At 44.9% G+C, this 72,089-nt stretch overlaps 1 long non-coding RNA gene and 3 pseudogenes across 4 annotated transcripts in view; 3 read left to right on the forward strand and 1 right to left on the reverse strand.

The window, feature by feature from the left end:
• Positions 1–3,379: 3,379 nt before the first annotated feature.
• LOC147982755 (uncharacterized) lies at positions 3,380–17,066 on the reverse strand. 2 transcript variants are annotated; one of them, XR_015615507.1, is made up of 5 exons: positions 14,902–17,066; positions 14,612–14,726; positions 13,682–13,803; positions 13,202–13,362; positions 3,380–5,924 (listed from the first exon to the last, which is right to left on the reverse strand). It is a non-coding gene; the product is annotated as an uncharacterized LOC147982755 (long non-coding RNA). The 2 variants fall into 2 exon arrangements; XR_015615506.1 differs by lacking the exon at positions 3,380–5,924 and having other exon boundaries at positions 5,961–13,362.
• Positions 17,067–19,226: 2,160 nt separating this feature from the next.
• LOC125531396 (uncharacterized) lies at positions 19,227–24,533 on the forward strand (annotated as a pseudogene). The gene is made up of 5 exons (XR_015615508.1): positions 19,227–19,503; positions 19,589–19,664; positions 22,049–22,383; positions 22,616–23,105; positions 24,127–24,533. The product of XR_015615508.1 is annotated as an uncharacterized LOC125531396 (transcript).
• Positions 24,534–58,798: 34,265 nt separating this feature from the next.
• Positions 58,799–59,406, forward strand: LOC147982756 (uncharacterized; annotated as a pseudogene).
• Positions 59,407–70,618: 11,212 nt separating this feature from the next.
• Positions 70,619–72,089, forward strand: part of LOC147982757 (uncharacterized) — a 2,878-nt pseudogene continuing 1,407 nt past the window's right edge. Inside the window, exons 1-3 of the transcript XR_015615509.1 lie at positions 70,619–70,889; positions 71,010–71,344; positions 71,577–72,066. The product of XR_015615509.1 is annotated as an uncharacterized LOC147982757 (transcript). The remainder of the gene's footprint in view (positions 70,890–71,009; positions 71,345–71,576; positions 72,067–72,089) is intronic.

Genomic DNA, 72,089 nt, shown 5'->3' on the forward strand with positions numbered 1-72,089 from the left:
CCGGTCAATAACCAACAGCGGGATCTGGATACCCATGTTGGCTCCCACATGTTCCACGATGATCTCATCGGATGAACCACGATGTCAAGGACTAAATCAATCCCGTATACAATTCCCTTTGTCTAGCGGTATTGTACTTGCCCGAGATTCGATCGTCGGTATCCCTATACCTTGTTCAATCTCGTTACCGGCAAGTCTCTTTACTCGTTCCGTAACACATCATCCCGTGATCAACTCCTTGGTCACATTGCGCATATGATGATGTCCTACCGAGTGGGCCCAGAGATACCTCTCCGTTTACACGGAGTGACAAATCCCAGTCTCGATTCGTGTCAACCCAACAGACACTTTTGGAGATACCTGTAATGCACCTTTATAGCCACCCAGTTACATTGTGACGTTTGATACACCCAAAGCATTCCTACGGTATCCGGGAGTTGCACAATCTCATGGTCTAAGGAAATGATACTTGACATTAGAAAAGCTTTAGCATACGAACTACACGATCTTTGTGCTAGGCTTAGGATTGGGTCTTGTCCATCACATCATTCTCCTAATGATGTGATCCCGTTATCAACGACATCCAATGTCCATGGTTAGGAAACCGTAACCATCTATTGATCAACGAGCTAGTCAACTAGAGGCTTACTAGGGACATGGTGTTGTCTATGTATCCACACATGTATCTGAGTTTCCTATCAATACAATTATAGTATGGATAATAAACGATTATCATGAACAAGGAAATATAATAATAACCAATTTATTATTGCCTCTAGGGCATATTTCCAACAAATAGTTCCAATGTTGATTGCAATTTTTAATCAACTCAATGACATCTAATCATGAAGTTGCACACCCTTGCACTTTCTCCAGACATGGGAACCTTGGCCTGCACCAGCTAACCTTTAGAGAAATATAAGTAAAAATTTATCAGTTCAAGCACAAGACAGCAGAAGCAAGACTAATGAAACACCACATCATGAATATATAGAGCTTCAACTTTTTAGAAATTCAAAAGAAGCAACTCAATATGTGTTGAATCATTCATTATTTTGTACCAGCCAGAGATACGGCTACAACAACAGCAGACCGGCTCGTTTTTCAAGGTGTCGCTTCCAATACAAGTTCAAGCAAAGAGTATAACTAGTGGATAGCGCAATACATTCAGTATAGCAACATAATGCAATGACTAGAAAGTTAACCTCTTTAGGATAGATACTTGCAACCACACATACATAGAAAAATACAGACATAAAATGCAACTTCACAACACAAACCTATATGAAAAGGACAAAAACTTACTCACTAAAGAAATCAGAATATTTTTAGCAACCATTGGATAACAAGTGCTCGGGCAAATGAAAAAAATAGGGCGCTACAAGATTTAGCGCCACCCTTCTCCAGATGCTATACAAGTAATAATGTGTTAAGGGCGTGCTATATTTGGCGTTTTGCATACAAACGTCAAATACTCCCTTTGACCCATATTAACAGTCGCTCAAACGGATGTACCTAGTCGTATTTCAGTGCTAGATACATCCCGTGCGATCCTATATAAACAGAGAAGAATATGATAGCTAGTCTCAGTGCATGTACAATCACAATTTCCAAGGAAAGTGAACACTCCTAATTAAACAAGGAAAGTGAACACTCCTAATTAAACAGAGAAGCACATGAGAGCTAGGCTTAGGGCATGTACACTCCTAATTTGCAAGGAAAGAGAACACTCCTAATTAAATAGAGAAGCATATGAGAACCACAACAAGCTTACCTCACACGAGCCCAAAGGAAAGCAAGAAAGAACCATAGCAAGCTGCAAATGACGCTCCATTTTTATATTTATTTACATGCTAAGTTAATCAAGCACCAAACCATAGAAGGGAACAAACTTGCTGTACATGATGCTCCAAAGATATTTACATAACTTTGCCATGTACATGATGCTCCAAAGCCGAGAAGGAAACAAACTTCCATAAAGCACCAAACCAAAGTTGTTTACATGACAAATAGGCAAATATTTGTCCTGTACATGATGATCATTGTCTAGCTAGATAGCTTCTATTTGTGTGTGTCAAATAAAGAGGCTAGCTTTGTGTGTTGTACACTTATACTGTTGTGGAACTAATCACATGACATTCCAAAGCTTTTGAGGATAAGCTGCTGATTTACTAATTGTTGCTGTTGCCGATTTACTAACTACATAGTGTTTGATTTACTAATAGAACCAAAAATATGAAAGATTCACTACAGAGGTCAAGCACTGATGGAGTTCAAGCAGTGTCCAAAGTACTGGTGGAAGTTCAGTAATCTGAAAAATTAACTTACATTGCATTATATGAAAGATTGAAAGCACAAACTTGTCACAGATTAGTTCAAGTATGAAGTACAAATTCTTTGCAGCCGATCTGAAGTTGCAGACAACAAAAAGCACATCCAAAATGACGACGGAGAAAAGGCCATGATGGATGACAGGAACGACAAGGAGAAGGTTGGGGTGATGGGCGGCAACAGCAGCACGGACAGCGACAAGGAGCAGCACGGCGGCAATATGGATGGGGATTCAGAGAGGAAATAGAATGAGGCCGGCGCCGCTACATGGAGAAGGGGTGAAGAGAGATTGCTCTCACCTGGTGGCTGACTTACCGGCGCCAACGGCATCGGTGACATCAGCATTGACTTGTAGGAGTTGGTGGCGTGGCCGGCGCCGCTACTTCAAGAAGAGATGAAGAGAAGCTGCTGCCGCTATCTAACCGGCAGCACAGTTACTTGGAGACAGGAACCTTTCAACTTGATTAATTGCTATGGCTGCACAAATACATGTGTGAAACAAATCAATTCTTTCATGGACGCATGAAGCGACCATGACACAATTGATGGCTTTAATCTGGGATGATTATACATGAGTAGTTTACATGTTTGAATAGCAAGTAAACTCCCTAGGACATAACCGACTCTGTGTAGTCTACAAGTACGTACTAGACAGGATTAACCTAATCGTGACTAGTTATTACAAAAAGGTATTCTAGATTAGCTTAGTATAGAATTCTATAGAAAGCCGTATTCGATGGAAGTCGTATTTATCGGGATAGATAATACCACATTCTAGGAAGTTAACCGGTTGCTCTGAAATAAAGTTCATTTATGCACCTACAAGCAAAATGTGGCTTGTGATATTGTATGTCAATTATATGATCCTTTTGTAATGAGTATATCTACTGTCCAGACAAAACGTTGACTTAATTCCACCCATTATGAGTACTTTCAGCTATTGCATTCATCGTAATATCCATTATATAGCCAATGAAAAAGATAACTTGCCTTGAGTGGTGGCGGCGGTGGTGTGTGTGTGTGTGTGTGGGGGGGGGGGGGGGGGGGTGGTGCCACGTAGCTTGCCATCAAGAGAGCCAAGGGAGCCTTGCATTGGGGGCAGTAGCCGTTGATACAAGCTTGTCTGTTGTAAGCCGGGAAGAAACGAAATCAGGTTATAAACTCCCTAGGGTTTAGGGTTTAGCCGTTGATACAAGCTTGTCTACTACCCCCAATTTCAATTTTTGCTGTTCAAATTAAAATGCAAAAACGTCTTATATTTTATTACAGAGGGATACCTTTCAAGGGTGAGGTAAACGTCAGGAGATGCATGTGTGGTCCAGGAGACAAGTGCTCACGACAACCAAAACGTATATGCATGTAATAAAGTTAAATCCTCATGTATAATATATGTATTCTGTTTAAAGTGTTTTCACTAATTATATTCAATACATCTTGCTTTAAGGCGGGTGGAGGATCTGACTATTAACTTACATCTAGGCTATCTTGTTTAGATTTAACTATGTATGTAAATATCTCCAAAATGAATTGGTGGACTGGGATCAGAAGTCTGTGTTTGCATACTTGGTTGATTTTTCCATATTGAGAATCACAATGGATGGAGCTGTCATAACTAGGTTAGACTAGTAGCAACATCGATTTAGACATAAAGAATAATAACTGACTTCAATTTATCAAACGCATGTAAAAAAATCAAGCCGCACATGTGCCGGGGTTCGTTCAGTATGCTAGTTGCACGTACTTAAAGAGTTTGCTCGTGCATTTTCACATTGCACATTGTCAAATTGCATTTGTAATATATGTAGTAGTTTTTTAGTGGGCTGTGTGCTAAAAGTATCTCCAGACTTAGGCCTAGTTTGGCAACGCAGTTTTTTCAAAACCATAGTAAATGAAAACCTCAGTATTTCAATGTGTCGACAATGAATACTCCGGTTTTTTAAAACAGCAATTTTTCTCAGTTTTAGCAAAACTACCAATGTGTTTGGCAAGTGCAGTTTTTTCTGTTTTCTGATTTTGACTACTCATTGCATGGATAATCTTGAAAATAGCTAGCTGAACCCAACTGAGCTACACTCAAGTAGTTATACAATGACATGATCAGCTTGTGTTAATTAAAGGCCGCCGCCCGCCGCTTGCATGTAGCCTTGTCATGAACGCGCATGTCCTCTCTCCTAGATGCTAGGATATGTAGTAGAGTTATCTTGTACCTCTGGCGGCATGGAATCGATCGGCTATAGCCTGCTCTGTACAACTATGCTCCAAGTATAAATTGATCTACTGCATGATCTAAACCTTTGTGCATGCGGTTGTGCTCCCAGTCAATGCTAAATCATGGCATTCGTATGTGTATGTGCGCCATCCAATAGGATCAAACATCTAGCACGATCTAATCAAAAAGCTGCCTTTTGTTGTGCTAGCACAATAGTCAATGATTGAAGAGATCAACAGCCAGGAAGAAGATGTACTCGAGCGAGCCTTTCTCAGTTTAGAAAAAAGAGGTTGGGACCTCTTTTCAAATACAGCAAAAAAACATGGTTTTAGATATACTATGGTTTATAAAACTGCAATATTTGTTGAAGCCAAACACGTCAAAGTATTTAAAACCGGGGTATCTAAAAAAACATGGTATTATCTGAAAACTCCGAAAATACCGAGCAGCCAAATGCAGCCTTATCTTTTCTAGAAAACTGAATTTGGCAAACTGGATTTCCCTCTGTCTATGCAACTTGCATAAAAGTAGGTGTCCTTTGTATTAATGCACTGTACAACTACGAGAAGGTATAATCAGTTGTAAACAAAAGAACCACGAGAAATGAATAATAAAAGCACATATTTATATATCAATTCTAGATTTCATGCCATGTTAGCAAGTATGATGTGTAGAAAAGCTAGAATACTTTTTGTGCCATTTATTATATAAACATGAACAGTAGGCTCATATATCATATTCATAGCAATAATTTGCACTATGTAGAAGATCAATGGGTACCATCATCTTTTTTATATGAAGGTTGATGATTTATCTCTTCCCTGTTATCCATTTATAGATCTTTTGAGAAGATTGACCAAAATGCTCCACATAACTTGCAGAAAGACAAAGGTACTTCACATTATTTGAGTATATAGGATGTGGAAATTTGACACATTCATATCAACTGAAGTTACCTGACAGTTGTATGTTGTGTCAAACTAAGAAAACACTAGTGTGTCATAGAAGGTAGAAAAACTAAATACACAATGCCATTCTTAGAATTGCACGAGGTGAAGTAGTACAATTTATATTATATCTTAGCGCAAGTTATGTAGTGGAATTTGGCCCATAATTAGTTCAAGAACAAATGTACTGGCAAAGCAATGTACATATGATTGTAAAGAAGAATTGATGGGGATTGTTGAGAGAGCAAACAAAAGAAGAATCACCAGAATTGAGAAAACAAATTGATCACAGAGCATGCGGAAAGAGGGTACAGACTCACCGGTTCACAAACCTTGCCCACTAATTTGAGTATTCACCTGAACCAAGTAGTAGGCTCACACAATTCCAAACGAGAACCACCATGATCTTCATGTATCCAGCAACACATATCATGCTTCTGAAAGTATATTTTCGTCATTAGTCAAAAATATGGAAGCTATAACCTAAGGGTGTCATTGTCAATGTTTCTATTGAACTATGAAAATTATGCAGCTGATTAGAAACACGAGTGCTATAACTGTAAGAGCATCTCCAACCAGACATAGATAATTTGACGCCCTATATGTCCGAGGACACGCCCAGATATGTCCGCGGACAGCGCCGACCAGCCTCACATTCGTTTGCATCCGCAGCCACCCCCTCATATCCAAACCCTCAAATCCATACACAAACATACAACATAGATCAAACACGTACGCCCATTTCTAGCATATAGTTGATACTTGTCCAGACATGGCCATATGGGGCCAATCACCAATATGAATGATCAACGGTTCCTTAACCATTTTACGGAGGAGTGATCCATGCTAATAATAACAAAAACTAGTATTAAAATATGTCCATGTATTATAACAAGAACCTACATAGATAGAGCAAGTACTAGAAAGGAGACCAGTGGATAATTTGGTACACACAATAATAAGGAAAGCATAAAATTGCAGACCTAAACATGCACTAAAATAGATAACAGAAGAACCACAAGTCTTATCAGTAAAACCTAGACTTTAGGGATTCCTAAGAAATCAACAGTGGAGTAGTCCCTTGGCCACCACTACTATAGTTTTCCAGTGGCGAGTGTTTCGAGGCGCCCGCCACTGGTAATTTTTTAGTTTGTTTCTCTTTTTCTAATGGCTTACTCTTTAATTGTTATAGTTGGAGTCCAGCTTTTCGGGGAGGAAGATACAACATTAGAAGCTCCTTATAAAACTTTGGCACTTTTTTGGGTAAATTTGTTATTTTAGTGCATTCAATGAATTTCAAGCTATTTAATAGAGGTAATGGTTGTTTTTATGTAAATGAAGTCTGAAAAAGATGAGACGTGGAATGGTATAAAGGTATGGCACCTAGAGGGTGTGGCAAAACATTGAGTCATAGGGAAGTTTTGATGCACTTCGCTAAGAAAGTGGAGAATCTATGGGGAAAATCATAGTTTCAATGGGATTGTATTAGGTTTGAAGGAGAGCTTTCCATTGGAACTTTTTGTATGTTGAAGATACACCATAGCGAGTTACATGTAAAGATTTGGCACATTTCTAGGTTAGTTTGATACTCCCTCCATTCCAAAATATAAGTTGTATTACTTTTTCCAAAAGTCTAACTTTTGCATGCTTGATGAAGTTTTTAGAAAAATGAATTAATACTTGTAATATTATTTTTTATCATATTTATTTAGTTATTATAATATTTATAAAATCTATTATGAATGTGTTCTCATATTTACTTATTTATTTATTATAGCAGAAATTTATATTTTGTTCTGTAATCTTTTTCAAACATACATGTATTTGACTTACACGAAAATTGACAGACCTTATATTCTAGAATAGAGGGATTATTTTTAGGGCATTTAGTGCATTTCTAGCTGTGGATATACTAATTTGAACTACATGTACATTAAAAGATGCCAAAAAATTGGTGCAAGTTCTTGAGCATGTATTCAGCTCATAGATGCAAAAAATGCTTGGAAGCAATTACAAGTGAACTATTTAGTTCTTGAGTATGTATTTTGAAATGCAAGAAATGATTGAACTTCCCATCATGTTTCAAATTTCCAAGCAATTGATTCATGATACCCAATATATGCAAACTACCTTCAATATTACCTTTCGTCCAAGTTTTCATTTAATGTAATTTTAGTTGAAATGCGAATTATATTCAAAATTAAATAGAAATATATTCGTGTAATGCCTAAATATAGCAAATGGAACCTAAAAAGTTCAAACATTTTTCATACAACACCATAAAACATTGAAACCCCAAAATACCATAAACCCTTAATAAACAAAAAAAACCTAAGAATGTACCTGTGGCCACCATGACTATTGTGGATGAAATAGGGGGCCATGTTACTAGTGACGGATGTTTGCTACCTGCCCAACACTAGTATGTGATTGACAAGTGGCGCTCACGAAAATTGACCTGTCACTGGTGTGCTTGGCGCACCGCTTGCCAGAGCCCATGTTACCCGCGGCGGGCAGGAAATGGTGCCTACCATTGGTACCTGCATACAAGTGGTGGGACAAAATGCCGCCCTCCACTCGTAAGTGGCCAAATTACCAATGGCGGGTGCATATGGCCGCGCACCACTAGTGAGGCCCCACATGTAAGCAGTTCTGGAGTAGTGGTAGTGAGAGATACACTTGCAAATGTGGCATCACCCAATCGTATCATACCCTTCGAAACTAGCTACGATATTACCAACCTGATAATTCTCTCAATGATCAATAAAGATAGATAGGCGGGATGTAGGGCTCCAAACCGTCTGGTAGCCTCAAAACTGGGTAAAACCATCGAGTCACCTTCATCCCCGTCGAGATCCCTTCAAGCACCACCCTATATTCATTGTCTTCCACCACCTCTAGTAGATCAAAAGTTTGGTGGTGCATTAATTAGTGATCGATATTAACGATGCCATATATCATTACAAACATAGAGAGAAAGTAACAAAAACATCATGCTTGTACTATAGTGATGTGTATATACACTAACACTCAAGCTTAGTGAAACACAGCTAACTCAAGTTATTATCATTGAATCGATCCATAAACAGCCTCTCGGCATCTCACAGAGGTATTTTATACTTTTCACTCAATTGATAACTCACACAACTGGTTTGCCAAAAAACGGCTACATTGCTCACAACCACTTCCCCAACATAACAACTTTTCGACATCAAACATTTGAATCTACTTATTTTTAAGCTGCGTGCCAACGCCCTCTTTAAGCACGTACAAAGTCATCATGGTAAGAGCCACCAGTCCCAAAAATAACGACGCTATTGGGGATTTAGGTACTCTAGCATCCCTGCAATAGGATCCTCAGTCCACATAGTTTTTGGTGAACACCAACATTTTCCCCCAACCCCCCCATGTTTTCGACAAAAGGGTGAATTTTACTCACTAAAAACGAATCATCCAGTTGATGCAAACACAATGAGCACACACCTGACCTTTGCATAGCTAGTATGCACATAGCCAACACCGTTGCACACACACAATAAGCACACCGATAAATAGGAAAGTCATACAATATCAAAGCTATACCTAAGCAAGGAAAAAGAGAAAAAACTTCAAAACAATGATTAAAAAAAAGTACAAGAATGACCATTGCTGCTCCAACCATCTGTTGACACCACAAGGAAAATGAGGTTCTTCAATAGCAATGTCTACATGAAGGGAACGATGCTCGAGTGTCACCGCCTACACCGGATCCAACCATCAAAGACAAGATTCTATGTTTTCACCGTGAAGAACAAGTCTCCGCATATCCGAGCAATGCCTCCAACAAGGTAAAGACAAAAAAACATTGCCATTGATAGGTATAACCAACCTGGGTTAGACCTAGGATTTTCACCCCGGAGCTCAAGACCGGGTACTCGCGAAGCGCCACCAAATCGATATCAATCATGTGTTGTTGCTACCACTTTTCCTCGATCCCAGCATGTACATGCGTTGGGCAAGAAATCCCACTGCCGCTACTACACAACACCCTGTATGTCAAGCCATTGTTGATAGGTTGCATCGCATCGCCAAACAAAAACTAGCCAGAGTGAGAGCCTCCAAAACCCACGATAGTATAAAAATATGTACATGTACTATAACAAGTACGAGTCGTGACTTCAAAAATATGTCCAAAACTCACAATAGTATAAAAATAGAGCACTTCAGTTGCATCTCGCAAAGTCGCCAGTACGAGTCGCTGATAGTGGCCACCGGCTCTGGGAAGAGAAACCTTCTTGAAGACTTTATGGTGGCCACTGCAATCCATAGCTTGAGTGGGCGTCCTATGCCGCCACCCATAGGATGGTGCCGACCACATCGAGACCTCTGTCAGCCAGGTCCACGAATCAGCCAAGCATCGCCACATTGAGCACCTCCATCGGGAACCTGCACTCCTGACACATGTCGGCGGTGCCTCCGCATGCTTCTGGAAGCCATGCATCTTCCCCGTACTCAGACCCAGCCACTGGGGATCCTGTGCTCCAGCCATAGCGTTGTCCCCCCGCCACAATCCCCACCAATAGTGAAGGAAAGAACTGGGGCCACCAAGCCGGCACCAGCGCTTAGCCATTAGCCAAGGCCCACCACCGCACGTGCACCACGGAATGCATCGCCACCACCTTCCGTGGGGCACACACGGGCTTTTCCGACGCCCCCTCTGGCGGTGGTGTGACTAGGTTCTCCTCTAGACCCCAGTAGTCGTCTTCGCATGTTTGGTGGCTCCACCCAACTCCCCCATGTAGAGGGTGAAATACAACTCCCCTAACAATTGTTTTTGTGCCGCACAAACTTCCACCGCCCTACCTCCCTCGACCCACCCCCACACGTCCTAGTGCCTTGTGGTAGTCGAAGCTCACTGCTTCTACCGCCTCGTCCACTCTATCCGCCCCATTTTTAGCCATTTGAGTCCCACTGCTACCCTATGTTGCTCCACTGTCAGACGTGCCTACATATTCGTCATGGAACTCCATGGCCATGCCTCTCCGGAGCATGTGGGGCCTTATTAGGGTCGTACTCACCCGACCATGCAGATGGAGTTCATTGCTCGCACGCATCCTGGACCGAGTTCACCTCCCGGCGCATCCCGCCCGCCATCGCCTGCCGCCTTCCTAGCCCCAAAGTTCAACACTAGTCGCTCCAGCAGAAGTCGCTACTAGTGAAAGAAAGATAGAGCGAACAACAACTGACTTACGGGACATTAGGGAACCCCAAAGCAACAACTCCAATAATCTAAAAAGTGATACTATTGGAGATGCTCTATGTGAGGGAGTAAAACGCAGCACTCCTATGTGCAATAATCCGGAAAGTGATACTATTGGATACGTGTTGGACCTCATATACTTGTGGAAAAATTGTCCTCGTGGGTTTTTACCCTTTTCTGAAAAGTGTGGAACGCCCTCAGCCTCAGTGATGCATGTAGCCTAGCTATTTTTGATTATTCTAAAGTTCATCATCCGGCTACAATAAAATTCAACAAAATACTGGCACTCCTGTTTTTTTTTACCTAAGTGGCCATCCATTTGTCTTGTTCGCACAGGTGCACTATGGTGATACCTGTTTGGGAGAAAGGGTCTGTAGGAGATCGGAAGGTATATGGACATGTCTTGGCATTCTTCAACAGCGTGATGTGGACACTGTATGCCTCGACGGATCTCCCCAACAAGCTCCTGCTCTTCGTTGTCAGTGGAATGGGAATCGTTGTTCACTTTTCCTACACCACCTTCTACATCACGTTTGCGGAACAGACCAAGCGTTGGCATGCCGTATTCATTCTTTACGTATTCTTGGTTGTCGCCTTAATAACGGCAGTATTAGTAGCCGCGATGGTGCTCATCACTCATAGGTGGAGTAGTACTTTTGTCGATGTCATGGCTTCGATATCGGGAGCATCTACACAAATTGTTCCAGCATATGATCTGGTAAGTGCAAGCTATGGCCGGTGAATTGCACTTCCTAGCATGATTATCAATCTATTGTCCGTTTTCTCGTTGGTCGATTGAAACCGATCGTATTTGTACACCAGGTGATGGTGATCATGAAGACCAAGCAGGTCAACGACAAGAATCCACTAATCATGGCCGTCCTCTCCCTCTTAAGTGCATGTACTTGGGCTCCCTACGGCTTCATGACCGTCCCGGTCAACCCCTACGTCGTGGTACTTAATATCTATCCCCGGTGCCATCAATATAATTCATCGTACCGAAGATCCCTATGTGAACAAACTTATGTTCTGATCTACTCAATGTTGTAATAATATCTCCATTGTATGAATGCTACACTTGCTCATTGCTATCATTATGTGTGTGCAGGTACCGAATGTCATGGGCATTGTGTCCACAACTGTGCAAATAGGTGTATACTCCTGGCTGCTATACCGCAAGACCCGCATCCACTCCGTCCGAATAGATGCAGTGGACCACAGCTGCAAGCAGGAAGTAGAACTCTCCGTGCCTCCAGTCTAGAGACGAGTGTTTTTTGACACCGAGCCAAATTGAGACTTAAATTTGAACCAAGTATGAAAGTTTTATTCATGGATGAACGATCTATCTATGAAAGCGCATGGATCGATCCATTGCTCCGTAAGAGTCAGATTTGTCACTAAATGAGAAAAAAGAAAACATAGTTTTGAGTTACAAAAACAAGTTTGAAATATATTCATCTAGGGACTAAAAGGACAAATATGTGGACTATTTCTGTAACTCCAATGTCATGTAACTTTCGTAGTGTCTGAATTGCCACGTTCAGTCAAATGTAATGCATATGTTATCTTATTTGCTGTGTCTAATTCACTCCAATGTATGTATATGACAATCGATGTTCCTCAATGTGTTTGTGATGGTCAGCGGTCATGTTGACTTATTCATATTGCTGATGCACAACCATTTTCTTGTCAAAACTGGCGATTGTCCTGGCACCTCGTCCCCGACGGGATATTCTCTGTTCGCTCAACACCTATTCTTGTGACCATTCCTATCTGGAAAGCACCATTTCCACTGAAGATAAGGATTTTCTTGTGGCAGCTCTTACGAGGTTGCCTCTCCTCGGGGAAGGAGGTGGCAAAGCAGAACGGGTCTGGCGATGGCCCATTTCTCTCTGTGGGGTCTGTGAGGCTCTGGACCTGTGGCAGTCCCCAGATATGGGCGAGTTCTGGAGGCTCACGCCAACCGTACTGGTAGGAGGAGACACCTAGCGTTCTCGGCCATGACCTGGGCCATATAGACTACACACAACAAGATTGTTACCCCGTAGATCTTTTTGCAGTGTGCTTTTGACTTTGTGGTCAAATTTCTGACAGCATGGTTGATGATCTTATAGAGAGTTTTGCATCGCCTTTTTTAAAAGATGGCTATGTTGCTATCTTTTATTTTTTGCACTTGTAGTTGTTGATTGGTTGTTGTGGTTGCTTTGTTTATAAAGCAGGGTGAAAGCCTATTTCGAGTGTATATGTTTTAAAGTTTCTACATGTCTAAAGGGACCGAAATAGATTGGCATATACTACCAAGGTGCAGTACTATACCACTATATATCATGACCTCATATGAGCATTCTACGAAGTAGACGCCAAATAATACAACAAATTAGTGTAAGCTGAGTAAATAATTGTAAGTTAGACATGCTTTTACATCTACTATATCATTCGATTTGAATTCTTATGATATGGATCATACGTGTGTACCTTTCTTATATAGCTTCTAGTTCCTCAGGCCATATTTCTGTGGTTGACGTCCACACTTCTGAATGCAATCTCGACACATGTAGGCACCGGTAAAATGTCCATCTTGTGTGATGCATACATGCACATTGCATGCAACCTCTGTCTTTTAAGTTTACCGTTACCTGCATGAGATAGTGAAACATTAATTAAGCTATTATAGGATAGGAAGATACTCCTGCATAAACTTGGTATTATTCTCTATACACCATTTTTTTGCGGGGTAATTCTTTATAAACTAGAAACATGGATTATATATGCTTCTATATATGTACATATTGTGGATATTGATGTTTTTCTTTACATATTTGGTCAAACTTTATTAAAATTGACTTAGAACATGCATAATCTATATGCATATATTAAATTTTGTTGGGGGGATATTTCCTGAGATTATGTGCAACAATAAATGAAGATGTACATACGGACTTAAAAAGTCCTCACATTTCTGCACCCATTCCTGCCTATTAGCCTCGTCTTCAGTCCTCACATGCCTGACTATAAATTTGCACTCGTCAATCTATAAGCTGGGTACTTCTTCATCTTCGATTGTGACAGAACAGAAACTGATAAAAGTGGAAATGTAAGAGTGTGAAAGGAAATAATAAAAAGCTTAAAAGTAATGTTCATGTATTTTAAAAAGACATGTTCACATACAAACTTCCCCACGAAAAAAACATACAAAAACTGCCGAGCATAAATAAAAATCACATATTCAAAATTAAATATCCATGTAGCTAGTACTACTCTATAAAACATAGTATGTGTTTCCTTCAAGAAAATTTTCATATAGAAATGGGAAATAGAGAAAAATATACTCCTACAAAGGGAAAATGCAATTATTTGACACAGGCGAAAAAGGAACAAAACACAACACTGAAAAAAAGGAAAGTAGAAAATTGAAAAGAGAAAACCAAAAAGTAAAGAAAAACATTAAGACACACGGTGGCTGGAGGAAGCTGGAGTTTGGCCGGGGAGGTGGAGCAGAGGCTGAGGGAGGAAGATAAAAGGAGGAAGCAGAAGGAGCAGGAGATAATCGACTCACAGCAACAGCAACAGCAACAACTAAAAAAAACTCAATTGCCTGACATATCCACGGCCCTGCTTCAAGAATTGAGAGCTACGCCACAGAAGGAAAAGGAGGATGTTAGCCTGGGCGTTCTTCTTCTTCTTCTTCCCGACCCAGAAAATATCCTCCATTCAAAGACGAAGTGTGCATATGTCTAGCATGTAGCACACATAGTGCATGGTTGATCACTGGAAATCGCGCGAACGACATGTGTATCGATCACTGGAAATCTGGATCATTTCGTGATGGTTTGCGAGGTACAAAGAGCGCAAGTAATTAAGCAAAATTGGGTATAGAACACTAACCTCGAGAGAAAGCTGGAAGGAAGTCAATGACGTCCTTTGCTCTTCGCTGGTGAGAACAAGCCACCAACCGGGGATGCAGAACTGTGACGAGGCAAATTAGAGTAGGTGCGCCTTGCTGATGACAAGAGGGAACATTATAAGCAAATTATAGCAGGTGCACAATGTGGATGACAGGACGAAACATAAGGAAACACGCGACGTTGACTTGACTCGGTCATACATACACAAGTGTGAAATCTTTTCAGTCATAAAAAAATAAGTGTGGAAACTTGGAAGTCTTTCCGTCATACCTGATTCATTTTCATTTTTGAATGAACAGGAAAGATTGCTGTCATGTCGTGACGAAGCTACTAAGGAGACCTGGGCGTCCGAACCGCGTAACGCGGTACCAAACCACACTGCTAACCGCGTAGTCATCAGAAAACCAAAGCCAGTTATTAATAAAAAACCAGGGATAATAACCAAAAAAAATGACGCCCGACATTCTGGCTTGACTAGGGGCGACTCTTCTCCGGGAGCGTTCGCGCCTCGCCGGCGGCTACCACGAACACCCAATCCAACCATGAGGAGGACCCGCGCGCTTGGTCTACGGGAAATCTGGAAGAAGAAGATGGAAGTCGCAATGCGATCATGGGTGGATCAGGTATGTGTTGATGGGAGGGGTCGAGAGGATTCCAGGAAGTCTGGCCAGAGGGGGTCCGCTCAAGTAACGAGAAGTATGAATCAGATTAGGGAGGTGATGGGGAATCCCGGGATTTATGAGGACGCAGGGCTTTATGTTTGAAAAGGATTGGTTAGGGAATCTGGGTGAATCGGGAAACAGCAACCAAGTAGTTACAAAGTAGTGATACAGAGTAGTTACAAAGTAAAGAAACAGGAAACAGGAAACGGCAAAGATACAGAGAGCTGTAACAGCTTACAACCAAGTAGTGATACTTGCAAACACAAGATATTAAAAGGAGCCTAGCCAGGATCACCAAGGTCACACGCCAAGAGAGCAGCCACACCAACAGCAGGGTGAGGGTTAGCACGAACCAGCATCGACAACCAACATCTCCTCGCCTTCTCCTGCAGAACATGCCAAGATCGACAAGCCAAATGCTTCTACCTCTGAAGAAGACCCCTGTCTTCTCGCCCTGGCTCGAAGGGCGCCGCACCGTCGGAAGGCAGAGTGCTCGCCATAGAGCCGAATGGACACAGCCGGCTGGCAGCCCAGGCATGAGGGAGCAGAGCACCACCTCTGCAGGATTGCCACAACCTCACCACCACCAGATGATAACCACACGTCCAGACGCAAGCTGAAGAATGCCGGCACAAGACGAAGACCTCGCGGAGAAGATGAAGAACAATGAGCAGATCGCCGCCACCTGGTCCTCAGCAAGCAGAGAAGCACCATCCACACCCCCGCGAACCCCAGACAACGCCTCCAGGGAGGTAACAGGGAGGTAACGCCATCGACATGCCACCGCCGCCCACAAGGGGAACCAGGGCTTTCGCCCAAGCAGGAGTGAGGAAGAAGGAGGCGGCAGGGGATCTCGACCAGGCCTCCAAGAAGGGGACCGACTCCAAAAATTGGAGCCGGCCTCGCCGTGGCCGCCAAAGGCCAAGGGTTTCCCCCGGTCCCACACTCCACGCCCAACCACCCGGACCCGAGAGCACGAGCCATCGCGGCGAAGCTGCCATGGCCGGATCGGACCGGTGGGTGCATCCACTGGCAGAGGACCTCGATCTTCACCGGAGCCTGCACACGAGCCACAACCTCGTCGCCCGCGCGACCAAAGTTGTGGTACAGCACTCGCGGCCGCCGCTCGCCGCAGAGCCGGCACCGCCCACGCACCCGAGGCCGCCGCCCCGGCATCCACCCACCACGAGCATCTCCACCAACATCGCGAACAGCCCCAACACCACCCTAGAACGACGGACCAGCACCACCATGACAACCACCCGGAAAGGGGCCTGCAGCGGACGAACACGCCAGACCCAGATCCAGCCGGGAGTGAACCCCAAATCCCCAACCAACGCGGCAGCGGGAGCAGGGGCAGCACACCCAGGCCGAGCAGAGGGGCCACAACCCCTTGCCAGCCTCCCGCCGGCCGCCACCAGCACAGATCTGGGAGGGAGGCTAGCATGGCGGCCAGGCAGGGGCTGGATCCTAGGCTGCCCCCAGAGCACGGCAAGGACGACGACCACCATGGTCGGCGCCGCAGCAGCCAGATCCGGGGGTGAGCGCCGCGCCGGGATGGGTTGACGGGGAGGAGTGGTCGCCGGCGAGGATGGGATGGAGGGGGGCGCGCGTCCGGTCGGGGGAGCACGCAGGGACGCCCCGCCGCCGCCAACCACCGCACGGCGGCCGCTGGCGACGGCGGAGGGAGGAGGAACGAGGCGGGGTGGCCTAGCGCCGACGGTGGGAAAGAACGAATGCTTGCGTCCAAGTGTTATTGACATATACTGACAATTAGGGTCACGCTCATGTGCTCATCATCTGGAAAATTGTTGCCAGATACGGTTGTTAGCATGTCATTATCCGTACTGCTTATAAATACAAAATATATATTACTTCATTATTTTACCAACCAACGACAGCAGAAGCTAGCTGCAAGTACATATTCTCCCGTGCCGGCCATGCATCATCCACGGAAATAAGAACGATACATCTGATGTCGGGCGTGGTTGGGGTAGCAGGCTGAGTCCGTCCCCATGAGATTCTAGCATCTCCATTTATGTCAGACGGTGTGGTGCTAAAATATACTCCCTCATTCCATAACGTAGGACATATAATTTTTTGAAAAGTCAAACCTCGTAATGTTTGACTAAGTTTTTGGAGAAAAATATTTACATCTAAAATGCCAAACATACATCATTAAATTCATCTAAGACGCAGTTTCATATTTTATATATGTGGTATTTTAGATATAAAGAGTTTTCTTTATAAACTTGATCAAAGTTTGACTTTTGAAAAAATATATACACTCTATATTATGGAACGGATGGAGTACTATAGACTTATAATCTTTTATCTAAAGTTTGCAACTAAAATTTAGTTGTTTCATCTTTGAATGGAGGTTCTAGAAACTTCCATAGCCTTCCACGACCTTCCAGAGGTTTTCTAGGGTTGCCCCGAACTTTTTTGGTTCTCCAGTTTTTCCCGGTTTTCTTCATAACATTTTCTTTTCTTCCCAAACTTGTCTGGTGCAATTCACATAAACTCTTGCACTTCTAGTACTCACCAAATCGATGATCCTTAAGCGTGTGTCCCGGCAGCTGGTTCGGTAAATGTAGACATGACCCGGAACTCCTTCCGGTCAATAGTCAATAGCAGAACCATGGACATCCATATTGACCCGCCTACACTTACATGAATTATTATCGAGCGAACAAATTGTTCCGACACGCAGTTCTCTTTTTTCACAATATAACAAAACCAAAGGTGAGACTTATTGGTATCCATGTGAAGCAACACTTGATCACCATACCAAGTTATCCTCGTTACTAGTTTTGTTCTTTCCTTGTTTACATGTCCCGGCATCCCCATGATCGTAGCATGTTGTGTCTGGCCAGATGACGACGGATATAGTAACACAAAGAGGGACCAAAGAATATCTGTCCATCGTTGGAGGAGTGAATCCCAATCTCGACTATCAATTTCATGGACATAATTTTCCAATGCATCCTAAAGCTTTCATTATAATCACCATGTTATGTGTAATGTTAGAACAACCCGAAGTACACCCTCCAACATGTAGGTACTTGATACACTCACGGTCTAAGGAAGTAAGTGAGCGTTAAATTATGTATGACAACACCAGTAACATGTGATGATGTGTTCTCATGGTGTTATCATTTGGTCGGGTCTGTTCACCATTGTTTCGATAACAATGTGCTCCCATTGTTGTCTGCATGCTTCTTACTTTAACAATGCCCTATAATCGGGAAAACAAGATCATCATGCAAAACATGAGTTGCTCTTAAAGGCGAGATTATGAACCTATTATGTGTTTATTATTGCACACATGCAAAATGGGTTTCCCTCCAAATCCCATTAATATGTAGACTAAATAACCGTTACAATTGTAGGACGAAAAATGAATATTAATTACAATATGAAAATAAATAATAACATTTACTATTGCCGTTAGGGCGTATTTCTAACATAATAAATTAACAGTGTTGATGAGATGGGAGAGCTTAAGTACGATCTATTATTAACTTAGTGAAGAAATCCAGTGGAGAGAAAGCCGAACGCGGCCGTAGCGGAGACTTTACAAAGTCGCGAAACCACCTGTTTAGTGGATCCATGTTGTCGACCTGATTGTGCATTGCCGCTTTCACTTGCATATATGTAAATTTTGATGTCGCAAAATATAAACTCTGTCAAATTAATTCCTAGTAAGGTGCACATTTACCCCAACATTAAGCATAATGACAAGTTTCACGAGAATGCAGGTAATGTTCACTAACAGCTCGTTTGGCTCCTATCATTTTGGTCGAATTCAGTGGATTTCATTTGCGAATTCCGGAATTTACTCGTTTGGCTGCACCGGAATTGACCGTCGGACTTCATTTTTAAATTCCAGAGAATTAAAACTTGCCTAGCCCCAAATCCCGTGCCCTCCCCCGTCATTCTCGCCACTCCCCTCGTCCCGACGCGCTCGTCTCCCTTCCTCCCTCCCTTCCCCCACCCTTCCCAGACGCCCGCCGCCGCCGCCAAATCTCCCGTCCACCACCACAGCTGCCATGAATCCAGCCTTCTCGGCCGCCGGCGACGCACCCTCTGCCGGTGAATAGCTCCTTCGTCGACGCCCCGTCCCTCATCCTCTTTACTCAGGATTTCACGGCAACGCACCCTCCGCCGGCGACGCCCCGTCCCTCATCCTTCGAGATCTCAACTCCTTGTAGGTTCCCTCCACCTCTCTTCTCCCCCTCTCTGATGCATCTTTTTTGGTTGAACCCTAACCCTAACCTCACCCCACTGTTCAGCAGCACACCTCCCTCCAGTCACCGACCAGATCCAGACAGTAGATCGACTTCTTGACGACTCCTCCGCCAACCCATGGTTGGTCAGCTCGCCTCCTCTCTCCGTGGTCTCTGTTTTGTCAAGCCTCATACCAAACTGCTTGGTAATCCTATCATGTATTGCCATGGTGATAGACTGGTGATTAGTACATACCCTCAGAATTGATATGACTGGTCATCACTTGCTTTAGATATGATTAGTAGATACCCATGCACTTGTTTTGTTCAGTTTCATGTCCCGGCAAATTAAACCATGCATCAGATTTGGGAACGAAAACAGATAGTGGCCTGCAGGCTATAATAACAAGATATTTGTTCACTACATAATCTAGGAGCATTGCTCGAAATAATTCAAGCTCCTTGTTTGAACTTCCCCACTACCGGACTATTAAATTTATGTAAGCCACTATGTGACCAGTATGTGATCAAATTCTAGCGCTCTGCTTACTGTATATGAGCAGACTCTGTTTACTAGTTATTCTAATGAGGCCTCTGAAGTTCTGTTCTTCTTTCTCTTTACAATACTGCACAACATTTGTCTCCATAGGCTGGTCTTAATAAATAAATAAAATGGTCCTTACTAGTTGAGACAAAAGGATGATTGCAGCGATGCTAGTCTCTGTTGTTTGCTGTCTGAAGCCTAATTTTCCCCAGCTTCAGAATTCTTATCCAACTTAATGCATGAGAAAATCTTCCGCTGGCATTATATATACACTATATATACATGCTATGTTCTGTCATTATATATACACAGTCCTATGTCATTATATATACACAATTTATGGGCTTTTTTCACTATGAGCTAGGCATGTACAGAAGCAATGAGCATGAGTTTTTTGTGTACCACTAGTAATCAAGCTTGAGTGCTTTCTCAATTGTTGTTTTCTTCATCTTAATATAGATGTCGGACTTGCACATTAACACATTGCATGAGGATGAGAGGAGAAAGAAAAGGAAGAGGGCAGCTGCTGGATTTTTTGTGTCGGTTGTCGCGATAGTTCAACACACATATTGTCAGAGGAAGATTAGAGAGCTTGATGATTTCAGTGAGGATGAGGCAGAGATTAGGATTAGAATGCAGATGCTTAGATCAATTTATCAGGGTTCTAACAAGCACTGTTTTGATAGTTTGCGCCTAACTAAACCGTCCTTTGTGGACCTGTGCGCTATCTTGCGTGAAAGATGTGGTTTGGGGGACACATTTTATGTGTCAGTTGAAGAATCAGTCACAATGTTCCTGCTAGTGCTAAGCCATGGGATGAAATACCGGTTAATTGAAAGCACGTATAGATGGGCACTCGAGACAATCAGTAGGCATTTCAATGAGATCTTAAGAGCTGTCCTTTCCTTGTCTCATGAGTTTATAAAGTTACCAAGCCCTTCAGCTGAGCAGCCTGAGGATAGTAGATGGAAATGGTTTCCAGATGGGCTAGGAGCTTTAGATGGCACACATGTTGATGTCCGTGTTTCCGCTCTCAAGCAAGGTAGATACAGGAATAGAAAGCAAGATGTGACCACTAATGTGCTTGGTGTTTGTGACCGGAATATGAAGTTTTTGTATGTCTTAGCTGGATGGGAAGGTTCTGCATCAGATTCACGAGTGTTGCGAGATGCAATGTCACGACAAGACGCTTTTAGAGTTCCACATGGCAATTCTCTGTCTTGGTACGGTAGAACAACTAAGTTATAATATTTCAATGTAAATATAATATCTAATACTTGTTATTTTTGCAAACATTAGGAAAATACTACCTTGTAGATGCTAGGTACACTAATGGTCCGAGCTTCTTTGCTCCATACCGGTCAATCTGGTACCATTTGAAAGAATGGGCGGCTAATGGAAATAACCCACAAACTCCAAGAGAGTTATATAATATGCGACATGCATCAGCTAGGAATGTGATAGAGAGAACTTTTGGTCTACTAAAGATGAGACGGGCTATTTTGAGGACTAGTTCATTTTTTCGCATACGGAATCAGGTATCACATGGTATATTGCAAAACCAAGCCTCCGTTTATTTTTAGTTTTTATTAACTCGCCAATAATACCATCTCGCAGATTCGTGTCATTAATGCTTGCTGCATATTGCATAACTTTCTAAGAGATAGGCAGAGAGAGATGGATGATATAATGCTAATTGACATGGCTAATCAGTTAAATGATGCTGCCATCGAACATCCCGAAGAACCAAACATGATTAGACATGTTGAATCAACAACTGAGTGGAACAACAAGCGAGATACCTTAGCTCATCAAATGTGGGCAGATTACCAAAGGAGACGCGGGGGAGCCAATCATTGAATTCATTCATTTGTATGTTCATATATTTCATATGCCTATTTTTTGAACCCCCCTCTCTCTCTCTCTCTCTCTCTCTCTCTCTCGATTCTACGTTTGTCTCATACATGTATTGTTGCTTGCAGGAAGATATGGATGTGGAGAAGAGAGGAGGTAGAAACTACCTTCCTGGACGGATGAAATGGACGAGGCAATGTTGAATGTGTTCGTGGAGCATTACAATAGAGGGGACCGTGCTCAAAATGGGTGGAAGCCGCATGTTTTCACTGTAGTTGTCAATAATGTTCGAGCCAAGTGCAATGTGGATATCACAAAGGAGAATGTCATATCAAGGTGCAAGACTATTGATAGACACTATGTCAATGTCAGCAAGATGTTGTCAACGAGTGGTTTTGGGTGGGATTGGACCCATAACAAGCTTATGGTTGATAGTGAGGACGTGTGGAGCAACTATGTCAAGGTAAGCACTACATATTAAGCAACTATGTATTCATGGCATGGCCATGAGATTCAGTTTCATCTTTCATGTGGTCAAGTTTCTTACTTAATTACTATCTTTTGTTGTCACTCATACTTGTATTGATATATCATGATGTCCATGTTTTCTCTTTGGATTTGTATTTGGTGTTTGGATGGATGTGTGTTACATTTTCCACCATGACATGTGACTATCTGTCTTACATGTTTTGCAGGCAAACAAAGATGCCGCTTGCTATAGGCATAAGGTCATAAAGTTTTGGGACTCAATCAGCCTTGTCTTCTCGAAGGATCATGCCACGGGAACCGGAGCCAGAACCGCCGCTGAAAGTGCTGCGGAAATGGCTGCGGAGAATGTGAACAATGTCAACATCGAGTCTGCCGCGACATCTTCTACTCAAACCGGTGAGGAACAGAAGAAGAAAGATACCGATCAGATGACTCAATTGCATCTATGCTTGGTGAAAAACTGGATAATTTTACAAGCGCCTACAAAGCTGATATTGCTCAAGTTGTTCCTCGCGATAAACCCTCCTCTCCCGAAGAAATACTTGATGCTCTCAATGCAATTGCTGGACTTGATGATGATGACTTGCTGGCAGCTTATGATATCCTCATAGCAGATGACCGCAAGTTCAAGGCTCTTATGGCGCTGCCTGAAAGGATGAAGAAGAAATGGATCCTCAAGCAAATCAACCAATGAAGGTATGTTGCTAGAAATGGACTGCTCATGTCCCTCGTAGTTAGAGAAATATAGTTGTTTAGTTAACATGTGTCCCTTGCCTTTTGATTTCCCCTCTATGATTCGGTCTCGTCTCCACCATAATTTTTTCTTCAGTCGCATTGTGTACTATAGCTGGTTACCTGTCTCATTCATCATAAACTGGGATTTCAGAACTAATGATTCATATGACGCAACTTTTTACCTCTTTGCCTAATCAATCTCGAAAACAACAGTCTGATGCATTTATTTATAGGGCCAGACCCAGCACTGCAATATTTGAGATTCCTTGGTCTTTAGAGTGCTCAACAGCTCGGGATCTTGTTGTCTTCTAGTAGGAGTAGATCATGGAGGAATGAATGGTCATTGGACCTTGTGTTTGTTTAATTAGGGTCAATATATTTCTGTAGTTATTTTTGAATGGTATGCGGCAGTTCACTGTAAGTCGAGTCTTGATTAGTCTATGCTTTTGTAGCTTGATAAACAGATTCTTCAATCTCATGTTGGCCTGAATACCATGAAAACAAACACTGCAAGTATATGAGGTAGTAATGTGATGCCTTGTTAAGGAGCCATGAACCTGTCATTGATTAGGTTCAATTGCTGAACATTTCTCATAATTTTCTTGTGTTCATTGGGAACCTTGTGACCCTCTTTAGAGATATCATGACTTTGAGGAAACTTCATCTATCTGTCTTTAGTGTAGAGTTTATGTTACTTCAGATTTCAGAGTGCAAGTTACAAACGCGAAGAAAAATAACATGAGTTTTCTACTTGATTCAATGTTTCACCGCTCATGAATTTTGAGTTGTGACTCTTCAAAATTGATGACTTTTTGACCTCTTTGCCTTTTATATATAACTTTGTGTGTTGTAGCTTATTATACAGAAGAAAAATATGAGTTTTCAATTGTGCCAATTAATAAATTAAGACAGTATTTTAAAAGCTTTACATTTGCTAACTACTACAGTAAGTTTGCTTACATGCTTCTGATGATGTCTGTAGGGTAACAACAAAGCCTGAAGGCCAAACCAAGATCTAGATGCAAGTTCAAGCCTCTTTAATGGATGCAAAGATTTATTTTTTATGGTCCTAATGCATTTGTAATGGTTTGAAGATCTTTGTTTCCGACGAGCACAAAATTTTACCCTTTAATGACTCTTCAAAGATGTTATCACTATTATTATCTACATTATAGATTATTATATTTGAATGTTTGAATGTGTGGAGATGATGTTGTCTAGATCTTTTTTATCTTGATCACTGAAAAAATACACAGTTTTTTGGGGGCTGATTGTCATTTTTTAGATAGTAAATGTGTTGATTGTGCATATTGAGATATGCACATAGCAGACAAACAGCATATGACATTCATTTCACAAATCCCCTCTGGCAGCAAAACAACAAAATTGAACTTGGAATTCAGATCCCACAAAATGAAATGCTCACAGGAATAAGATTTCATTTCATTTTCACCAAATGAAATGAAACTCTGGTTCCTAAACGAGCTGTAAGTATTAGAGTAGATACTTCTAGAAACACTATTTATACTAAACATTTTTAATTTTTATACTCATATCTTAAATCTTGACCAAGTGGAATATTGATACACTTTTTATTATAAATTATTAACTATATCATCTATTGTAGTTCACAACATTATGAACGTAATTATATTGGTAATATTGAAACTGTATTTGTTGTTATACAAATCAAATGTCTACCATTAGAACATTTCAGTGCTAATGTAGAACTCTAATTTTTAGGACTAAGAAATAATCATTCTTGTGTTACATATATTTTTTATATGTGTTTGTGCCTATTTTAGTATGTGTGTATATTTACATGGGTAGCTTAGTTCACCAAAAAATTAATATGACATGCAATTAATATGACACGCTTCTATCAGGTTTCTCGAAAACAAAAGTAATGCACAATTCTAAAATTATTATCTTAATAGAGCTTTGTAGAACAAGATTATCTAGCTTAGTTTTAACTAATGAAATTTCTAGATGTATGTGGTGTGAACGAGTGGTTTATCTCTGAATCCACTCCACCCTCTTCATTTTTATGGCCAACACTTCTATTTTCACTTGGTGCGTTTTCCATATATATGTCTAGTCGGTGCAACTAATGCACGAACCAAATGTTCTTTTAACCACTCAAACCAGTCCAACCCATTATAATTTGTGCATTTCATGATGTCATTTGGAACGAACTATTGTAAGAGAGGCAAGCGAATGTACAATCACACATCTATGTTTCTTGACACAGTGCAACACAATCGCAGAAAAATCCCATATTTTCAAACTTCACGGAAAACGTCACATTCAGAGCTGTAAATCGGATCAAGGGTTTGGCAACATATATTATTGCCCGGACCTGTATATAGTTATTTCATTCGAAGAACCTGGTGGGATTTTTTTAGAACGGAGACGCTAGGAGCGTCCGGCTTTAAATTAATAAAGCCCACAACAGAACAGGCATAGTATCAGAAAGACGGTCACACACCCATTCACAGCAACACGGCCCAACAATAACGATAGTCTAAGAAGGGTCCAAAAGCCGGGCTACGAGCTGATTACAAGGCCAAAGCCCCTGAGCAGAAGCACGCAGGCTCGCGAAAACAAAATGAATGCCCCATCGTCAAGGAGGCATCGCCGGCTCCCTAGCCGCCACAAACACTTGGTGCACCCGCAGTTGTGCTATCTTCATGAGATCAGTGTCCTTCCGCTTCGCCAACGGACTCCATTGCTGCAAGAGGATAGAGCATTTGCATATAATGTTAGTCGGGTGCGACGGGAACGTTCCTTCTATGGTAAACTTGTTGCGTGTGAGCCATAGCGACCAAAGCATCACTCCGATACTGGTCCAGAGCACCCGTTTTGCCTGACCCTGCACCGAATGTAAGAGTTCTACAAGTTCGGAAGTGGATCGAGCATCCCAGGCTATCCCCCCAGCCTCCCGCATGGCACTCCACGCGAACCGATCAAGAGGGCAGAGAAAAAAGGCGTGATTCACGTTTTCTGGGTTACCATACAGCGCACACGCTCCCGTTGTCGGGCCATTCCTTTTAGCAATGTTGACAGAAGTGGGTAACCGGTCCCGGAACAATTGCCATAGAAAGAATTTGATCTTAAGCGGTAAGCGAGTGTGCCAAAGACCTTTCACCTCTCGCTGTGCCGACCCCTGGCACAGTTTGTGGTATAAGGATTTAACGGTAAACCTCCCGGAAGCGTTGAGATGCCAGGACACCCTGTCCGGCTCGTCTGATAGCATCACTAAGGTCGTCAGAGCCAGCAAAGCCTCCCACCTTGCTAACTCCTGCACGTCGAGGTTTCGGCGGAAAGCTAGGGCCTGAGGAGCAGCCATAGCCTCAACCACCTTAAGTTTCGGATGAACCACTAGGGATTAGAGCTCTGGGAACTCTTCCCAGAGTGATCGGTCGCCCACCCAGAAATCTAACCAGAAACGGGCAGAACGACCATTGCCGACCGTAAACTTGGCCCCTAGATCGAAGGCCAGTCTAATGGTCTGCAAATCTTGCCAAAAGGGAGAGCCCCTTGCTTCCCCTTTGAAGAAATTCCCGTTTGGGAAGTACTTGGCCCGAAGGATGTCGGCCCATAAGCCCGTCGTCCCTTGCGATAGCTTCCAAATCCACTTACACATCAGCGCTAAATTGTGTAGCCTAGTGTTAATGATCCCTAATCCTCCCAAGGATTTGGGTCTACATACCGCAGCCCACTTGACCAAGTGCTATTTGCGTTTTAGGCCCGTCCCTTCCCAAAAGAAACGAGCCTGAGGCGTGTCCAACTTGACGCGAACCCCTTCAGCCAACAAGAATAAGCCCATTGCAAACATGGGCAAGGAGGAGAGACTTGAGTTAGTGAGGACAAGTCTCGCCGCAGAAGACATGAACTTGCCCCTCCAAGGGCTCACTTTCTTCCCTGCTTTCCCAGTTAACGGAGTCCACTCCTCTATTGTCACGCGGCGCGGTGCGAGGGGTAGGCCTAAGTACCTAAAGGGGAACTTTCCCACTTTACAGTTTAGGAGGTCCGCGATACGCTGCTCCTCCTCGCTGTCTATCCCCATAGACAACATTTCGCACTTGTGAAAATTGATTTTAAGACCGGACGTGAGTTCAAAGCTCAAAAGCAACGCTTTCACAGTGGCAATATTGTGGGCGTCCGGCTGAAACAGTAGCATTGTGTCATCTGCGTACTGCAAGTGCGAGATCCCCCCTGGGATAAGGTGGCCAACCACTCCCTTGATGTGGCCAGCCGTGGTCGCCCTCCTTAGCATAGCCGCAAGGGCGTCGACCACAAAATTGAACAGGAGCGGGGACATGGGGTCACCCTGACGCAATCCCCGCTTGTTCCGGAAGAAACTCCCAATCTCCCCGTTCACCGAGATAGCTGTCTGGCCACCCGTGACCAGTTGCATGACTCTGTGAACCCACCCGGCCGAGAAGCCTCTACTAAGGAGGACCTGACGCAAGAAATTCCAGTTGACACAGTCATAAGCTTTCTCGAAATCAAACTTAAGGATAACGGCCGACTCCTTAGTGCGCTTAAGTTCATGGATGATCTCCTGCAATGCTAGCGCACCCTCCAAAATGTTCTGACCGCGAATAAAAGTTGTTTGAGTGCGACTAATAGTACATTGAGCGATCGGGACTAGGCGCATGGTTGTGGCTTTGGAGCAAATCTCGAAGGGGACGTTAATGAGCGCTATAGGCCTAAACTGACGGATATTGTCCGCACCCGCCACCTTGGGAAACAGAGACAGGATCCCAAAGTTGAGCCGGGAAATGTCGACTGTTCCGCGCATGAAACCATTGCACACCTCAAAGAGCGGCCCCTGAAGCAGCGACCAGAAGTGTTTGAACATGGCAACAGGCCAACCGTCCGGTCCTGGCGATGTGTCTGCTTTCATGCCCCGCAAAGCGGCGTCGATCTCCTCTGGAAAAAATGTGAGCCCCAACTCCTCATTTTCCTGGTCAGTGACCAATTGGGAAGGGTCCCAAAGATCAGCGCGCACCCCTGCTCGCTGCTCCTCGCTCGTCCCCACGAGTTGAATGTAAAAGTCGTAGACGTGCCGCACGATCTCCGCCTGCGTTAGCAGAAGCCCCTGATCTGACTGCAGACGAAAGATCGGGCACCTGCGTCGTCTCCTGTTGGCATAGGCGTGGAAGCACTTGGTGTTTGCGTCACCTTTTAGCACCCACTTGAGGCCTCCCCGGCGCCTCCAGTATTCCTCCTCCGCACGGAGAAGTGACTGCAGCTGATTTTCCAGAGCGTAACGGCGGACCCATTCTTGTTCGGAAAAAGGCCGCGCATCCGCCTGCCTATCGAGGCTCGCAATCTCTGCTACAATACCTTCCCTTAGCGATCTATCTTGACTGCCTAAATTGCCCCCCCAGCCTTTTAAGCTAGCCCGCAGGCGGCCACCAACCGCAATCCAGAAATCCATTGGCCGCGCTGGTGGCCCACCTGACTAACACAATCGATCCACCTTGCCCTAAAGATGGAGTCGAATTCGGGTTTTTCGAACCACGCCGTTTCAAATAAGAAACGAGGGATGCGCCCGACCCTGTCCTTCCCTGAGGCTAGGATAAAAGGCACGTGATCTGAACCGATCCTAGTTTCTGCGATCAGCAAGCTCAAAGGGAACAACAACTCCCAGTCAGGTGATATAAACACCCTGGTGGGATTCATCTCAATGCTGTTAACTGTTGGAAATATGCCCTAGAGGCAATAATAAAATGGTTATTATTGTATTTCTTGTTCATGAAAATTGTCTATTGTTAATTGAATAATTGTAGTAACCGGAAACCTTAATACATGTGTGAATACATAGACCACAACATGTCCCTAGTAAGCCTCTAGTTGACTAGCTCGTTGATCAATAGATGGTCATGGTTTCCTGACCATGGACATTGGATGTCATTGATAACGGGATCACATCATTAGGAGAATGATGTGATGGATAAGACCCAATCTTAAGCGTAGCACAAGATCGTGTAGTTCGTCTGCTAAAGCTTTTCTAATGTCAAGTATCATTTCCTTAGACCATGAGATTGTGCAACTCTCGGATACCGTAGGAATGCTTTGGGTGCACCAAACGTCACAACGTAACTGGGTGGCTATAAAGGTGCACTACAGGTATCTCCGAAAGTGTCTGTTGGGTTGGCACGAATCGAGACTGGGATTTGTCACTCCGTATGACGGAGAGGTATCTCTGGGCCCACTTGGTAATGCACAATCATAATGAGCTCATTGTGACCAAGTGGTTGATCACGGGATCATGCATTACGATACGAGTAAAGTGACTTGCCGGTAACGAGATTGAACGAGGTATTGGGATACCGACGATCGAATCTCGGGCAAGTAACGTACCGATTGACAAAGGGAATTGTATACAGGATTGATTGAATCCCTGACATCGTGGTTCATCGGATGAGATCATCGTGGAACATGTGGGAGACAACATGGGTATCCAGATCCTGCTGTTGGTTATTGGCCAGAGAGCTGTCTCAGTCATGTCTGCATGATTCCCGAACCCGTAGGGTCTACACACTTAAGGTTCGGTGACGCTAGAGTTGTTATGGGAATTAGTGTGCAGTTACCGAATGTTGTTCGGAGTCCCGGATGAGATCCTGGACGTCACGAGGAGTTCCGGAATGGTCCGGAGGTAAAGATTTATATATGGGAAGTCCTATTTTGGCCACCGGAAAATGTTCAGGATTTTTCGGTATTGTACCGGGAAGGTTCTAGAAGGTTCCGGAGTGGGGCCCACCTGCATGGGGGGACCCACATGAACGTGGGTAGTAGGGGCAAGGCCCCACAACCCCTGGTCAAGGCGCATCAAGATCCCCCTTAGAAGGAATAAGATCATATCCCGAAGGGATAAGATCAAGATCCCTAAAGAAGGGGGATAACAATCGGTGGGGAAGGGAAATGATGGGATTTCTTTTCCCCACCTTTGCCAACGCCCCAATGGACTTGGAGGGCAAGAAACCAGCCCCCTCCACCCCTATATATAGTGGGGAGGCGCATGGGAGCCGCACCCCTTCCCCTGTCGCAACCCTCTCCCTCCCCAACACCTCCTTTGTAGTAGTAGTGCTTGGCGAAGCCCTACCGGAGAACTGCAAGGTCCACCACCACGCCGTCGTGCTGCCGGAGCTCTCCCTCAACTTCTTCTCTCCCCTTGCTGGATCAAGAAGGAGGAGACGTCCCTGGGCTATACGTGTGTTGAACGCGGAGGCGCCGTCCGTTCGGCGCTAGATCGGATATTCCACGATTTGAATCGCGGCGAGTACGACTCCATCAACCGCGTTCGTGTAACGCTTCCGCTTAGCGATCTTCAAGGGTATGAAGATGTAATCCCTCTCTCTCGTTGCTAGCATCTCCTAGATTGATCTTGGTGACACGTAATTTTTTTTTGAATTATTGCTACGTTCCCCAACAGTGGCATCATGAGCTAGGTCTATGCGTAGATTCTATGCACGAGTAGAACACAAGTTGTTGTGGGCGTCGATTTTGTCAATTTACTTGCCGTTACTAGTCTTATCTTGATTTGGCGGCATCGTGGGATGAAGCGGCCCGGACCGACCTTACACGTACGCTTACGTGAGACAGGTTCCACCGACTGACATGCACTAGTTGCATAAGGTGGCTAGCGGGTGTCTGTCTCTCCCACTTTAGTCGGATCGGATTCGATGAAAAGGGTCCTTATGAAGGGTAAATAGAAATTGTCATATCACGTTGTGGTTTTGGCATAGGTAAGAAACGTTCTTGCTAGAAACCTATAGCAGCCAAGTAAAAACTTGCAACAACAATTAGAGGACGTCTAACTTGTTCTTGCAGCATATGTCATGTGATGTGATATGGCCAAAAGGATGTGATGAATGATATATGTGATGTATGAGATTGATCATGTTCTTGTAATAGAAATCACGACTTGCATATCGATGAGTATGACAACCGGCAGGAGCCATAGGAGTTGTCTTAATTTATTGTATGACCTGCGTGTCAAAGAAAAATGCCATGTAATTATTTTACTTTATTGCTAACCGTTAGCCATAGTAGTAGAAGTAATAGTTGGCGAGACAACTTCATGAAGACACGATGATGGAGATCATGATGTCATGCCGGTGACGAAGGTGATCATGCCGCGCCTCGAAGATGGTGGTCAAAAGGCGCAAGATGATATTTGTCATATCATGTCACTTTATGATTTTCATGTGATGTTTGTCATGTTTACATCTTATTTGCTTAGAACGACGGTAGCATAAATAAGATGATCCCTCGCTAAAATTTCAAGAAAGTGTTCCCCCTAACTGTGCACCATTGCGAAGGTTCGTTGTTTCGAAGCACCACGTGATGATCGGGTGTGATAGATTCTAACGTTCGCATACAATGGGTGTAAGCTAGATTTACACATGCGAAACAGTTAGGTTGACTTGACGAGCCTAGCATGTACAGACATGGCCTCGGAACACGGAAGACCGAAAGGTCGAACATGAGTCGTATAGTGGATACGATCAACATGAAGATGTTCACCGATGATTACTAGTCCGTCTCACGTGATGATCGGACACGGCCTAGTTGACTCGGATCATGTATCACTTAGATGACTAGAGGGATGTCTATCTAAGTGGGAGTTCATTGAATAATTTGATTAGATGAACTTAATTATCATGAGCATAGTCAAAAGGTCTTTGCAAATTATGTCGTAGCTCACGCTTTGGTTCTACTGTTTTAGATATGTTCCTAGAGAAAATTTAGTTGAGAGTTGACAGTAGCAATTATGCGGACTGGGTCCGTGAACTGAGGATTGTCCTCATTGCTGCACAGAAGGGCTATGTCCTTAATTCACCGCTCAGTGTGTTGAACCTCGAGCATCGTCTGTAGATGTTGGGAAACATCTGACATACACGTTTTTATGACTACGTGATAGTTCAGTGCATAATACTAACGGTTTAGAATTGTGGCACCAAAAGACATTTTTTGAAATGTCGCAGAACATATGAGATGTTCCAAAGACTGAAATTGGAATTTCAGACTAGTGCCACCGTCAAGAGGTATGAGACCTCTGACAAGTTTCTTAAGCCTGCAAACTAAGGGAGAAAAGCTCAATCGTTGAGCATGTGCTCAGATTGTCTGAGTACTACAATCGCTTAAATCGAGTGGGATTTAATCTTCCAGATGAGATAGTGAAGGTTCTCCATAGTCACTGCCACCAAGCTATTGGAGCTTCGTGATGAACTATAACATATCAGGGATAGACATGATGATCCTTGAGCAACTCGTGATGTTTGACACCGCGAAAGTAGAAATCAAGAAGGAGCATCAATTGTTGATGGTTAAACCACTAGTTTCAAGAAGGGCAAGGGAAAGAAGGGATACTTCATGAAACGGCAAATCAGTTGCTGCTCTAGTGAAGAAACCCAAGGTTGAACCCAAACCCGAGACTAAGTGCTTCTATAATGAGGGGAACGGTCACTGAATCAGAACTACCCTAGATACTCGGTAAATGAGAAGGCTGGCGAGGTCGGCATAAGTATATTGGATATATATTATAATGTGTACTTCACTAGTACTCCTAGTAGCACCAGGGTATTAAAATACTGGTTCAGTTGCTAAGTGTTAGTAACTCGAAATAAAAGGCTACAGAATGAACGGAAACTAGCTGAAGGTGAGATGATGATATGTGTTGGAAGTGTTTCCAAGGTTGATGTGATCAAGCATGGCATGCTCCCTTTACCATCGATATTGGTGTTAAACCTAAATAATTGTTATTTGGTGTTTGCATAGACATGATTGGATTATATTTATCGCAATACGGTTATTCATTTAAGGAGAATAATGGTTACTCTGTTTATTTGAATAATACCATCAATGGTATTGCACCTAAAATGAATGGTTTATTGAATCTCGATCGTAGTGATACACATGTTCATGCCAAAACATATAAGATAGTGATGATAGTACCACATACTTGTGGCACTGCCATTTGAGTCATGTTGGTATAAAACGCATGAAGAAGCTCCATGTTGATGGATCTTTGGACTCACTCGTTTTGAAAAGTTTGAGACATGCGAACCATGTCTATTGGTTTATACGCATGAAGAAACTTCATCGTTTGGACTCACTTGATTTTGAATCACTTAAGACATGCAAACCATACCACATGGGCAAGATGACTGAAAGGCCTCGTTTTCAGTAAGATGGAACAAGAAAGCAACTTGTTGGAAGCAATACATTTGATGTGTGCAATCCAATGAGTGTTGAGGCACGCAGTGGATATCGCTATGCTCTTACTTCACAGATGATTTGAGTAGATGTTGAGAATATTTACTTGATGAAACACAAGTCTGAATTATTGAAAGGTTCAAGTAACTTCAGAGTGAAGTTGAAGATCGTCGTCACAAGAGGATAAAATGTCTATGATATGATCATAGAGATGAACATCTGAGTTACGAGTTTGGCACACAATTAAGACATTGCGGAAATTATTTCACAACTAATACCGCCTGGAACACCATAGTGTGATGGTGTGTCCAAACATCATAGCTGCACCCTATTGGATGTGGTGCAAACCATGATGTCTCTTATCGAATTACCACTATCGTTTATGGGTTAGGCATTAGAGACAACCGCATTCACTTTAAATAGGGCACCACGTAATTCCTTGAGATGACACCGTATGAACTATGGTTTAGAGAAACCTAAGCTGTCGTTTCTTAAATTTTGGGGCTGCGACGCTTATACGAAAAAGTTTCAGGCTGATAAGCTCGAACCCAAAGCGGATAAATGCATCTTCATAGAATACCCAAAACAGTTGGGTATACCTCCTATATCAGATCCGGAAGCAAAAGGGATTGTTTCTAGAATCGGGTCCTTTCTCGAGGAAAAGTTTCTCTCAAAAGAATTGAGTGGGAGGATGGTGGAGACTTGATGAGGTTATTGAACCGTCACTTCAACTAGTGTGTATTAGGGCACAAGAAGTTGTTCATGGGCACCTACACCAATTGAAGTGGATGCTTATGATAGTGATTATGAAACTTCGGATCAAGTCACTACCAAACCTCGTGGGTCGACAAGGATGCATACTACTTCAGAGCGGTACGTAATCCTGTCTTGGAAGTCATGTTGCTAGACAACAATGAACCTACGAGCTATGGAGAAGCAATGGTGGGCCCGGATTTCGACGAATGCCTCGAGGCCATAAAATCCGAGAGAGGATCCATGTATAAAAACAAAGTATAGACTTTGGAAGAACTACTTGATGGTCGTAAGGCTGATGGGTGCAGATGGATTTTAAAAGGAAGACGGACAATGATGGTAAGTGTCACCATTAAGAAAGCTCGACTTGTCGTTAAGATGTTTTCCGACAAGTTCAAGGAGTTGACTACGATGAGACTTTCTCACTCGTAGCGATGCTAAGAGTCTGTTGGAATTATATTAGCAGTTACTGCATTATTTATGAAATCTTGCATATAGGATGTCAAAACATTGTTTCCTTGACGATTTTCTTGAGGAAAGGTTGTATACAACCAGAAGGTTTGTCAATCCTGAAAGATGCTAACAAGTATGCAAAGCTCCGGCAATCCTTCTAAGCACTGGAGTAAGCATCTCGAAGTTGGAATGTACGCTTTGATGAGATGATCAAAGATTTTGGGTTTATAAAAAGTTTATGAGAAACTTGTATTTCCAAAAAGTGAGTGGGAGCACTATAGAATTTTTGATGAGTATATGTTGTTAACATATTGTTGATCAGAAATGATGTAGAATTTCTGGAAAGCATGCAGGGTTATTTGAAAAGGTGTTTTTCAATGGAGAACCTGGATAAAGCTACTTGAACATTGAGCATCAAGATCTATAAGGATAGATAAAAAAACGCTTAATAGTACTTTCAAATGAATACATACCGTGACAAGATTTTGAAGGAGTTCAAAATAGATCAGCAAAGAAGGAGTTCTTGGCTGTGTTACGAGGTGTGAGTATTGAGTAAGACTCAAGACCTGACCACGGCAGAAGAGAGAGAAAGGACGAAGATCGTCCCCTATGCTTTAGACGTAGGCTATACAGTATGCTATGTTGTGTACCGCACCTGAAGTGTGCCTTGCCATGAGTCAGTCAAGGGGTACAAGAGTGATCCATGAATGGATCACATGACAGCGGTCGAACTTATCCTTAGTAACTAATGGACTAAGGAATTTTCTCGATTATGGAGGTGGTAAAAGAGTTCGTCGTAAAGGGTTACGTCGATGCAAACTTTGACACTAATCCGGAAGACTCTGAGTAGTAAACCAGATTCGTATAGTAGAGCAGTTATTTGGAATAGCTCAAAGTAGCGCGTGGTAACTGCATCTACAAGATGACATAGAGATTTGCAAAGCACACATGGATCTGAAAGGTTCAGACCCATTGACTAATAAACCTCTCTCACAAGCAAGATATGAACAAACCCTATGGGTGTTGGATTCATTACAATCACATAGTGATGTGAACTAGATTATTGACTCTAGTGAAAGTGGGAGACTGTTGGAAATATGCCCTAGAGGCAATAATAAAATGGTTATTATCGTATTTCTTGTTCAAGATAATTGTCTATTGTTCATGCTATAATTGTATTAACCGTAATACATGTGTGAATACATAGACCACAACATGTCCCTAGTAAGCCTCTAGTTGACTAGCTTGTTGATCAATAGATGGTCATGGTTTCCTGACCATGGACATTGGATGTCATTGATAATGGGATCACATCATTAGGAGAATGATGTGATGGAGAAGACCCAATCTTAAGCGTAGCACAAGATCGTGTAGTTCGTTTGCTAAATCTTTTCTAATGTCAAGTATCATTTCCTTAGACCATGAGATTGTGCAACTCCCGGATAGAATGCTTTGGGTGCACCAAACGTCACAACATAACTGGGTGGCTATAAAGGTGCACTACAGGTATCTCCAAAAGTGTCTGTTGGGTTGGCACGAATCGACACTGGGATTTATCACTCCGTATGACGGAGAGGTATCTCTGGGCCCACTCGGTAATGCATCATCATAATGAGCTCAATGTGACCAAGTGGTTGATGAAGGGATCATGCATTACAGTACGAGTAAAGTGACTTGCCGGTAACGAGATTGAACGAGGTATTGGGTTACCGACGATCGAATCTCGGGCAAGTAACATACCGATTGACAAAGGGAATTGTATACAGGATTGATTGAATCCTTGACATCGTGGTTCATCGGATGAGATCATCGTGGAACATGTGGGAGCCAACATGGGTATCCAGATCTCGCTGTTGGTTATTGGCCAGAGAGCGGTCTCGGTCATGTCTGCATGATTCCCGAACCCGTAGGGTCTACACACTTAAGGTTCGGTGACGCTAGAGTTGTTATGGGAATTAGTGTGCAGTTACCGAATGTTGTTCGGAGTCCCGGATGAGATCCTGGACGTCATGAGGAGTTCCTGAATGGTCCGGAGGTAAAGATTTATATATGGGAAGTCCTATTTTGGCCACCGGAAAATGCTCAAGATTTTTTGGTATTGTACCGGGAAGGTTCTAGAAGGTTCCGGAGTGGGGCCCACCTGCATGGGGGGACCCACATGAACGTGGGTAGTAGCGGCAAGGCCCCACAACCCCTGGTCAAGGCACACCAAGATCCCCCTTAGAAGGAATAAGATCATATCCCGAAGGGATAAGATCAAGATCCCTAAAGAAGGGGAATAACAATCGGTGGGGAAGGGAAATGATGGGATTTCTTTTCCCCACCTTTGCCAACGCCCCAATGGACTTGGAGGGCAAGAAACCAGCCCCCTCCACCCCTATATATACTGGGGAGGCGCATGGGAGCCGCACCCCTTCCCCTGTCGCAACCCTCTCCCTCCCCAACACCTCCTTCGTAGTAGTAGTGCTTGGCGAAGCCCTGACGGAGAACTGCAAGGTCCACCACCACGCCGTCGTGCTGCCGGAGCTCTCCCTCAACTTCTTCTCTCCCCTTGCTGGATCAAGAAGGAGGAGACGTCCCCGGGCTGTACGTGTGTTGAACGCGGAGGCGCCGTCCGTTCGGCGCTAGATCGGATCTTCCGCGATTTGAATCGCCGCGAATACGACTCCATCAACCGCGTTCGTGTAACGCTTCCGCTTAGCGATCTTCAAGGGTATGAAGATGCAGTCCCTCTCTCTCGTTGTTAGCATCTCCTAGATTGATCTTGGTGACACGTAGAAATTTTTTAAATTATTGCTACGTTCCCCAACATTAACAATGCCAATCCTTCTGGGTAGCTGGTCTATGATTGTTGTGTTCCTATACAGATCGGGTATATCACATATCTAGGCCCAAACAGCAGTCCTCCCGGACACCGCCAACGTAGGAGACGACTGGCCGTCATATTCATCATTGAGAAAAAACGTGAAACTATGGAAGATCGTGTTGTTATCTACCTCACCAAATCTGGATCATGGGCCAAACTCCAGTCAAACTTTAGGGTTTCGTTTCTTTCATGGGCCAAACTCCTTAGTGGTGGGCTGTCACGGCTGTATGCTGCTACAAACACCAAAATACATGTGCAGATGGCGTGGGCCCTTCGTCAGGCTTGCTGACGGGCGGTCACTTCTTGAGCTGGCCAAGGCCGGCCCTGGTCGGATTATATAATGCCAGGGAGAAAATAAACAATGTTGATGAACAACAAGAAAATAAACAACGTTGATGAACAACAAAAACAGCACATGTGTGTTCCTAGCACAGTTCACACATCGATCGCACCACACATGTGCTATGAGTGAAAGACTTTTGGTTAGCTTCCGAGGAGCAGGGAACTACAAGTACTCCCTTAGTCCGAAAAAGCTTGTCCTAATTTTGTCTTTCAAATAGATGTATCTAGCACTAACTTGGTGCTAGATACATCCATTTAAGAGACAAACTTTTTCGGACGAAGGGAGTACTGATTAAGCAAATCGACCTTCTTATGTTAAAAAACTATACGTATTCTGACAGATAAAGTAACATAGTAAATGACACCCTGGTCTAAAGGATAGATGTGTCTTATATATAAAGCAAGGCGCAAGCCTATTTCGAGTCTAAAGGATATAGACATCACAATACGCCATTGACGGCATATGTGTTATGTTAACTAGAGTATTCCCTGTACTTTATTGTAGAATTGGTTGATTAAAAAATCTGTTGATAAAATGAGAACCAACATTTAAAATTCATATGAATTATTACATTCTATAACTGTAAAATATTTAGTAATTGAATGGAAAATATTTTTTCATGCAAGGTTGAATGTAGTGGTGGATTTTTTGGGAAATACCCAATGGGTCTTGGTTGTATATCCACCCTATATGGGAATTTTTTTAATAATTAAACAAAAAATCAAAATAGTTAAGAACTATTTTTAGAATAAACTTGACTTACTTGCACACTAGTATGTAAATTTTTATTAAAAAAAACCAATGTTGACTTCACGGTGAAAAGGAGAAAATTTATTTCCTCATTATAGGTCACTATTCATGCTATTTTGACATAAAAATTTGTCTTGTTTGAAAAGAGGTCAAAGAGAAATTTTCTTTTTCTGGAACTTATCTCACGAGTACAATGAAAGGTCAAATTTATTTCAATAATATTTTCAGAATTTTTTGACTTTTTGTTGAATTACTAAAAAAATTCTATGCATGTTGAGGCGAGCCTTATCTAGTTCATAATTGTATGATGAGGATATGAGGTGACATCTATGCATGTTAAGATCAATAAGTTTGTGAGAATTACTCTCTTAGATATATACGTATAAGATATGAGTCTAAACCACCACCGATGTATACATCAGTTACCATGCGTCCACTAAGTTCACGGGTGGACGTATACTTGGTACTCCCTCTTATCCAAAATAAGTGTGATGGTTTTAGTTTAAATTTGAACTAAAACCACGACACTTACTTTAAATCAGAGGAAGTATATATCTTAAGCAAGCGAAAAAAAGTTAATACTTCATAATTTTGGTCACTACCGATCGACCTCCGCCTCAACGACAAGAAACATCCTCACAACTCCCAAAAGAAAACAAAAAAGCTGTTAAAGACTGGACAGCACTGCAGTGATGTGGCAAGGTAGTTTGCGCTCTTTCTATTTTTCTGGAGGAAGAGGTACGCTTTGCATGTTTTCAGTTATTTATTGTATGCATATCTTCACCAAACAAGCACATGCGCAGGATTGATATATGTGCGGGTGTGTGTAATAGCATCTCCAGCCGTTGGCCGCCCACGAGGTATAAAAATCGCCGCCTGGGGGCGAGCTGGTGGTAGAATCGGCTCTGGGGCGGTTGGGCATTCAGCCGTCGCCCCCAGGTCGCCGCCGATATCGGCCCACTTTTGGCAAAAAAAGGCCCGATATCGGCACGAATCGACCCATATTCAACGTGGTTTGGCATGGTTTTTGTGTCACATATTCATCACAGTTTATCAATAAAAATCAAATAGTACAACAACAAATAGTTCAATACAAATTATATAGTTCAGGAAATAAAAACTCATATTTCATCACAAGTCGAGCTACGCGTCGCCCTTGATACTCCATAGGTGCCCCACCAGATCCTGCTGCAGTTGTTGATGCATCTGTTGATCTCGGATCTCCTGACGCATATTGAGGTATGCAGTCCAGGTTGCCGGTAGCTGGTGATCAACTTTGGCTAGAGGACATTGCCTGTAGTTTGGTTCAGTGTCAAACACTAGCTCTTCCTGCTCGCTCTCGATGATCATGTTGTGCAAGATGACACAACAAGTCATGATTTCCCACATTTAGTCTTTCGACCAGGTCTGAGCAGGGTACAGGACAACAGCAAATCAAGATTGGAGCACACCAAATGCCCGCTTGACATCCTTCCTGCAAGCCTCCTGCACCTTGGCAAAATGAGACTTCTTGCCTCCTGGCACAACGTTTGAGATAGTCTTCACAAATGTAGACCATCTTGGATAGATGCCATCAGCTAGGTAGTACCCCTTGTTGTAGTGCCGTCCATTGACCTCGAAGTTCACCAGAGGAGAATGACCTTCAACAAGCTTGGCAAAGACAGGGGAGCACTGCAGCACGTTGATGTCATTGTGAGTTCCTGACATACCAAAGAAGGAGTGCCAAACACTAGTAGAAAAAGGGTCAAACGTGAAGCACATTAGTGCCGGTTTGTATTTGAGCCGGCACTAATGTATACATTAGTGCCGGTTCCAACGGCTAGCCGGGCCGCTTTCATTAGTACCGGTTCGTGGCGAACCTTTAGTACCGGTTCGTGCCACGAACCGGTACTAATGAGAGTGGTGGCAGGATGTTGTCAGTCTGGGGCCCCTCCAGCACCTTTAGTACCGGTTCGTGGCACGAACCGGTACTAAAGGTCGTCCTACATAAACCCTTCGTCCACCTGAGCTCGCTCTGTTCTTCCCCTTTCCCCTCTCCTCTCTGTTCTTCCCCTCTTCCTCTCAAGCTCATCACACATTTTGCCCAAATTTTGTCAAGATTTGAAGGCCCCCATCCATTGAAATGATCACAAAGGTTAGCAACTTTGTCCTTTCATCTCTCATTGCTAGATTTACTCTTGCAATGCTTTATATAGTGATTAATTTGTGAGTTTAGTAATTTGGGAGGAAATATATATATGTGCTAGTATTTGATTTATATGCAATTTGAGGTCAAAAATAACACTTGGTTTGCATATGTAGGTGTGGTTTACTTAGTGCCTTATAAATCTCTGTCGTAACCACTGTCGATCGCCCGCACCGTCCCGTCGCCGGCACCACCTTGTGGTGAGCCTCTTTGTTCATGAAATTTTATATAAAAATTGATGTTTGTGTGATTTGGATATATAGTTACTCGTATAATTATCTTACCCGTACGTTGTTTGTTATACATATAGTGCCATGGTTTTGATATCCGTCCCCGTCGGCCCTCATCCTTGTTATGATTCGGATGTGGTATATATATTCTCTTTTAAAACTAGTTGCATTTCGTGTTTATGACAAATTATGCCCATCAAGTTGACATAGAAATTTTTTCTAGGAGGTATGTGAACCGGAAATTCCAACCGACCCTATTGTTGAGAGGTTAAATTTAGTTGAAAGAGAAAATGAGTACTTGAAAGAAAAATTGAAAAGAATTGAGGGGGAGAAGATGGAATTGGAGTTGCATGTTGCCGATGTCATCGATGATCACAAGATCAAGATGGAGAAAATGCGCTTGAAGATTAGAAAGATTAGAAAATATGCCATCGATAGTGAGGCTTGGTATCATTATGCTGTTGGATCCATTGTTACCTTAGTTGCGATCTTATCGCATATGTTTTTGCATTTAAATGCTTTAGCTAGAGAGTTATTTGTTTGTTGCATTTAAGTGTTGTATGAACTTTATGTATGAACTTGTATTAATTTGGTCTATTCGGTGTTGTGTAATGAAGATGAGCCGGCAATGGATGTACGATGAACGATGCTCTCCCCAGTTCGTTGAGGGCGTGCATACTTTTCTGATTGCGGCTGAGGCAAACAAGCGGGCGGATGGTTTTATGCCTTGTCCACCTGCTGGCTGTAAGAATGGTCACAATTACTCTAAGTCAAGAACCATTCACGTCCACCTGTTTGAGTCCGGTTTCATGCCCCACTATAATGTTTGGACCAAGCACGGAGAAAGAGGGGTTTGCAGATGACGCAAGGAGCGTATGGTTTGGTCTAAGCGCAGATGGCATTAATCCTTTTGGGGAGCAGAGCAGCAACCATAGCACCTGGCCTGTGACTCTATGTTTGTATAACCTTCCTCCTTGGTTGTGCATGAAGCGGAAGTTCATTATGATGCCAGTGCTCATCCAAGGCCCTAAGCAACCCGGCAATGACATTGATGTGTACCTAAGGCCATTAGTTGAAGAACTCTTACAACTGTGGGATGGAACAGGTGTACGTGCATGGGATGAGCACATGGGGGAAGAATTTGACCTAAAGGCGTTGTTGTTCCTGACCATCAATGATTGGCCTACTCTCAGTAACCTTTCAGGACAGACAAACAAGGGATACCGCGCATGCACGCACTATTTGGACGATACCAACAGTATATATTTGGCTAATTGTAAGAAGAATGTGTACCTGGGACATCGTCGATTTCTTCCGAGCAGGCATCCCGTAAGAAAGAAAGGCAAGCATTTCAAAGGTGAGGCGGATCACCGGACGAAGCCTGGGCACCGTACTGGTGCTGATGTACATGATATGGTCAAGGATTTGAAGGTGGTCTTTGGAAAGGGTCCTGGTGGACAACCTGTTCCGAATGACGCTGACGGATGCGCACCCATGTGGAAGAAGAAATCTATATTTTGGGACCTGCCCTATTGGAAACACCTAGAGGTCCGCTCCGCAATCGATGTGATGCACGTGACGAAGAATCTTTGTGTGACCCTGCTTGGCTTCTTGGGCGTGTATGGGAAGACAAAAGATACACCTGAGGCACGGGAGGACCAGCAACGTATGCACGGAAAAGACGGCATACATCAGGGTCATGCAAGCTACGCTCTTACCAAAGAAGAGAATGAAATCTTCTTTGAATGCCTGCTCAGTATTAAGGTACCGTCTGGCTTCTCGTCGAATATAAAGGGAATAAGAAACATGGCAGAGAAAAAGTTCCAGAACCTAAAGTCTCATGACTGCCACGTGATCATGACGCAACTGCATTGAGGGGGCTTCTACCGGAAAACGTTCGATTAGCCATTGTGAAGCTATGTGCATTTCTCAATGCAATCTCTCAGAAGGTAATCGATCCAGAAATCATATCAAGGTTACAGAATGATTTGGTGCAATTTCTTGTCAGTTTTGAGTTGGTGTTCCCACCATCCTTCTTCAACATCATGACGCACGTCCTAGTTCACCTATGCGAAGAGATTAACATTTTGGGTCCTGTATTTCTACACAATATGTTTCCCTTTTAGAGGTTCATGGGAGTCTTAAAGAAATATGTTCATAACCGTGCTAGGCCAGAAGGAAGCATCTCCAAGGGCCGTCAAAATGAGGAGGTCATTGAGTTTTGTATTGACTTTATTCCTGACCTTAAGCCGATTGGTGTTCCTGAATCGCGGCATAAGGGTAGACTGGATGGAAAAGGCACGCTAGGAGGGAAACAAATAATATGTATGGACGGACATTCTCTCACTAAAGCACACTACACAGTTCTACAGAATTCCGCCTTGGTGGCTCCGTATATGGATGAACACAAGAATTTGCTACGCTCCAAACACCCGGAGCGGTCTGATGACTGGATTGCACGTGAACAAACCAGGAGTTTCGCCAGCTGGTTGCAAGCACGTACCATGCATGACACCTCTATTGAAGATGACCTGTACTTGCTGTCCCAGTTACCATCTTCGAATATAATGACTTTCAAAGGGTACGAGATAAATGATAATACATTTTACACGATCGCCCAAGATAAGAAGAGCACCAACCAAAACAGTGGTGTCCGCTTTGATGCAGAAACCAAGACGGGAAAGGAAACATATTATGGTTATATACAGGACATATGGGAACTTGACTATCGACGTGGTTTGAAGGTCCCTTTGTTTCGGTGCAAATGGGTCAATATGACACGAGGCGGGGTAACGGAAGACCCGCAGTACGGAATGACAATAGTGGATCTCAACAATCTTGCGTATGCAGACGAACCATTCGTCCTAGCCAATGATGTGGCACATGTTTTCTACGTGAAGGACATGTCTACCAAGCCAAGAAAAAGAAAAGATAAGGAAGCGAATGCATCGTACGATGAGCCAAAGCGGCACATAGTTCTTTCTGGGAAGAGAAACATCGTGGGAGTGGATGACAAGACAGACAAGTCAGAAGATTATGAAAAGTTTGATGAAATTGCTCCATTCACAGTGAATATTGACCCGAGCATCCCGTTAAATGATGAAGATTTTTCATGGTTACGGTGCAAAGGGACACACGCGAAGAAAAAGTTTCACACCCAAAGATCTGGGATGTGATCGGCTTCACTAGCTATCATCACTTTCTTCTGTGTTTCACACCCAGAAGGGAATCTCTGTAAAAGTTAGGGTAGTTAATTATGTGTTTTGGCATTTGAAACGCGAAGAAATTTTATGTGCAAACAAATTCTTTCATGCCTTTACTGATTTTTAAAGTTAAGTTATTCACAAACTAGTGATTCACACTAATTTCAAATAATTCAAAATTTAAACTATTCAAATTTGAAAACTACGAGCACTAACAGAAAGTTTGTAATTTTTTGTACCTAAAGCTTTTTTTACCTAAAGCAAAAATATTCACAAAGAAACTCTAAATACACAAAAAAAACAACTCAAAAATAAATAAAGCAAAAAAAATAAAAAAGCCTGCATACTAGGCTAGAGCGGCCTGCATACGACTAGAAACCCAACCAGTTGTTGGGCCAGGATGCAGGCCCGCAAAGGCCCAGTAGGCCCACGGGGCAGCACAGCACAGGTAGGCTCAGAAGGCCTGCATTTGAGAGGAGCTCGAAGGAGCAGCCGCGGCTGGGTTTATAAACCAGTGCGGCTGCCCTTCGCTAGGCGAGGTGAGACTAAACTTTGCGCCCCTCGCCTGGTAGCGCACCCCCTTTAGTACCGGTTGGAGCCACCAACCGATACTAAAGGGGGGGCCTTTAGTACCGGTTGGAGCCACCAACCGGTACTAAAGGGGGTCGCTTCCCGCCGCTTGGCCTGGCCAAAACAGGCCTTTAGTACCGGTTGGTGGCTCCAACCGGTACTAAACGTGCCTTCTATATATACAACACTTCAAAATTTCGTCAGTTTTCATCTCTACCTCTGCTTCTTCTCCTCTGCACACAGTCGCCCGCTGTCCCCGCCGTCTCCATATCCCTCGTCGCCGCCCCCGTCGCCAGCCCCGTCGCCGCCCCGTCCCCGTCGTCGCCGCCCCGTCGTCCCGTCCCCGCCGTCCCCGTCGTCACCGCCGCCCCGTCCCGGCCCGTCCCGCGTCGTCACCGTCCCCGTCGTCGTCGCCGCCCCGGCCCGTATGTCCCCGTCCCCGTCGTCGCCGCCCCGTCGTCGCCGTGCCCGTCGCCGTCCCCGTCGCCGCGCGCCCCCCGTCGCCGCCCCCCGTCGCCTCTCGCCTCGCCGGCCGGTGAGCGCGCACACACACACATACATTTTTAGTTATAGATTTTTCTATTTTTCAGAAATTGTTAGACATTTTTCTGTTTTTTTAGAAATAGTTAGAAATGTTAGAATTGTTAGAATAGTTAGAAATGTTAGAATTGTTAGAAATGTTAGAATTGTTAGAAATTTTTCTGTTTTTTAGTTATAGAAATAGTTATTAAAAAGTTAGAATTGTTAGAAATTTTTCTGTTTTTTAGTTATAGAAATAGTTATAAAAAAGTTAGAATTGTTAGAAATTTTTCTGTTTTTTAGTTATATATAGCATTGTTAGAAATGTTATAAAAATTGTTATAGAAATAGTTATAAAAAGGTTAAAATGTTAGAAATGTTATAGAAATGTTAGTTATATATAGCATTGTTAGAAATGTTATAGAAATGTTAGAAATTTTAGTTATCAAAATCCAATCATTAAAAAAATGTTACTTTTTGCGGGCATATAGCTAGTATTTGTTGTCGACGATGCCCGGCCTGCATCCTCGCCGTCGACACGTCCGCGACGATGTCCAGCTGATCCATGTCCGGGACTGGGCTCCGCCGGGCTGGCACTGGGAGGTGCTGCCTGGAGGGGCGCGCCGCTTGATGAGGAACCCGGCCCCGGGTCCCGTCGTCGACCCTGATCTCGTTTGGTGGCGTTCGCGTGGGCCAGTTTCGGTGCGGAGGGAGCCGGCCCCGCCGGAGGTGGTACGTCGTCGTGTCAGGGAGGAGGACGAGCATGTCCATCGCTACATGGTTGCGTTAGAGGGCGGCAGGTTCTCCAATACCTGACAGTTTCTTCAGGGATCTCACTTCAGCTATGATCCTGTGAGGGTTCCTTCTCTTTGGGTGTCCACCGCCCGCGCCGCAGGAACCGCGAGTGTCCTAGATTCTTCTGTAGTATTCGATCTTTATTAGCTACCTAGCCAGTGATGTATTCGAGATTATATATTCGAGACGATGTATTCGAGATTATATATTATTCGAGACGATGTATTCGAGATTATATCTGTTATTCGAGACGATGTATTCGAGATTATATCTATTATTCGAGACGATGTATTCGAGATTATATCTATTATTCGAGATTATACTAAATTGTTTTATATTTCTTTTGGCATAGTTAAATAAAATCTATGGCGGACAATACCGACAGAGACAGAGAACAGACCATGTTCGATATGATACGCGGGCCAGATGATGATCAGAATGAAGAAGATTATGACGGCTCCGAATTTCTAAACAACACCGGAGAGGGTGATATGATATTCGATCGCGACGACCGAATTGATGAAGTCATGAACTACGATTATGACGATGACGAAGAACATGTTGATCCTGAAACAACAAACACCGGCGAGGTATATATATTTATATAAGCAGGAATCTGGTGATCATCACATGTTTTAAATGAGTTGAAGATATATTAACGAATCGATCTTTCTTCTTTCAGCCATCCGGATCGAGCAAATCTTCAGGAAAAAGGACGAAACGAGGCCCGAACAAAAAGTTGAAGGAGGGCGTAAAGTACAATATCGAGGCATTCAAACCTAGTGGCGAACCATTAGCGCCTAAGAAGATTGCGGACAAGTTCGTTTGTCAGTGCGGAGTTCTTGTGAAGGACCAACTCCCGATCTCCCTTCAAGAATGGAGAAAGCCAGCAAAGCCACGTCCAAATGTTACTTTTGTCGACGAGAATCAAAAAAACTGCTTTGGGATACTCTCATGGAACATTTCACCCTACCAGATCATTTCACAGAAGCAGATGTGCAGAAAGTCAAGGACGCTGCTTTTAGGAAGATGACGGTTGCATTCAAGAACCACAAGAGTTGTGAATGGGAGAAGTACGTCAAGGGAGGAAGGAAGACTCCAGTATTCGAGGGGATACTAGAGAATTAAAGTGCTCATTGGGACGATTTCGTGAAATTCAAGGATTCAGAATTAGCTAAGGAACGGTCGAGAATAAACAAGAAGAATGCCGAAAAAAAGGATAAGTTCCATAAGTTGGGGCCAGGTGGCTACGCGGTGGCAATGCCTAAGTGCACTAGTAGAAAAAGGGTCAAACGTGAAGCACATTAGTGCCGGTTTGAATTAGAGCCGGCACTAATGTGTACATTAGTGCCGGTTCGTGGCGGCGATCAATAGTACCGGTTCATGGAGAACCTTTAGTACCGTTTCATGCCACGAACCGGTACTAAAGAGGCTGCATCAGCCTGCGGTCAGGCTATGGCCCCACCATCACCATTTAGTGCCGGTTCTTACCACGAACCGGTACTAATGAGGTTATGGCAAGCTGTTTTTAGTCCCACCTCGCCAAGAGAGAGGCAGTATGAGCGGTTTATAAGCCGTGAGTGCACAGACAATGACGAAGAGTTGCAATGCTCACCTACATGTTGATTAGCTTCAAGCCTTGCGGAATAGCATAGATTGCACTGAGCTATGTGCAGTGCAGTCTACACTATTTCGAATGGCTTGAAGCAAATTAACCAGCATTGCACCTCTTTTTTATTTTTAATAACTTATTTAAACTCCGGACTTCTTTTGTGTTCAGTATGCAGCATTTAAAGCGACGTCATCAATTTCCAACATGTTCTGACATTATTTGTTGTTTTTCGGTCATTTACCTAATTGTTTAGAGAGCTAAATGACCGTGAAATTGAAAATCACTACAAAATGAATCCTGAAAATGTTGAAACTTGGTTTTGGAGTCCGGAGTGGGTACTAATGTGCATCCCACCAATCAGGAAGAATCACACGGATCGTGTGTTTCTTTCTAGCTCTTGCGAGTCGTTGGATCAAGGGTGTGTTTCTTCGCAGCTCATGTGAGTCGTTGGATCGAAACTACCACAATCACTTTGTGAGCCAGACGACCCTATATATAGCCCACCTCTCGCCTTCCCTGCATAAGTCTTTCAGTTCATCGACTACATACATCTACCAGTTCATCGACTGCATACATCTACCAGTTCATCGACTGAATACAAATCATTCGGATTCGCCATCATACGTCCAACCGTGCATTTGATATGCATATATATGCATCACGAGCCACGGTTGGGCTGTATGATGGCGATACCGATTGGTTTGTTCTAGATCCGACATAAAAGGTTTGATACAACTTCTTTTTTGTGACATAAGAGCTATCTCTCTTCCTACCTATTTTAGTTACACAACTACCTATTTGTGCCAAATTTTCACTTTTGCTGTTGCTCTTGCATCATAAGCATCCATGTTAACTGGACTTACAAGTAATGCAATTTAACCAAACTATCTTGTGATCTTCGCCAAGAGAGAGGCAGTATGAGCGGTTTATAAGCCGTGAGTGCAGAGACAATGACGAAGAGTTGCAATGCTCACATACATGTTGATTAGCTTCAAGCCTTGCAGAATAGCATAGATTGCACTGAGCTATGTGCAGTGCAGTCTACACTATTCCGAATGGCTTGAAGCAAATTAACCAGCATTGCACCTCTTTTTTATTTTTAATAACTTATTTAAACTCCAGACTTCTTTTGTGTTCAGTATGCAGCATTTAAAGCGACATCATCAATTTCCAACATGTTCTGACATCATTTGTTGTTTTTCGGTCATTTACCTAATTGTTTAGAGAGCTAAATGACCGTGAAATTGAAAATCACTACAAAATGAATCCTTAAAATGTTGAAACTTGGCATGGTATCATCATATCACCCGCGAAAGAGTAGAGAGGGTCACGGCAAAAACTGGACGCACTTCGTGTACAAATTGGACAAACTCTTTCCGAGTATCAGGGTTTCGCACTATACAAAAATAAATAATGCAGAAAATAAGAAAACTATACAAAAAAATTACTCAAAAATAAAAAGAAGAAAATAAATAATGCAGAAAATAAAAAACTATATAAAAAACTACTCAAAAATAAATAAAAGAAAATAAGTAATGCAGAAAAGAAAAAACTATATAAAAAACTACTCAAAAATAAATAAAAGAAAATAAGTAATGCAGAAAAGAAAAACTATATAAAAAATTTGTTGGCGCACTGCCCTGTGGGTCTGCCAGACCTAGGGTGTGCAAATGCAGGCCCAAGAGGGCCATCAGACTCACAGGGCAGCGCGCCCTAATTAATTAGGCCCAAAAGCCTGCTATATAGAGGAGTTCGAAGAAGTAGCCGCGGTTGGGTTTATAAACCAGTGCGGCTGCCCTTCGCCGGGCGAGGTGGGACTAAACTTTGGGGTGGCAGCGCAAGGCCTTTATTACCGGTTGGTGGCTCCAACTGGTACTAAAGGCCCCCCCCTTTAGTACCGGTTGGTGGCTCCAACCGGTACTAAAAGCCTTCGTTTCCCGCCGCTTGGCCTGGCGAAAATAGGCCTTTAGTACCGGTTGGGGCCACCAACCGGTACTAAAGGCCCATCCTATATATATAGCTCGTACGAAAATTTCAGTTTCATCCCCACTTCGTCTCCAACCTCCGCCGCGCGCGCCGCTCGATCCCGTCGTCGCCGCCCGTCGTCCGTCGTCATCGTCGCTGTCCCCGCCGCCGCCCGTCGTCATCGTCGTCTCGCGCTGCCGCCCCGAACGCCACCGCCGTCCGTCGCCATCGCCGCGGCCGTACGTCTCTCTCTCGCTCCCGCACACACATACACACATACATACACACACACACACCGGCGCCCCCGCCCTGTACGCCGGCGCCCCCGCTCGTACGTACGGGGCGGCGGCGTACGGGGCCGCACACACACACACACATATACCACACACACACGCATACACACACACATACACACATACGTACACACATATACGTATATATACACACACACATGCATACACACACACATACACACACACACATTTTTTTTACTTATTTTCTGTTTTTTAGAAAAGTTAATTAGATGATCGAATGTTAGATTAATGTCGAATGTTAGATGAATTAGAGAGCTAGATAGAAAAATTGTCGAACTAGAGATTAGAACTAGTTGAATAATTAATATAACTAGTTTATTTTTAGTAAGAAAATTTAGGTATATGAGATTAGAACTAGTGGAATAATTAATATAACTAGTTTATTTTTAGTAAGAAAATTTAGGTATATGAGATTAGAACTAGTTGAATAATTAATATAACTAGTTTATTTTAGTAAGAAAATTTAGGTATATGAGATTTGATGATCTAATTAAAATATTATTTGTTAATGAGTTTTTTCTGTTTATTTAATTTTTTATATATTTTGAGTTTATATAAATGTTAGATTAATGTCGAATGTTAGATGAATTAGATAGAAAAGTTAAATATATAGTAATGTCAATTGAATATATAGTTAGATATATTAATGTCAAATGTTAGATGAATATATATTTGGCTAGATATAGGTGTTTAATGTTTCACCTATATGAACATAGGAAATGTCATCTGACGACGAAAAAGATTTTATTTTGTGCGAACACTGTGAAGACCAGCGCGGCCTGTCCGACCAAAATTTCCTTGTTGATGGTAGGCGCTTCAGCATCAAGCTGGATGAGACATTCGAAGTTGATACAGTAAGTCACTTTGTCAATTATTATTTGAATGCAAAACTTATGCTTCATTTGCTTTAACTTATAATTTTAAATTTTCACTATTCTACTAGCGCATCCCCTGCCATGCAAAATTTTGTTTTGGATAAGATAGGTTTTAGTAATATAGATGATATGGAGGTAAAGAGAGTTTACTTGAAGACGGAGCATGGGTATACTTTCAACGTCAAATTATATAATGGAGACACATACACCCATTTTGAATGCAAAACTTGGCAAGCACTATGCAAGGCTTATGCATTTGAGCCTGATATGGTTATCACCTTTGATATTCGTCCGGAAGATGATATTGAAGGTAATATAGACATCTGGGTCGATGTGCAAACGCCTCCAGTTCTACCATTTGGTGAGTTTTTCTCAACCATGCATGCATATGTTTATGTCTTTCATACAGTTTATTCAAAAATAGTTGACAACTAATTTGTATTGTCAGCTTATTTCGGTTCAAGCAAACATGTCCGGCGCTTGATAGACAGGACCTACTACTGCCCCGGGGCTCAACTAAACTGCGAGGAGATAAGTCATTATGTTTCATGGCTTGAGGATCTTAATACTGTCAAGACAATTTTTTTCCTAAACTTAGAAATGTTAGTACTCAAAACGTGCGACCAATGGTGATCGTATTGAACTAGGTCACATCTATAATCAAAAGATGGTAAGATTTTAAATATTTGTCCTTAATTAGTGCATCTTTTGCATACATTATTTTTGAAGCAAAACTTTCATTGCTTAGTATATTAATTACTATACGATGTTGTTCAACAAGGACTTCCGATGACAGTTGTGCCTCAGTGGATCGAGACAAAAGGTCGCATGTCAATGGTTAGCTTACGACCAAGATTTCCTACATTGCACATGAGTGCATTCAGGATTTCTGAAAGCGAAGAATGCTTAATAGTGAAAGATTGGAGCAAAATTGTTAACGATCGCAGAGAAGTACTAGGGGGCAGTAAGGAGAAGCGCAACCCAAGATTAGGAGACAGATTCATCTGCATGCTCTAGTATGATGAATCAGGAGAGCTATACATGTTCTATGCTATTCTACCTGAGAGGGAGCAGCAGGATCAGTAGCTACTAGTTCATGCTCTTATAGTACTTGTCTCATGTCCGTGTCCTGAACTTCGATCTTGGTGACGATTATGTTGAACTTGATGATATCTTTGCTTCTGTTACAAAGTGAAAGTTTCCTCTTTAAGCTAGCCAGCGTTAATGATGATTAGATAGCTAGCGCGGTAATGACTATGATGATTAAATAGTGGTAATTAGACGACTACGATGATTTTTAGCTAGCTAGAGTTTATTTATTTATTTAATATGCGATGATGATGATGATGATGATGACGACTACAACTCATTATAACGTAAAACAATCCTAAATTAAATTGATAACACAAATTTAATTGAAAAATACAAAATAAAACAAAAACCCACAACCATTTAGTACCGGTTGGTGTTACCAACCGGTACTAAAGGGCTCCCGGCCCCCGGTGCTGGCTCGTGCCACGTGGTTCCCCTTTAGCACCGGTTCGTGCTGAACTGGTACTAAAGGGGGGGCCTTTAGTGCCGAAACGTTAGTGCCAGTTCCATAACCGGCACTAAAGGCCCTTACAAACCGGTACTAATGGCCCGTTTTCTACTAGTGGTGGGATAAGTCTAAGAACGAGATGGAGGATGCAGGTGTCACTCCGGTTACTAAGAGCTGCCCCCCCCAGGTGCAGGAGTTGGTTCTATGCGCATGGGGGGGAGTTGGACCCGAAGACAGGCAAAGTTTCGACGAAGGCATGTCTGAACGGAGCCGACGATAACATACTTGTTGCAATAGAAGAGGCTCGAACGGGGGTGTTCCAGCCGAACAGAGAGAACGACGAGCTTACATGTGCCCTGGGAAATCCTGAACACCCGGGAAGAACACGAGGCAAGGGCGCTATTCCGTGGTATGAGGGGTTTTCAGACTGGAACGCCAACTACAGAACCCGTGCGAGAAGGAAGATTGCAGAGGAGAAGCAGAGGAAGATGGAGGAGGAGAAGAGAAAGCTGGACTATGAACGCCTTCAAGGCCTAGAATCCACGTACGCGGACTTGGCAGACAAATTCCAGCGACAGCAGGAGCAGATCGACTCACTTAGCCAGCAAAGGGGGTCTCAGCAGCTGCAACAGCTAGCGGATGATCCAGCATTGGATACCACCGCCCCATCCATGCCGAGAAGCAGCGTGGGTTCTGCCCCGTTTGATGCAATGCTGGATAGATACCCCGTGGCATCATGGAGAACACTAACTGCGAGCTACACTTCAAAATGAAGAACATATCCATGAATGTGGCGGACGGCGTTGCTTATACAAATTCCCCCGATGCAACCTTCCATTGCAACCCGATTCCAGCAGGCTATGCTCGTGTCGTGGTTGATGAGGTGGTGGACCAATATTCGGGGCTAGAGCTTGACATTCCTGGAGGTGACGAGGAGCACACACTCGGAGATGCCAAACATCGTATCATCCTATGGAGAAAGGATTGCATCATCTTTCGAAGGCCACCGACACCGCGTCACCTGACTCCTCGTCGAAGTCCGCCACCGAGTCAGCAGACTCCCGCTCCTCCAAGTCCACCAACGCGTGAGGCCACTCCTCCTCCTCCAAGTCCGGCAAAGTGTCAGGCCACTCCTCCTCCAAGTCCGACACAGCGTCAGACGTCCACTCCTCCTCCAAGTCCGGCAAAGTGTCAGGCCACTCCTCCTCCAAGTCCGGCACAGCTTCAGGTCACTCCTCCTCGTCCAACTCAGCCCCGTTAGCCGTCTCTGCCGCCTCAGCAATCCACGAAGAGACACCCCGCAGCTATGGTGCGTAGCGGTACCAGTCGAGGTCATAGTACAGGAAGTACAGGCGGAGGCAAGCGATATAAATATGGTCCAAACCTCACTACTCCTCTTCCTGAGAGGGCTTACGACAGGACCAAGGAGCAAACCAATGCCATAGTGCGGGCAGAAGTCGACGCCCATTTTGGACCGAAACCGCCACCGTCGCCAAGGGAGAAAGTGCCTGTGGAAGTTATTGACCACTTCATTCGTATGGCTGAACCACCACCTCCTAAGCCTGTTGACACAGACTATGAGCGCCACATCAAGAAGTTACATCGACAACGTCTACAGAAGGAGGCGAGCTCGAGCTCGAGCAAACAACAAGCAGCTGTCAAAAAATGCGAGAGAACCGTTGCCCAGCTAGGAGAACAGTGGGCGCAACCGATCCCCCCGCTTGTTGTGCCGCCAACAACACGTGACAGTACGCGCGACCAATATTATTATGGGCAAACAGTTTACGTCCCTAGGTGGGCGATGTGGTAATAACCCAGCAGCATATAACGCAGGCTGAAGAACTCAAGATCACTGTTGGACAACTCCTCGAGATCGAGGACATGCCTGTGCTTACAGAGGAGGAATTAAAATGGAAATATGTCCGGGGCCAACCTTTGGTCAAGCCAGAAGATGTCAAGAAGCTCCCAACGAGAATGTATGAATTGCATCAATGGTACATGGACATTACCAAGATATCCGATCGACAGTCCCTCATGGTGCAAGTCAACAAGGATCATTACTACCACGAGAAACCTACCGTTGAGTATTCTGAACTGTTTCATTTATACAATCAAGACGCACTCGACAAATCTATCGTCAGTTGCTATTGTCTATAAATGATTTCTTTCTGTAATTTAAGTCTCAAGCTAGCTGTATTGATCCTTTTGATCAATCATTACCTGTAATTATTCTCACTATATTCTTTTCTGTGGTATTATGCAGGATAAAGATGTATGAAATGACAAAAGGTGGACGCTATGGCATTGGGTTCATTGACCCAAACACCGTTAATGAATACACATGGAAAATAAGCAAGCATTATGAAAAGCAGGTAGAGGACAGCATGTTCGAGTTCTTGAAGCGCCTCAAATACAATGAAGATATAATACTTCCTTACAACTTCTAGTGAGTCACACTTTCTTGTACTACAAATTCTCTGTTTTTGCCTACTAGCTAGCTGGCTACATGTTTTTGCTTACATATGCCCGCTTAATTAAGACATGCAAACGTGTGTGCATGCAGATTTCACTGGATCTTGTGTATCATTAAAGTTGACGAAGGAACAGTTGAAATACTGGACTCACTACTCAAAGAAAATAGTGACTATAACATCTTGTTTGGGATAGTCAACAGGTAATTTCAGTCATTATTAACTATATATCTCGGCCTATTTAGTTCGTCATTTCATGATATGAACTATTTAATAACCCGTTTATTCATTTTCTTTGTCGGCGGACAAGGCTTGAGCAAGGTTCATCAGCAAAACAGAAGGCGGATGGAAACGACAGCTGAGATGGCTTCGACCCAAGGTAAGTAATTAAGTAGTGCTAGCTAGCTGCCATCTTTTTAATATTATCATGCTTGATTAATTATTATCTGATCAAATTAAATTCCATTCTCGTAAAGGCCATAAAGCAGGCGCAGGGGACTGATCTGTGTGCATACTGCGTTTGCGAGAACATTCGCATGATGGCGTCCGAAAGGAGCAGATCTGAAAGACAGGAATGGGTACGCTTGTCAGAACACTATTCACAATTTGTGCACCATTATCGATATCTAGTCACACAACTAATACACATGCATATTGATCTCCTTCTTAACAGTTCACAGAGGTGCGGGACAAGCTCCTAGATACAGAGCGCGTACAAGCACTTCAAGAGGAAATAGCGGGATTTTTGCTCGACCAGGTCATAAATCCGAAAGGAGAATACTATTACCCGCTACCGCCCCCATCGACCAGGTCATGAACCACTTCCAATTTGTCATCGTGCTCCGAAGGCACCAATTAGGCTAATGCAACTGGCTCCGAAGGCAACATGCATATGTACGAGAAATTGTATATAGCTATACATGTGTGTATGTGTGAATTAATATGGTGGTTTGTGAGACATTGATGATCTATATATATGATTGGTTCTACTAGCTACCATATATATGCATAACATGTACAATGTGTAGTATCGTAAAATACCAGCAAACGAAAAAGAATTAAAATGGAAAACACAAAATTAAATGAAAAAGAAATCATAAAACAAAAAAACCAAACATTTTAGTACCGGTTGGTGTTACCAACCGGTACTAAAGGGCTCCCGGCCCCCGGAGTTGGCTCGTGCCACGTGGTTGCCCTTTAGCACCGGTTCATGCTGAACCGGTACTAAAGGGGGGGCCTTTAGTGCCCACACTTTAGTGCCGGTTATGGAACTGGCACTAAAGGGCCTTACGAACCGGTGCTATTGCCCGGTTCTGCACTAGTGAAATTCAGAGGTCATGTGTGGCCACCGCCTCAAGTACCACACTGCAACCGCCTTTGACACCTTTGTACATCCCCTGCCAAGCAAATGGGCAGTTCTTTCATTTCCAATGCATACAGTCGATGCTTTCAAGCATCCCAGGAAATCCTCTTCTACATTCTGTGCTAGAATCCGAGAAGTGTCTTCCACATTGGGTGTTCGCAAGTATTGCGGTCCAAGCACTGCCACCACTGCCCTGTAGAACTTGTAGAAACACTCAATGGTGGTAGACTCGGCCATGCGCCCATAGTCGTCGAGTGAATCACAGGGAGCTCCGTATGCAAGCATCCTCATCCCTGTCGTGCACTTTTGGATTGAGGTGAATCCAAGCTTGCTGGCGTGCAATCCTTCTTGCACTTGAAGTAGCTGTCGAACTCCCGGATGGAATTCACAATCCTGAGGAAAAGTTTTCGGCTCATCCGATAACGGCGCCAAAATACTTTGTCACCGTGCAGTAGAGCGTGGGCGAAGTAGTCGGAGTAGAGCATGAAGTAGCCTTCCAGAGGATGCCAGTTCTTTACTTTCATCCGCCCCGGCGCCGAGCCACCTCGCCGCGGCTTTTCATTGCTCGCGAGCAGGCCGGCGAGGGCGGCGAGGACCATGAGATGCTCCTCTTCCTGGACGTCGGCTTCGGCTTCCTCCTCCAGCAGCACGGCGAGCGCCTCCTCCTTGTCCGAGTCCAGCGCCGAGCAGAAAAATCGCCGAACACCTTGCGGGCGCGGCGGGCGCACACCACCGGTACACCGCCCTTTGCGGCAAGAACGCCGGAAAAATCGGCCGGACGGCGGTGGAAAGGCTGTCGCAGCGAAGCCTCCTCTCTTTTCCGGCGAGGAATGACTTATCTAGTGGTGGTGGGAGGTGGGCGGCACCGGGATCGGCAGGGTAGCGGCCGAGAGCGCGAGGGGTGGGGAGCGAATCTGGCCGGTTGGCCTGACTTTTCGCCTGACAGTGTGGGCCAGGCGTGCTTTTCTGTTGCGCCGGAGCCCCCAAGCGCCCCCCCCACCAGTGTGCCGGGTTGGGCCTGCGATCGCCGGGCCGAAAACGGGCCGAGCCGGCGGATTTCGGCGTTTTGAGGCGCGATTGGGGCGTTTTTTCGGCGCTGGCGCGTAAAAAGTTGTCTGAGGGGGCCTGTTGGGGACGCAGCTCGAGATGCTCTAAGGCTCTTGGTGAGCTTCACGGAAGCAGCAGTGGCCAGTAAATTAATGGAGCATCTTGTGTTTGCTTTACGTGCTCGTGCAACCTTACCTTTTGCCCGTGCAACCTTAAAAACTCCATGATGGAGCAGGCGATGGTTTGTTATCCATACCCGCAGATCAGCGTGCCAGCGTCTACCTCGAACAGAAAAGCAATAGCACCAGCCAGTAGGCACCATATTGAATGTCGTCACTGATGTCATTCTCGGTGGTGGCGATAATAGCGGCAGCATCACTGGGGGTAGTCGGTGGATCGAGAAGCACGGCTGTGAGACGAACTTTACATCGAGCAGCACGGCTGTGAGACGAACTTTACATCACCGGTGGATCGATTGGGAGGTGTGTACCGGTTGACGAACTTTACATCACAATTTTGCGTCTGATTTATAAAGCATGATTCAAATGAATGTTTGCCAGCAGTACATATGGGATTGAGGTCGAGCCTGGTGCTCACTATGCGACATCAGTATTCTCGCAATCCTATAACAATGCAAAAGAAAGAATGAAGACTCCTGTTTTTGTCAACATCAGTATTCCATCCTTGTCCCAATAAATATTGTTTTTTGTTTGTGATTTTAACAACATGTTTAAACACTGTACCAATGTTAGACTTCGTATTGTAGCCCTACTGTGTAACCATACCTTATTGGTATTAAACTTGTATGTCATCAATATATATATGAGATAGGCCACCCTTTAAGGGTTGAGCCAGTTCCCCCAAAATCTATGTTTTACATGGTATCGAGCCTAACCTAGGTCCTCTATCTCCACCCCACCCGCCGCCGCCGCACCAAAACCCTAAACCCTAGGGCTGCTGCCACCGGCGCCATGACCGCTTCCGCTTCGGGCGCCGCCAGCTCCGGGTCTATTCCCGCATCGCTTGCCGCCCTCCTCAACCTCCCACCTCGCCCCTGGCTCCGCCAGTGCCTCAGTTCTTCGGCACCACCACCGTCGGCTCCCTCTTTTCAGCGCCGATCCCACCGTCACCGCCTGTGACGGCCTTAGCACCAGTCGCGCCGCCGCCGCCGCCCGCGATGGCCTCCTCTGGATCCTCCTCGACACTCGCCGTCATCCCGGCGACCTCGGGGGAGACGCTGCCCGCGGAGCCACCCGCAGCCTCGCTCACGGCACCAGCCGCGGCCGTGATCCCGATCGTCCCCACAGCCACGGCATTGCTCGTGGATCCTGTCGCGGCTCCGCCGCCAATCATCCCTGCTGCTGGTGCAATCATGCCCACCGGGCCGTTCCACTTCGACAACTTGATCGCCATTCGACTCACGCCAGACAACTACTTGTTCTGGCGCGCCAAGGTCCTACCGCTGCTACGCAGCCGGTCTCTCCTAGGGTTTGTTGACGGTTCGCTACCGTGTCCTCCGCAGGTCATCCCTACCGTCCACGGCCCGGCCATCAACCCGGAACACCGTATGTGGGTGCAGCAGGACCAGGCGATCCTCTCTGCCATCCAAGGTTCCCTCGGCGACGGGGTCACTGGCCTTTGTCTCTTCGCCGCCACCTCCATGGACGCCTGGACGACCCTGGAGCACGCCTTTGCCAGGTCTCTACCTCCCGCTCGATGGCCCTTCGCAGCGAACTCACTGACATGAAGAAGCTGGACTCCTCTGCTACGACCTACTTCAACAAGATGAAGGTGCTGGCGGACATGCTCACCTCTATTGGTCGGTCGCTTAGCGACGAGGAGTTCGCAGGCTTCGTCATCAAAGGCCTCGACGCCGACTACGACAATCTTGCCTAGGACGTCCACAACGCCAAGCCAGCGATGCCTCCTCACGAGCTCTACTCACACCTCCTCTTCACCGAGCAATGCGTCGAGGCTCGTCGCTCCTCCGCCACCATCACTGCCCAGCCGGCGGCCTTCTAGGCCTCTCGCGGCCAGCGCCCACCTGCCCCGTCACCTGGCAAGGCAGCCCCGCCCCCTGCATCGACCCTGGGTGAGGGCCCTAACACTAGGGTGGTGTGCCAGCTATGTGGTCATGAATGCCATGTCGCCTCCAAGTGTCACCGCCGCTTTTAGAGGAGCTTCCTTGGCATCGGCAACGACAGCAAGGGAAACGAGCGCCAATTTGCCATGGCAGACTTTGGTCCTCTCGCCGCCGCCCCGGCTGCCCACATCGCCGCCAAGGGCAAGGACCCGCGCGTCGAGCAGGGATACACACCATCCTACCCTGTTGATCAAGCCTGGTACATGGACACCAGCGCCATGGATCACATGACGAACGAGCTCAACAAACTCTCCACCTACCAGCCCTACTACGGGCACGATCAGGTTCACACCGCCAATGGTGTAGGTATGCCCATCTCTCATATTGGCCAAGCATCTCTTTTAACTAGTCATCCCTCTAGGCAGCTTCATCTTCGTAATGTTTTACGGGTACCCTCGGTAACTCGTAATCTTTTATCTGTCCCTAAGCTCACCCTTGATAATCATGTACTATGTGAATTTCACCCTTTTAATCTTTTTGTTAAGGATCGAGCAACCCGGGACGTTCTGCTTAGTGGCCGGTTGAGCCAAGGCTTGTACCGTTTGGAGGATCCATCCGCCCCATGCGTCTTCAGCGGTGTTCGTGTGTCGCCTTCCCAGTGGCACTCTCGCTTTGGTCACCCCGCCACACCCATCGTTCGCCACATAATCCACCGTCATGAGCTGCCATTAGTGTCTAGCAATAAAGAGATGTCCGTGTGTGATGCCAGTCAACAAGGCAAGAGTCATCAGCTACCTTTCGTTTCATCTACTAGAGAAGTAAAGAACCCTCTTGAGATTGTGTTCACTGATGTGTGGGGTCCGGCACAAACATCTGTTAGTGGTCACAACTATTATGTCAGTTTTGTTGATGCCTATAGTCGCTTCACTTGGCTTTATCTTCTTAAGCGCAAATCTGATGTGTTTGATATATTCATACAGTTTCAATTGCATGTTGAACGTCTACTCCGGCATAAAATTATCCATGTTCAATCAGATTGGGGGGGGGGGGCGAATATCGCAACCTCAACACCTTCTTTAATAAGCTTGGGATCTCTCATCGTTTATCATGCCCGCATACACATCAGCAGAATGGCGCTGTTGAGCGCAAACATCGCCATATAGTTGAGACCGGCCTCACACTTCTTGCTCATGCTTCTGTACCCTTTCGTTTTTGGAGTGATGCTTTTGCTACCACGTGTTTTCTCATTAACAGATTACCTACGCGTGTTCTTAATATGAAAACTCCGATTGAGCTTCTCTTAGGTGAAACTCCTTACTATTCCTTTTTTAAGGTGTTCGGGTGTGCCTGCTAGCCTCATCTTCGTCCTTATAATGATCGCAAACTTGAGTTTCGCTCCAAAAAGTGTGTGTTCTTAGGGTATAGTTCTCTCCATAAAGGCTACAAGTGTCTCCATGTCCCAACCAATCGAGTCTACACATCTCGGGATGCTGTTTTTTATGAGACCGTCTTCCCCTTTTCTGCCATGCCTTAGTCATCCACCACAGCACCATCTATGCATATTCGCGTGTGTTGTTACCTAATCATGGTGTAGGAATTGGACGTGGAGCTCGCCTGGAACTCCTCCCTGACGGACCCGCTACGTCGCGTGTGGTGCACGTCGATCAGCCGGTGCATGCAGCGCCTCCCGCCCTCGACCCCGCACCGGGCGCCCAGTCTCCAACCGCGCCTGGGCCGGAGCCCATGCTGGCTACTGCGACCGGGCCAGAGCCTACGACGGCCTCCTCTGAGCAGTCTCTGTCGCCACCTCCTCGCCCGGACTCCCCTCCATCATCGCCCTCGCCATCCGCGCGGGCGTCCTTGGTGCCTACTTCGCCCGGGTCTGCAGCAGCTCACACGCCACCGGGGGCTACGTCGCCTGGCCTGTTGTCGCCTGGTCCGCCGTCGCCCGGCCCGACATCACCCGATCCTTCTTTGCCAGAGTCCCCTGGACCGGCCTCACCTGCTCCGGACATCCCGCCGGCCCTGGTGTTTGCTCCCCCGCGGTGTCCACACACTCGCAGCCGCAGTGGCATTGTTCGTCCCAAGGAGCGCATCGATGGCACGGTCACCTATCTTGCTGCTTGCCTGGCTCATGTTGTGGATGATCCAACCGCCGAACCACGCAGTTATCAAGCCGCTATGAGTATTCCATACTGGAGGGCTGCTATGGAACAAGAATATCATGCTCTTATGAAGAATAAGACCTGGACACTTGTTCCCCCTCCGTCTCGCGTCAACATCACTGATCCGAAGTGGGTGTTGAAGGTGAAGAAACATGCAGATGGTTCCATTGAGTGCTACAAAGCGCACCTCGTGGCTAAGGGCTTTAAACAGCGTCAAGGCCTAGACTATGAGGATACATTCAACCCAATTGTCAAGCCTACCACTATTCGACTTCTTCTGTCTCTGGCAGTTTCTCGTGGATGGTCTCTCCGCCAGCTTGATGTGCAGAACGCTTTTCTTCATGGATTGCTTGAAGAAGAGGTTTACATGCGGCAGCCACCTGGATTTGTTGATCACACTCAGCCTCATCATCTCTGTCATCTGACGAAGGCCATATATGGACTGAAGCAGGCTCCCCGTGCCTGGCATGCTCGCCTGGCTAGCTCTACGCACTCATGGGTTCATTCCTTCGACGGCTGATACTTCACTGTTCTTGTTTCAGCGATCGAGTGTGACCATGTACCTCCTTGTGTATGTGGATGATATTGTCCTGGTGAGCTCATCTTCGACGGCTGCTGATGATCTTGTGACTGCACTTGGTCGTGATTTTGCAGTTAAGGATTTGGGACAGCTTCATTTCTTCTTGGGTATTGAGGTCACTCATCAGTCTCGTGGCAGTTTGGCTCTCACCCAGAAGAAGTACTCTCTTGATCTCTTGCGCCGTGCTGGTATGCTCAAGTGCAAGCCATCGCCTACGCCCATGTCCTCCACTGACACCCTTTCTGCTGCTGATGGTGCTCTTCTATCTCCTGAGGATTCTACTGAGTACAGGAGTATTGTTGGTGGCCTGCAGTATCTGACGATCACGCGTCCTGATCTCTCCTTTGCGGTTAACAGGGTGTGCCGGTATCTTCATGCTCCTACTGATGTACACTGGTCTGTTGTGAAGCGCATACTGCGTTATGTGCGTCTCACTGTCTCCTTTGGTCTTCACCTGCGCCCCAGTTCCTCCGGAGTTCTTTCTATATTCTCTGATGCTGATTGGGCTGGGTGTCCAGATGACAGGCGATCCACGGGGGGACATGTTGTGTTCTTGGGTCCTAATCTGATCGCTTGGAGTGCACGCAAGCAAGCCACTGTTTCCCACAGCAACACAGAAGCTGAGTACAAGTCGGTTGCCAATGCAACTGCTAAACTTATATGGATTGAGTCCCTACTTCGAGAGCTAGGAGTTGCTCAGCCACATCCTTCGGTCCTTTGGTGTGACAACATCGGTGCTACGTTTCTATCGTCAAACCCGGTGTTCCATGCACGGACTAAACACATTGAGATTGACTATCATTTTGTGAGGGAACGTGTTGCACAGAAGCTACTACAAGTCAGGTTTATCTCTTCAAAAGATCAACTTGCGGACATCTTCACCAAGCCTCTACCTTCTCCCATGTTTGAGGTCTGTAGGCGCAATCTCAACCTCCTAGATACTTCAGGAGTGAGTTGAGATTGAGGGAGGGTGTTAGACTTCGTATTGTAGCCCTACTGTGTAAACCATACCTTATTGGTATTGGACTTGTATGTCATTAATATATATATGTGATAGGCCACCTCTTTGAGGGTTGAGCCAGTTCCCCCAAAACCTACGTTTTACAACCAAATTAGTTCTGATTTCATTAATGAAATGAAGCGTGATTGGAATATAGGCTGTGCATTTTGATAGTCACAAGTGCAGCTACAGTAAACTACTAAATTGGTGAAAAATATAACGGCCATAAAGATCAAATATGGGCAACATCAACTAGTACAAATCATGCTTACACACATACATAAGCACATGACAACTAGAAAGATAACAATTTAACAATTAGAAAGATAGCAATTTATGACAGATGTAGGCTCTGGAATTAAATACTCAACTAACCAATCCCAATTTATGACAGATAGGATTGGTGGGCGGCGGTTTGTGGCCGGCCGTTTCACGAAGTTGGTGGTCGAGCTTCACCGGGAGAAATCCTATCTCCGGCCTTTGCCGGATGCGGTGGCGGCGATGCCCGCGGGCGCCGCACACTTTCTTGGACGCGTCGCTGCAGTTTGCTGCCTCTCCCCTCTCCCCGTAGCCTTGGCTCCGGAGGGAAACCTCAGATCCGCAGGATCAGGCGATGAAGGCACCTTCACGTCTTCCTCCTCCTTGTGGGCATCGTCTCGGAGGCGGATACAACAGGAGACCGGTGGTTGACAGCATCTTCGCCGCGTGGTTTGCTGAGGAGACTGTTTCTGGGGTGCCGATTTCTGTTTGGCAACGATGATGGCGTCGAGAGGAGCTTGGGTCGTGGCTCGGGCTTTGGTAGTCGGATCTTCCCGACATGTCCGAGTGCTGTTCCGTGGGTTGCCTGGTTGTTTTGAAGTCGGAGCTACTGTGGAGTGAATCCAGGTGCGACAATGAAAAGCGCTTGGTGGTCGTTTACGGTGTGCACGTTTGGCACAAGTCCTGCATATTTCCCTTGCGATGCTCGTGGTCAAAGTCGGAGCTATCGGTTGGTTGTGCATGTGGCCATCTGTTTGGCATGTGCCGTCGTGGCTTGTGCAGCTGTTCTGCAGCTCTATGTTCCATGTCGGTGGCTAGGTTGGTCGGTGGTGCCCATTTTGTGGGCTGGATTGTGTCGATTTTAGGCCGGTTTCCCGTCAATTAACTGGACAATTCTCTTTCTGCTTAATTAATGAAAATGACAAGTCTTTTGCCTCGTTTCAAAAAAAATTACTCAACTAAATCAGCGACAATTAAGATGGATTGGAGGGAGTAGCTTAAATTATATTATTTGTTCACAAATTTTCTTACCTATTTTCTGTAGTGGTATTTCTACTGAGTGACTATATATTTGATAAAAATAAAGATGCTAGTCCAACTAAATCAAATATGAGACTAAAACAGGAATGAAAACTTGAATCACAACTTAACTCAAGTAGTGATCAAAATACTCAATATGACTAGCACTCCAAGCTACAGAGCAAAGAAAGGCACATTGTTGGTGTTATACCATGAAGTTGATGTGCTCCAACTATGTTGTGGTTGCACAAACTTGTTCCTTGGGATCCAGTGTTGCTCAGTTATATTGTTGGTGCAAGAAATGCAGAAATATAGCATATGGCAGCATTATACTCCCTCCGTCCAAAAATAGGTGTCTCAACTTTGTACTAACTTTAGTACAAAGTTGTACTAAAGTTGAGACACTTATACGGACGGAGTATATCTGTGACCTCATAAGTGGAACCATATGATTGATCATTGATGTATGTTTTATGGTATATATGACGGCAAGAACGTGCCTAGTCTTGCTGGATAGATTTGGCTGCTATTGGTATGTGACTACTGCTATTGGTATGTAGCACCCCCCAGGTTGGATTGACTATCTGGTTTGGGTTCTGGCAAGCCAATTTGTGAACAAGTTCTTACACAAACGGTTCAACCTCATGGATCCTGTATGTGGACAACCTAAACAGTGCTACATAATCACTCTTAAAAAAAACACTTATAGTATGAAAAATGCTTTGGATTAATTTCGTTATATAGACCAAAGGTTGCAGTGGGCTGGGCTTGTGCTGAAAGTACCAGCGAGCTTTGCTTAGCTGGGCTAGATTGCAGTGGAATCTACCAGTGGGCTGGGCTTGTACTAGAATTGGCCTGTTATTAGACATCATTCAGTTATCACTATAAGAATGACAGTCTAACCTTTTTCTTTCATTATAATAACTAGTAAGTCTGTCTAGTTTTATTGTCTGTGAATTCACTACACAGTGGGGAAATAGGAAGGGCAGGCCATATAATTTTAGGTACAAAATAGAACCATATGATTTAATCTTTGAACATTGAATAACACCACATTAACACCCACTTGAGCCCTATGATTTTATGGTCGTTGGGTGGATCCACGAGCTCCCATGTTTTGTTGTCTTGGATCGATCCCAACTCCCCATCCATAGCACGACGCCAACACTCCGCCGTGTTTGCATCTTCAAATTTCGTCGGTTCCTCGACGCTAAGCAGACACCGCCGTCCTCTTCCTTTAATTTTCACAGGATTTACTTTTGGAAGCACTTCCTTTGGATATAAATCCACCACTGGTCGAAGATGTACTGGTGTCGGCGGACGTTCCTTTGTCTCCTGTACAGTCGAAGACGAGGAATCATCATCTGAAGTTGCCACACTTCCATCATCTGCACCCTTGGGCTGGCCCACGTGAGATTGGTGTACGTACAGGAGAACCAACAATCCCATGCATGTGGCCTTCTAACCCTCCTGACGCAACGTGAGGGCTACGTCCTGGGCTGACTTCTCTGGATTCTGGCTCGAGTCCATCTTCAGGTCCATTAGTTGGGCCACTGGATGGGCCGCTCCCCTCTGACACGTTCTTTTGGCCAGCTGAGCGAGCGCTGCTGTGTGCGTTGCTGCCTGGCGTGCCATACGCAGCTTCGTGCACGTCGGCCGCCGCTGCTTCTGGCGCGTGCCTCGCGCCATCGTTTTCTGCCGCGCCGCTCGCGATGCTCGAAGTCTTCGGTTGATCATCAATGTCTGCATGCTCGTAATCATCGTAAACAACGTTGAAAATTTCATCGGAAGACGGGTATACCGGCTCGGTGGAGTTCCAATTCCATGACCTCGCTTCTTCAAAGACCACGTCACGCGTCACAACCACCTTATTGGTCGAGGGGTTGCACGCACGGTATTCCTTTGTTCCCTTTTCATAGCCAACCAACACCATTGGAGCACTCCGATCCGCCAATTTGCTAGTATGCCCGGTCACTGTCTTCACATGCGCCACGCACCCGAAAGTGCGAAGATGATCAACCGTGGGCTTGTGTCCGTACCATGCTTCGTACGGCGTCATCCCAACCACACTCTTGGTTGGAGCCCGGTTCAGCAGATAAACGGCTGTATTGACTGCCTCACCCCAAAACTTGCCCGGCATGCCTTTACTCTTCAACATGCTTCGTGCCATCGCCACCACGGTCTGATTCCTCTGTTCCACAACACCGTTTTGCTGCGGTGAATATGGCGCCGTAAGATACCTCTTGATCCCTTGAGCTTCGCAAAATTCCGTGAATGCACGAGACTTGAATCACCCCCCCCCCCGATCGGTACGGAGGGCCTTCAGCTTGGTTTCAGATTCTACTTCAGCCGCCATCTTTATTATCCTGAAGGCTTGCAAAGCTTGGTCCTTTGTATTCAACAACACGATCCACATGAATCTGCTGAAGTCGTCGACGACGAGCAAGAAGTATCTGTTTCCGGCAGGGGTGGCCGGTGTAATCGGTCCGCACAAGTCTTCATGGACCAACTCAAGAGCTTTACTCGCTCTAAAGTTTCCCTCTCTTGGGAACGGGGCTCGCCTTTGTTTCCCAATGAGACAACCGTCGCACACTTGGTCGACATGATTGATGCACGGTAGACCACGTACTATCTCCTTTTGTCCAAGTTGCCGAAGAGCCTGGAAATTTAGATGACCGTAGCGCGCGTGCCACTTCCATGCCGAGTCGTCCATGCTTGACAAGAGACATACTGGATCCACACGATCCAAGTTGAGTACGTAAAGCCTGTTCGGTGATCTCTGCACCTTCATAATCAACATCCTCTGACGATCATACCCCCATAGAAAGCCATCTTCGAGCACAATCTTGCAACCACGCTCCTCGAGCTGGCCAAGACTTATGATGCTACTCTTTAGCTTGGGAATATAGTACACATCTGTGAGTACCTTGTGACCGCCATTCTTCAACTCAAACAGGACTGTACCTCGCCCTGCGATGTCAACGGTCCGTCCGTCACCGAACCGAACCGTGCCTCCCACCGAAACACTGAGCTCAGAAAACTGGTCCTTGTCGCCGGTCATGTGGTTGCTAGCGCCCGTGTTGAGGTACCACACGTGCCTCGACGTGTTCATCCTCTTCTTATCGTGAAGATAAACTGCCTCCTCAATGAGCGTGACAACCTCTGTAGCCGGTGCCTTTGGAGCTGGACTATCCTCTTCCATTAGCTCGCATACTTCGACCATGAGCATCATGTCTCCATCATCGCCTCCTTTGGCCATGAGAGCTTTCTCCTTCGGTGGTTTCTTGCACTCTGACTTGAAGTGCCCCATGATACCACAGTTGTGACACTTGATCTTGCGCTTGTCGAACTTCTTCTTCTTCGGAGCGCCGTCGCCGGCGTTCTTCTTACTTTGTTCTTTTGGCGCACGATCTTGGCGAGTGTTGCTGCTAGAGCCCTCGCCTCCTCTCCTTGAGTCCAGCGCCAGCCATTGAGCCCGTGTGAGCATGACATTCTCATCGTTCCTCCCATCCCTGAGACTGTACCGCATACGCTCGTCGTGAGCCTTGTAGCGTCCGACGAGATCGTCGATGGAGAGAGTCTCAAGATCGACGCATTGCTCGATCGCCGTGACAATTTGCAGGTACCGTGGAGGGGCCGCGCGCAAGAACCTCCGGACAACCGAGCTCTCCGTGAGGTTTTCTCCAAGCGCGCGGATCCGATTGACGAGAGTAGCCACCCGTGAAGCGAACGCATCCACGGACTCATTGTCGCCCATGACCAAAGTCTCGTAGTTCCTTAGGAGAGTTTGGAGATTGGCTTGCTTGACGCGGGTGTGTCCCTCAAACATGAGCTTCAAAGTATCCCACGCCTCCTTCGCCGTTTCTTTGGCGATTAGGTGTTGGAGGACATCCATCGGCATTACCGAGTAAATCGCCGATACCGCCTGCCGATCCTTTCGGTGCTCGGCTCCCTCCTTCTTGAACGCGTCACCGCCTGGGTCGACCGCGTCTCATAGCTCGTTGGCACGGAGACCATACTCCATGAGGGCCTTCCAGACCCCGAAGTTCTCGCGATCAAATCGTGGGTACGACGAACTCGCCGGAGCAGCAAATACTTTAGCCGCACCGGAGTACTCCGCCAGCTGCTTGTTCTTCTCGTCGTCCGCCATGATCCTCCGTTACTAGAAAATCAATCTTGCTCTAGATACCAATTGTTGGCACAGACCCGACCTTGATGACGCTGTTTGTCGAGTACTTCCGACAATACGCAGCGACGTACAAGCTACAGCCGATTGCTTCCGGCTGCTTCGACGGAGACGTGCACGTACAGCGGTAAACAAGCAGGCAAGCACCCTGGTGAATGGATTCTCGTGTCTAGCTAGCTAGCGTAGACCAAGTTCGTCAGAAACACAATACGCAGATTCGCCGAGTTGGCCAAGAGGCTCGTGTCGAGCCTTTGCACTTTATTGCTTTGATTTGATCTGGTATTACAACGCAGGGGTACTCAGGTATTTATATTAGCTAACCTAGACTATTACAATACCTAGTCGGTATCGGTGATTGCTCCTAGTCCGTACCGGACAGGACAACTACTACGTGGTTGATTCCAACATTCCAATTATAAGCACGGGAAAAGACCAAACTACCCTTGAGTATATGCATAGAGTACACGTACTGAGATCTGATTATCTGCATCTGGTATTCTCGTTGGAGCAGAGGAGAACGAGCCACACAAATCGTCAGTAAGCGCACCTGCTGACGCCGCCCGTCCGGTCACCGTCGTCGCTCGCTCAGCCCGACAGCTATCGCCGCTCGCCCTTGTGCCCGCACCATAGCCGCTCAGCCCGGCCACCTGATCGGCGCTCGCGCCGCTCGTCCCGGTCTCGCCGCTCTGCTGGGATGAGAAGGCGGGAGGACACGTCCCAGGAGGATGAGGAGGCGGAGGGAGATGGGCGCGTGGCCATGGAGGGCTTGTTGTCAGCCGGCGGGAGTTCCTCTTGATGCTGGCGCACAATGTTGGAGAAAGTTGCAGAAATTTGTACTGTATTCAGAGTTGACCCAGAGATTTTGTTTTGGAGAGTGAAAGAGCGCGTACATGTGTTCTTGTAGCAAAGAAATGGAATTGTTTTAGATTGTTGTGTTAGGTTTCATGCAAGATTGTTTTCTGGCATTTAAAACCATGACCGTATATCACCAGATGTATGATATAGTACTATTTTTCAGTTCACTGGGTTGCTTCAGTATCCCTTTTCCTACCTGAATTTCGTCAGAATGCAAGATATTCTCAAATGTCCTAAATTTGAGTCAGAATGCAAGATGTTCCCAGATGTGCTGCTGGTTATATGACTGTACCTACTATGCTGTCGTTTGATTGAAGGATGTACTCTAGCTGTGTCTGTAGAGTATTCGAAATCTTATTGCCGAACCTTTTTGGACTGCTGTCACACACCACTGTACTATCTTGTGCTCAAATAACATAGGCAAAGATTCATTTGTTTTCCCCAAATGAGAAGTGAAGATCATGAGATGGGGGAGCACTGAAAGTTTTTTACTTCTTAATCTGAACATGAGAAAAACTGTGCTGACTAAATGTTGGATATTTATATCCACACAGCAGACCACAAATTCCAACAATATGAGTGTATTGAGCAGACCAAATTTTTGGAACAACCATACTGTAAACGACAAAAACTAAGCATAATCTGTTATATATCCACACAGTACGTCAACATGACAAGAATAATAATGAGACATAAACTGGGCATAGTTTGTTGCATCTCATGACTCGCTTAAATTTTGAGTTCCAAGCTCATTGAAATTGTGAGTTCATATCTCACATAAGCAACACACTGAATAAAACTACTAGTGAGTTCACTTCTCACATAACAAGCATATTGAAACTACTTGTTCACATCTGACATAATGCCATCTCAAACAGATCAATCATCCAACCGGTAGCTTTCTCTTCGGAGTCATCTTGTTTGGTGGAGCTGCTGTTGGCATCCTCCTTGGGGTCATCTTCTTTGGTGGAGCTGCTGTTGGCATCCTCTCTGGGGTAGTTATAGTGGTTTGTGAAGAACTACCCTCTCCCAACAAGATAGCAAGGCGGGTGCACACATATATATTATCACATTTAGATAAAGTATTTTTGTTCCCCAGTTGGACATTGCTGAACATAGAAATATTTGTCATTGAAGCTTACCTTCTAGTGACCATGCTTGGACTGTCCTGCAGTATTTGTTCTCTAGTAGGTCTTTGTGGGGTGCTAGGTTCAGCTGGCCTAGCTTTTGTACTCGCCAATAATACCATCTCGCAGATTCGTGTCATTAATGCTTGCTGCATATTGCATAACTTTCTAAGAGATAGGCAGAGAGAGATGGATGATATAATGCTAATTGACATGGCTAATCAGTTAAATGATGCTGCCATCGAACATCCCGAAGAACCAAACATGATTAGACATGTTGAATCAACAACTGAGTGGAACAACAAGCGAGATACCTTAGCTCATCAAATGTGGGCAGATTACCAAAGGAGACGCGGGGGAGCCAATCATTGAATTCATTCATTTGTATGTTCATATATTTCATATGCCTATTTTTTGAACCCCCCCCTCTCTCTCTCTCTCTCTCTCTCTCTCTCTCTCTCTCTCGATTCTACGTTTGTCTCATACATGTATTGTTGCTTGCAGGAAGATATGGATGTGGAGAAGAGAGGAGGTAGAAACTACCTTCCTGGACGGATGAAATGGACGAGGCAATGTTGAATGTGTTCGTGGAGCATTACAATAGAGGGGACCGTGCTCAAAATGGGTGGAAGCCGCATGTTTTCACTGTAGTTGTCAATAATGTTCGAGCCAAGTGCAATGTGGATATCACAAAGGAGAATGTCATATCAAGGTGCAAGACTATTGATAGACACTATGTCAATGTCAGCAAGATGTTGTCAACGAGTGGTTTTGGGTGGGATTGGACCCATAACAAGCTTATGGTTGATAGTGAGGACGTGTGGAGCAACTATGTCAAGGTAAGCACTACATATTAAGCAACTATGTATTCATGGCATGGCCATGAGATTCAGTTTCATCTTTCATGTGGTCAAGTTTCTTACTTAATTACTATCTTTTGTTGTCACTCATACTTGTATTGATATATCATGATGTCCATGTTTTCTCTTTGGATTTGTATTTGGTGTTTGGATGGATGTGTGTTACATTTTCCACCATGACATGTGACTATCTGTCTTACATGTTTTGCAGGCAAACAAAGATGCCGCTTGCTATAGGCATAAGGTCATAAAGTTTTGGGACTCAATCAGCCTTGTCTTCTCGAAGGATCATGCCACGGGAACCGGAGCCAGAACCGCCGCTGAAAGTGCTGCGGAAATGGCTGCGGAGAATGTGAACAATGTCAACATCGAGTCTGCCGCGACATCTTCTACTCAAACCGGTGAGGAACAGAAGAAGAAAGATACCGATCAGATGACTCAATTGCATCTATGCTTGGTGAAAAACTGGATAATTTTACAAGCGCCTACAAAGCTGATATTGCTCAAGTTGTTCCTCGCGATAAACCCTCCTCTCCCGAAGAAATACTTGATGCTCTCAATGCAATTGCTGGACTTGATGATGATGACTTGCTGGCAGCTTATGATATCCTCATAGCAGATGACCGCAAGTTCAAGGCTCTTATGGCGCTGCCTGAAAGGATGAAGAAGAAATGGATCCTCAAGCAAATCAACCAATGAAGGTATGTTGCTAGAAATGGACTGC

This window comes from Triticum urartu, chromosome 2A (assembly GCF_056163025.1).
Source record: "Triticum urartu cultivar PI428250 chromosome 2A, HENAU_Tu73, whole genome shotgun sequence".
Classification (NCBI taxonomy): domain Eukaryota; kingdom Viridiplantae; phylum Streptophyta; class Magnoliopsida; order Poales; family Poaceae; genus Triticum; species Triticum urartu.